Below are 71,579 nucleotides of genomic sequence, written 5' to 3' on the forward strand. Positions count from 1 at the left end.
GCCGCCACCACTTGCTGAACTTTCTGGCCACCCGCCAGAAGCCATAGCTGAAACCCCATTAATTTAAAAACAAACAACGTAACTAACGTGGTGGCGGCCGCCACCCACTTAACCTATTTCCTGGCGGGCCGCCACCTCCCACATCTGCAGCCAAGAACAAGTTTTAAAAAAAGAGAGTTACATTAAACCTAAAAAAATAATCCACCTGCTAACCTTCGATTTGTTTGCCCTCCTTCTTCCCCATATCACCTTCCTAACCCTAATCATCCTCCCTTTACCCACCGTCGTCGACTACCTTCACCCTTTATCACCCATCTGCCGCTCGCCACCTCCCCTAAACGCCGACCATCCCCTCACAGCCAACCCCCCTTACCTCTCCTCCTAATCCGCCGCCATACAACGCCGGTAAAACCCCCTTCTCACCGTACACCCCACACCTTACCCACCATCTCCTACCCTTCTCGCCGGAAACCTCTACCTCCCTCACTCACCACGATAACCCTCCTCCCTCACCCTCCCATCCGCCGCTCACCACACCTCAGCCACCCCTACACTACTGCCGCTCACCTCCCCTTTTCACCGAAAATCCTCCTCCTCTCCTATTCACCCAATTCTCACAGCCTACAACTCCTCATCCCTATTTCCTTTTAACCCCTACACCACCCAAATTCCACCATAATCAACTATAACATCAAGCTCTACTGAGGAGTTAAAGTTCAACCGAAATATTTCTAATTCTTTTTGTTTCTCTCAAATCCAAGAATGCCAGGTGCAGGAACTTCAAGTCGGGCTAGCAGGAAACGGGGCACAGATACTCGCCCAGTGAGTAGGGAGCTCGAGCCGGTTCAGCAGGATGAACCGGAACCAGTACGGGTTGTGCAACAGTCGGATTCCAGAAGGGTTATTGAGTATACGGGGTCGGGACGTCTGCATGGTCCACGTCAAAGGATCTTGGATAGCGCTCTTTTACAGTTTGTGCAGAATTCGGAGGAGTTTCGGAAGTTAGGTGCTTTGTATACGGTAGAGCTGCTGCCGTATAGGAGGATTGATTGGGAGGTGTTGGATCGTTTAGGGGCGAGGGCCCGGGTGGAACAGTTGTTGGGACCGAAATTCAGGAAAATTTTGGATTGTGATGCGCGACAATACAAGGAAATCACGATAGAGTTTCACTCGACTTTCGACTATAAGCAAGGAAGTTTTAATAAAAAAGGTGCAATATTCTTTGCCTTGGGTAGGAAATCTTATGAGATGACGGTCCCTGAGTTTGCAGTGGCAACTCAGTTTTACACGGAAGAAGAAGTTAGGGCTCCCGAGTTTATTAATAGTTTGCAGGGGGTGTTTAAGAAGCAGCGTGGGTTTTGTGTTCCAAAGAGTGAGTTAGCGAGGTTTTGGAGCACCATATCAAGGGTGCCATATGCTATAGGGGCAGTTGCTAGTGATATTACTGATCCAGTTCTTCGTTATATCCACAAAATTCTAGCAGCGACTCTGGTTGGTCGGGGAGAGGGAGACAACAAGGTTAATCAGGTGAGCTTATTTTGTCTGATGTGTATGGTTGAGCAGAGGCCTGCCAATTTGGCGACTGTGTTTGTTATGTCTATAAAGAGGTTATGGAGGGGTGGTGCTGGAGCCCGTATTTACTGTGGGCCGTTGATTACTTGGTTGGCTGAGAGTTTGGGTGTGTTTGAGAGGTACCCGGCTGACAAGATGAAGGAGGGCCCCGACCCTTGCTTGATGAGTGTTAGGGATTTGCAGTCTGCTGCGATTATAGCTCGTACTGATCCGATTACTTGGGAGCCGATACGAGAGGGTCCACAGGTTCAGCCTCCGCCTGGTTCAGGTGCTGAGGAGGCTATGCAGGGTGCGGTTCCTACCAGTTGCCAGAGGCCTTATATTCCCCGTATTCGTCAGGATATTCTTGCTAGGCAGTACCCGTTAACGCAGCCACGACCCGATCCACTTACTTTGGATTCATTATATGATTCTATGCAGGCGGGTTTCGATGAGTTGCGTATGTTTGTTGATGATCAGATCAGTGGGCTTAGGCAGGAGGTGTTAGCAAAGATTGTGGCAGGTCAGAGGCGATTGGAGGATGGTATGCGAGCCATTATGCAGGGTATTCGTGTGCAGCCGCCGCCTTCTTGGCAGCCGTCTGAGGCAGGTCCTAGTGGGACGCATGCAGGTGATGAGGAGTAGGGCGAGGATGCAGCGAGGATGAGAGCTTATATCTTTTGTTTATTTTTATCTTTATGCTGTTTTTGATCCTCGTTTGTTGGTTTGTACTTAAATACGTTAAACAGGTTGGTTGAGATTTTGGGGATGGTTACCTTTTGGTTGTTGGATGCTTGCACTAACACTTAGTAGCTTGTTTGCATATTATCTTTTGCTAGTGTTTGGTGTTTGTTTGATTAGGTTGGTATTAGTAGCCGCTTTCGTTCGCGTGTACGAGGTTAGGAGTTGTTTGCTGAGCGCGTATCGAATTGGAGGGCTTATGTGGAAACGACTAGCACTTTGACAGTCTCCCATACTCAGCTAAGTCGTTTCCCTTTTTGTTGTTGTACATTTTATTTATTTATTTATTTCGTTTGCAGTTTTTATTTTTAGGTAGTTGTTGAGTCGTATTCTCGTTCTTGCATTAGGGACAATGCAATCTCTAAGTGTGGGGATGAGATACATGTAAATAATCGAGTCTTAATTAAAAAAAAGAATTTAAAAAAATTGAAAAATCCAAAAAAAAAATTAAAAAAAATTGAAAAATCAGAAAATGTCTTTCGAAATAAAAGAAGTTTGCATTTTCGAACGGAAAATGATAGAAAAGATAAATTTTTGCTCGGGTTGAAATAATAATAATATGAGATTTAAATAAATCGAGCTTGCGTCTAGTTAGGGATATGTGGATAGGCCCGGGTTTGGTTTTAAGTCTCTTTGAGTAATTGGTAATAATTTACTAAGTCTTAGTGTTCTACTAGTCCTAATACCTGGAAAGTGAGGGGCTATTGGTAGGTCTTACCCGGCGAATTGCTTTAGATAGTCCTTGGAAAAGGTCATGTCTTGGTTTACCTGTCGGTCTTATTAGTCTATCAAGTCAAATTAATTACTTCAAACTACCCTAGATCTAGGATTGGAAAAGAATAGGTCAACATTAGGGTACTTACACAATAATTAGACAACTGGAAAGGCGTCTAATAACCGGTAGGATTAACGGCCTAGGTAGTTCCACAGGTTTCTCCTTGAGAAGGGTCGAGGGGCCTTGATGGTTCTTAATAGGTTTAGTACTTTAAGATCCCGGTTCCATAACTCGTGCACTTAATTTAATCGGTAATCTCTTAAAAACAATCCAGGATTCTTGTCTAGGTGGTCTCGTTCTCGCATAAAGAAAGTCCTCAATCTTATTTCGTATTAGTTTAATTCTAGTTTAATTTAGTAGTTTAATATAGATTTCCTAGATTTTCGGTAACCCCCCCCCCCCCCCAAACAAATAAACAAGTTAAGTCGTGTCTGTCAGTGTCTATTAGAGTCTAGTTTACGTGATTTATAGAGTCTCGTGGTTCGATATCCGGACTTCCTAGGTTATATTACATTGATCGGTACACTTGCCGATTGTGTGGTTTTAGGTCGAGTCTAGAATTAAAGCTTTTTAGTGTCTAGCTTAGAGAGACTAATTTAGTTAATTTTTATAGTCTGTTTAGCACACATCAACAACAATAAAACCGTAGAAGTCCATTCATAGTTAAACTGGATTCAAGTCTAGGTAGTCCTTAATATCATCTGAATTAAAACCCTAGTCTTCGTTCGTGTCTTAGTTTAATTTCATTTTAATTGCAATTTTAGGATTTTAGTAAAACCCCCCCTAAAACACAACAATTGTTTAGTCGTGTCAGAGTCGGCCGGTACACTTGCCGGTGAGTAGTTTAGTCAGGTTAAAGAGTCTAGATTTTTATTACTTGAGTCTTAATTTAGGGTAATTTTAATTTATTTAGTTGAACTACTTTTTCCACATCACCATGCATACGGTCCGTATAACGTTATACGACCCATATAGAATTTTATACGACTCATCATATAATGTTATACGACCCAAACCTTATATAATGTTATACAACCCCTATAATATTATACGGACGACCAGGGGCAAAGTATAGAAGGGGCGGGGAGCGGCGCCCGGCCCCCCGAGCGACCCAATATTTTTTCCATCTATACAAGTCGTATAGCATTATACAACCCAATATTTGTCATGTCAAATTATTTTATACAGGTCGTATAACCCTATGCGACGTCCGGTATATAGAATGTGAAAATAAAATTTTAGGGGTGGCTTTGTTTACACCCTTAACCGATTATACTTGTTAGAAAAGAGTAAATTGTTGTGTAGTGCTTGTTTTAGTACCTATCAGTTATTTTATTGTTTTTTATATATTGAATTCGAACATAAAAAATACATGGACCACCTTTGACATATAACTATACCGAAGGGCAAAGGTCACCTGGTCTCTTTACTATATTAATAATGATACGTATATTAAATAACACATTTTTATCTTTTTGTTAGATCATGATGTCATCTTAATTTGAATTTTATTGATTAGGGAACTTACTTTGAAACTAATATGGTTTTGAAAACAATAAGATATTGATAGTATTTTGGATTTTTAGTAAACTTGTTGATGATGCGAAAGCCACCTTCATTGATTCTTTAGCTTAATATCTAGAAATTTTGGCTTAGGGTGACATAAGTATGATCGTTTGTTCTATTTAAAATATAATTGGTATGCTATAGGTATGGATGTTTATAAATTGTTAAAAAAAAACCCATCAAAACTAGCTTAAGTCTTAACAACATGAGATTTATCTAGTCCATAACATGAGTGCATCAAGGCTCAAGCCTACAAAATGTTTATACAACTTACATAGATGTGCATAAATATATATTGTATAGGTTTTAGGAAGTTATAGATTAACCTCGTATAGGACGGGGACGCATACCCTTTAACCCTTGGTTTGCAATTGAACAATGTGATTGTGTGTAATTGCTTGTATTTGCATTTCTTCTTTTATCATTCTATGCATATTTAATTTTTTTGGTTAATAACAATTTTGTCACCAAATTAATCTTCACTAGTCATTGGTCATTCAATAACTAGTGTTCTGGCTACATTTGGAAGACGATATTTAAATATTTTAATTAGTTTCAATAAGAATAAAGATTCGTAAGGATATGGAGTGTGGGATAAAGCCCCTAGGGGTTTTATCAGGACACATCAGCGCCACCTAGGATTAACATCAGTCAAGGGGCTTTATCACGCCTTCTCTTAACTTGTAGGGTGTGGGATAAAGCCTCCTATTAAACAAAATTAAAAAAAAAATATTGGTTGCAAACATGTGGGCCCCACCTGATAAAGCACTTCTTCCTCGTAACCATATATGGGAATGCTTTTGTCATTAATTATCAATAAGACCATAAGGTGTGGTTCCTGCTATCCTCTCCTAATACAAACGGTGTGCTAAGTATTTCATAAACAAAACAAGTTTAAAAAATGCTATACCACACTGCTTTCCGGAATAAACGTGCTCGTGTTTGTGTTTGTGTCGGACGACTCGCGGAAAATGTAATTAAGATTGAATCAAGATATGGTGGAATCGAATACAAAGAAAAAACGAAGACATGGGAATGAATTTTGTGAATCGTCTTCGTCTTCCTCGTTTATAAAGGCCAAGCAAAATGCAAATTCACAGACCAATACGGGTCGTATAGGCCTATACGACCCGTATAAGGCTGACGTAATGTTCCTTTCAATCACTTTATGTCACTTTTGAGTGATAGAAAGTAACCTCATACTTGATACGGATCGTATAGGCCTATACGATCCGTATAGGGTTTGCATGTGAACCCTATCTGTCAGAGTTGATACACAACCTATTACCAATACGCATCGTATAGCCCTATACAATGCGTATTATAGGAGCGTGTGAACACAATGTCAGCGTTTGACTGACCTTGGAAATTGAAGTTACCCTAATACGGGTCGTATAGGCTTATACGACCCGTATTAGTTGTGTCGATTTAATTTTGCAAAGTGTGCCAATAATACGACCCTAGGACAATTGAAGAAAATAGTACTTCCAACTTTTATAAGTCCTAGTTAAAGACTTACAAATATTTTTTAAAAAATATGCATGTTCTAGAACACAACTTAAAGAACGTAATCCGTTTGGATTATCCTAACCTCCTGTTTAGAAACATCAATCCTGTTCTGGGTATAATTAGATGACCATTTAGAGACAAAAGCTTTGACAGTTGACTAATACTGGCATTATATAGTTTGGTACCCTGTATTATTGGTATCATACAATTTGCACCCCATCAATCCTTATTTGTCACACTCAAACTCAATTGCTCAAACTTCCTCACTGAGTGAAAAACAAACAAACCAAACCCGTTAGTATGGTGTAAAAGTCTAAAATACTTAAATACCCTCATGAGGGTCTCTATTGTACGCAAGCAAAAGTATTTACGCCTCTTCTTTATTCAGATAAAAAAAAACATATCTTGTTTATTAATTGAAACCATATCATATTTTTAATATGTTTGAAACTTTAAAATGGTTCAATCAAGCCCCAAGCTCTCAAGTCCCTCATAAGGGTATAGTAGTCATCTTACAGCATACTACCATATATTATAAATCAGGGAACATTATTGATTCACAGAAAAAAAAAACATTAGAAAGAAAAAATGTGGTATACTTAACTGTTAAAAAAATCATGATCATACAAAAAGAATGATTTGTGTCCCACTAGAATTAAAGTTCACGTCCTTTATCTTTTGCGGTGCACAAATAAATTTAAATGCATATCACCTTCTTTTTAGATTTTTTTTTTAATGAAGTTTAAGATATTATTTTTTTTAACAGTAAATGTTACTCCTTCAGAGCGTCTTGGCTTGGCTAAAAATACCGTTTCCGGACGACATATTGTCTATTCAACAGTTGCTAGGCCTTGTGGCAAATATGAAAGGTTCTAAAGATTGGAAAAAGGTGATCGGAGGGATCCTTTTGATGACGACGTGGGAGATATGGAAGACTAGGAATGAAGCGAACTTTAACAACAATCATTTGCATTTCAATAAAACGGCGGACACTATCAAGGAGAACTCGTATTTATGGATTTCCAATAGATCAAAGTATGTAAATCTTTGTTGGGATAGGTGGTGTGATTTTAATATCCGAGATGTAATTCTGTAACCTGGGGTTCCAGTTTCTTGCTGGCCCTTTTTCTATATTTTTTATAGAAGTTTCGCTGTTCAAAAAAAAAATTATTTACGAAATTCAAAAGATAGACAAAAAAGTGTTCGTAAATCAGTTTGACTTGATCCAAATTATTTTAACCAAAACTAGAAACTTTTCCATTTTAACTCTTTGCCTAACTTGTCAAACTTTACAACCTAAAATAGATCAAAATGCAAAGTTAGGCCCAGATGATAAAGTGGAGTAGCAAGAGTCAAAAGATAGATATTCCTAGTCAAAATGCATGTTTTCATGTTAAATCATGTGTAACAATCAGTTTGAATTAAGGGGGCTGCATTTGAAGTCAATTGTTGTAACTTACTACATTGAAGCCTTCGTGTGTATATGCATTTACAAGTCAAGTAATAAACATCCCAAACTTTAGACCGTTGAATATTTAAAATTCAAACAAAAATATGAGAATATGAAGTAGAATGTTTCTCTAAAGACTAAAATGGTCGGTTGTAAAAATTGTTCAGCTCCATCAATTAAACCCTTTATGCATATAGAACAACTACCACTTGCAAGTTGCAATCATATTCGTTTAGGTACAAACTCTAATACATAAAAAGACACATACCTTGATACAAGTAACTAAAAACACAAAAATTCTTAATTACCGATTTTATACTTCTCTTGTTTTCGTATTTCTATTAACTTGAAATTTGATCAGGACCGATTTTTCCCAAGATTAAGTAACGCTACTGAAATGTTTTGGGTTTTTTTAATGTAAATATAGGTTTTTCAATTGTAGTTGGTTTCTATGTTTTTTAAAGATGATTTTAATTAAAAGAATTTATCTAAATTGCTTAGTGGCAACTATATAACTTTTAACTAAAGGAAAATATTGTTCGTTCATGTTTAACTATGTATCTCACATGCCTCTACTAGAGGTCTAGGAGTTGAAACCTATTCCCAACGCACAACCTAATGTGTTTTCTAATGTTCTTAGGATCCAAACGTAAAAGAAACAAAAACTAGGAGCATAAGACTAGAAGAGTGGCGGATTTAAGAGTTTTGTGAGTGAGATGGTAGATGGCGAGTGTCCAAGAATGGTCGGCGAGCGACACTGATGATGTTTCTTCAATTACGATGCTCAGATTTAATTTCGTGTACCCAGTAAGGGATTGTAACCCTTCCTTTAACTGACTTAATCCACAACAAATTAGGTCTAATTTAGTGTACCCAGTAAGGTTTTCCGCAACAGATTAGGGATTCTAAGTTTCTAACTACAACGATTTGTGTTGTTAGCTTTTCCGCAAAATACAACCCCCTGTGAATCTCTACCGAGATTCCATATGTGTCCACCCAGACGATAGAGTTGGCTCCGTCTCCCGTCATGCAAAAAACACCGCTTCATTTTGGTAATGAAGGATTAACAAATTATCAATGAAAATGAGTTTATTTATTATATTCATCATGTAAATTATTTATATAGAAAACTGAGGTGAGTTGATTTTTGGGTGAGCATTTCGCGGTTCCGACCCACGAGAACCTTAAACCCGGCCCGTGAGAACCTTGGACCCGAATCTTTTTAATATATGGGTTGGTTCTCGGTTCTAGGTTTATATTTAATATGAGTTCCGGGTCGGGTCGGTTCCGACCCGGTGGTTCTAATATATGAACCACAAGAACCATTTGTATTTTAATTAGAATGTATATAAAAACTACAATTTATAGAAATGGTCCAGTAGATATGTATTGTTAACGCAAAAAATAACACAATGATCTTCTTTCGTCTCTTCGCTATTCTTTTTTACGTGTTATTGTAATCGATTTCATGTTATATTAGTACAATATTTAAAAATATCATTTTAAAGAAAAACAATGTATTTTTCGTGAAATATTTTCCAACTACATGTATATGTATGGATGTGATATATTACAATATGTCAATATATATTTATTATATCTAAATTTGAAGTTTATATTTATGTATATTCTCTAATGTATTTATATGTATGTATTTGTGACAAAAATAAAAGCAAACACACCACATATATTATGGTATAGTCTTATTACATAGCTTTGCGTTACTAGATAATGTGTGTGATTAGGTATGGTCTCATGTATAAATACATGTATCTTTGTTTTGTGATGCGTATATGATGGATCCGCATACTGTTTTGAGTGACGAGAATGACAAAACCGTTACTAAAACACAAGCCGGGAAACGAAAAGTGGTTTAAAAAGGAAGCTCATAGGCTATTGTTGGAATCATTCAAATGAATTCTTTGACGAACATGTTAAAAGAATGGGAGGATATAACCCCTAAAGGCCCATTATACAAATAAAAGATTCTTGCGCATCAGACTCTTTACCCGACCCATCAGAACCTCTAGGACCCGAAACCACATAGCCTTCTAAGGTTCGGTTCGAGGTTCTCAATTTTATCAATAAAAGGGTATGCGGTTCTAGTGGGTCCGGGTCGATTCTGACCCTTTGCACAACCTTTTTTTTCTAGAACAACTAATTTTTCTCCTTAAATACTTACACCTCCCAATGATTGAATTTTGATCTCCCCACAAAAGATAATTTCTCTTAACCACTTGATTATAGCCTAAGTGGCCCCTTTTCACAGCCCTAATATTTGGAAAGATGGGTCATACAAGAGAACAAAATATTATTTTGACCTGACATAGTCAAACAGGCAAGACCGACAATTGTCTTCTTTAACATTGTTTATCATTGTAACAACTTTAAACTAGTCAACTAGACATGGCTAATTCCTTTTTTTTACTTTATATCTAGACATAATTATTTATTGCGGAAAGCAGTGGCAGACTCAAGAATTTTTTTCTGGGGGTGCGAATGAAAGGTTCAACCATATTTTTAAGGGGTGAGATCGGATTTTTTGCCTAAAAAATAAACTATTTTTTTTCAAGCCCGCCCACCCACCCGTAAAGGTAGGTCCGCCAATGGCGGAAAGTGAAGGATCTGTCCATACTATCGAACTAGGTTAAGGATCCTTATGCTATACAGTTTCCAAATAGAAATCTTGTAAATGCTAAATTAATAACAACCTAAATCTGTAGTTTAAAATAAATAACAGGAAATATAAATACACTATAGTATTTAACTAGAATACATGAATAATTTATAAATTTCTAAAAACTTTTTTTGTAAACCACATTAGATGTTTTATTTGTAGCATTGTCATCCTTGTATTTTATCAGTAAAAGTAAATATTACATCATACAACGTAAAGGAAATACAATTATAAGTCAAAAACCTAGGTATAAACAATTCATAACTTTCTAAATATTTCTTTGTAACGTCACCGGAAACCAAAAAATTGCAAAACGATTTAGTTTAATAATGTCCATTCAAAAAAACCGTACAAAGACCATTTACTACTTGGCTAGTACTAATAAATAAGTAAACATCAACAACTAATACATATTTTTCTAAGCTTGCATGAAAATGCTAAAAAAAATGCATCATATACTAACCACTAGAGCTTATTAAAAAAAAGAAGCGTCTAATGCAAAACCAATCATGCATCAAGTATCAACCAACGTAAACCAAGTACGTTTTTAAACAAAAAAAAAAAAAAAAAAAAAAAAAAAAAAAAAAAAAAAAAAAAACCTTTTTTTAAGTAGTGAGTAACAAACAACATACCTTTTTTCTTGAAAAGAAAACATAAACTCCAATTCATCACCAAATTCCAACTACATGTTTTTAACAAAGGTTTTCGTACCTTGATTATACCTTGGATTACCCTGGGACAAGTCAATGCAAACCTCAACATCTCCTCACGACCATCCTTGACCCTAAGTGTTAGTTCAAACATTTTATCCAAACCATTGTTGACAACCCACTTCTTTGGTAGCCGCTATGTTTAAAACACAATAAGGTTAAATTAAAACTAAACCAAGTAGGTTAAATTAGTATTATTTTAAAACAAAGTAAGGATAAAAAAACTTGCAAACTTGTTATCAACTCGCAAACCAATAAGACCATTGGGTATGGGGGAGGGTAGTCTCCAAAGGACTATCCGCCATGTAGGCGCCACGTAATCACGGGAGGATGATAGTCTCTTTGGGGACTACCCAAGGTTGTGGGGACTAGCCAAGACTACCCCACCATTAATAATATATTAATATATATATATATATATATATATATATATATATATATATATATATATATATATATAGGGGAGAGTTCATTGGGGAACTCTAAAAAAGTGGGGAACAAGGGAACAGGGGCATTTTTGTCCAAAATAATATATCTACTACTCCACCACATTCAAACAGAATTCTTTCTTTGAAACCCTAGGTTCTCTGAGTCACCGTCATACGCCGCCACCGTCACCACCATAAACCACCACCACCACTACAATACGCCACCAGCATCCGCGAACGCAAATATTAAACACCACTAGCAACAACCACTGCGATTTAAGAGAAGGTCTAGCACCATATTTTTCAGATCCGTTCAATTTTTCAGATTTCCAATGAGATTTTTCGAATCTACACTAATAATCTTCATATTTTTCAGATCTGGTTGAGGAAAGCTATTACAAAACTATAGCTGTTGCCGATTTTGACTGAGATCTATGCAGTATTAGTTTCTAGGGTTTCAGATCTTAAATCTCAGGTTAAGGTATCATTTATTTTGCGATTATCGATTAATTTTTATTTAATTTAACCTGATTTTAGGAAATTATGGTTATATGTATATTTATGTTTATGTTTTTTTAACTTTTTTAGAAAAAACAATTGTTTTAACATGTTAATAATTTTTAATTAAATTTCATTTATATAGAGATGTTATCTAGGTTAGATGTTATCATATTTGTTGTTGATCTGCAAATGCTAATATTAGATACAACACATAGAGGAGTGAATTCTGTTATGTTTCTCAAAACTGATAAGTTAGAAGGTGCACACCAACTGCTCGATGAAATGCTTCAACCAAAATTTCCTTTAGTACTGGTATGGTTAATATTATAATATCATTTAAAAAAGTCTACATAGAGTAGTGTTTTCTGTTGTATTGTTCAAAACTGATAAGTTAGAATGTGCATACCAACTGCTTGATAAAATGCTTCAACCAAAATTTCCTTTAGTACTGGTATGGTTATTAGTGTATGTAGTCTCTCTCTCTTTTTGAGATCAAATTTATGGACTGCTTCCTCTTGAGATTCTCTTATCATTCTGAAAACATTCTGAAAACTGATTCGCTCTTTTGAGTACTTTTTTCATTATCATTTTCTATAGCTTTACTTTACATAGTTAAATACTTTGCTTGGATTTCCTATAAGTTTAAAATATAATATGATGTACAATATTTCATCACAAATAAAACCAAGCTACTAAGACAAGCTACACACATGTCTGCTAGAAGCCTAGACTTGATACATTCAGTTGAGTTATCATTTGAATAGAAATCAAAAGTTAACATTTTGATTTGTGATGAAATAACGCCCAGGTGGTGGAGCAAGGACCGCTTCCTCTGCTGGCGGATCAACCCCTTCTTCCACCATCTCTTAAGGTTCTCATCATAATAGAATTTATTAGTGTCCCCCAACTTTGCCTACAAACATCAATGTAAACATGATGTATGGTGGCTATAAATGGGTCTATTAGTAATAATATGGTTTGTAATCATATATAGACCATTCTTTTTTCTTTATTCATAGTATTCCAAAAGTGAAAACTGTGTTTGCTGGTCGGCCCAACCCGTTTTGACTTGTTACCCAACAGGCACGGCCCGCCCAGTTTCTACCTCTATTTAGGATAAGTTGTACTTGTTTGTCCTGGCGAGGCGGTAGAATCCTACCCACCATTTTTTCGAAAAGCATGGCCCCCAAACCGAAGCCGCGACGCCCTGAAGTCTTCCCAGATGCTTTACTTTGTGAATCAGCAGAGTTTTCCTTCAACGTTTCATCCTAATCCAACATTGAAGTCCCATACGACCAGAAGAGTTATTTCATTTTCAACGTTTCAACAATGTAATGTCAAATAATCGGAATCAAAAATCCAGCTATAAGAAAATATAAATTTATGACAACCTGCATGGGAGAACGACCAAAAGCAGGTTCTGAAGCACTGTGGTTATGCATCATATTTATGTTGTTTCTGTCTGCCTGATAGATGGGCTCCATAGACGCAGATGGCACTAAAGATGACACTGCCATTGCTGATTTACTAGATAAAACCCTAGGACCCATCTGCGTTTGTTGATGGTGGTCATGTTGGGCACCACCACCAGATGTTGATGGAACAAGCGGCGGTAGGCCGTCAACAACACGATGTGCAGTGTTATCAATAAGGTTGAGCAATTTACCAACTATTTTACCCGAAGCCACTAAGTTTGCATAAAACCCCCCTACATTCAGTACAATATTTGGGGTTGAGCAATTTACCAACTAAGTTTAAAATATAATATGATGTATAATATTTCATCACAAATAAAACCAAGCTACTAAGACAAGCTACACACATGTCTTCTAGAAGCCTAGACTTGATACATTCAGTTGAATAAGTTGTTTATATTATAAGATTACATGTACGCAGTTCGTAAAAACATTTATTTAACATGTTAAGAAAATATTTATCAGCTTTTTAATATAGTTAACATGATAAGAATATAACTTTTTAATATAACTTGTTGTGCTTATATCAGATATCAAATCTAAATATTAAAACTTGCGTAGGTTTTTTTGTCATTTAATTTAAGTGATTTGTGTTCTAAGGTTACAGGTATGCAGTTAGTAAAAGCATTTATTTAACATGTTAAGAAAATATTTATCTGCTTTTTAATATAGTTAACATGATAAGAATATAACTTTTTAATATAACTTGTTGTGCTTATATCAGATATCAAATGTGAATTTTAAAACTTGCATAGGTTGTTTGTCATTTAATTTAAGTGATTTATATTCTAAGATTACATGTATGCAGTTAGTAAAAACATTTATTTAACATGTTAAGAAAATATTTATCTGCTTTTTAATATAGTTAACATGTTCAGAATATAGCTTTTTAATATAACTTGTGCTTATATCAGATATCAAATGTAAAATTTAAAACTAACATAGGTTGTTTGTCATTTAATTTAAGTGATTTATATTATAAGATTACATGTATGCAGTTAGTAGAAACATTTATTTAACATGTTAAGAAAATATTTTGTATTGTTTATAATTATTCGCAATGGTATATTATCGGGAAAGCTCCTAACCTTCTACGAGGTGATGTATCTGATCTCACCCAGATCACTGGTGATCTAGGAAAGCATGGTGACACAAGACGTACCTTGCGATTAATAAAAACTAAAATATTAGTTTATCAATATAACTTGTTATGCTTATATCAGATATCAAATCCAAATTTTAAAACTTGCGTAGGTTTTTTGTCATTTAATTTAAATGATTTGTGTTCTAAGATTACAGGTATGCAGTTAGTAAAAGCATTTATTTAACATGTTAAGAAAATATTTATCTGCATCTAAAGATATTTAACATGTTAAGAATATAATTTTTTAATATAAATTGTTGTGCTTATATCAGATATCAAATGAAAATTTTAAAACTTGCATAGGTTGTTTGTCATTTAATTTAAGTGATTTATATTCTAATATTACATGTATGCAGTTAGTAAAAACATTTATTTAACATGTTAAGAAAATATTTATCTGCTTTTTAATATAGTTAACATGATAAGAATATAACTTTTTAATATTACTTGTTGTGCTTATATCAGATATCAAATGTAAATTTTAAAACTTGCATAGGTTGTTTGTCATTTAATTTAAGGGATTTGTGTTCTAAGATTACATGTATGCAGTTAGTAGAAACATTAATTTAACATAACATGTTAAGAAAATATTCTGTATTATTTATAATTATTCGCAATGGTATATTGTCGGGAAAGCTCCTAACCTTCTACGAGGTGATGTATCTCTGATCTCACCCAGATCACTGGTGATCTAGGAAACCATGGTGACACAAGACGTACCTTGTGATTAATAAAAACTAAAATATTAGTTTATCAATATAACTTGTTGTGCATAATAAGATAAGAAATGTAAAGATTAAAAATTGCATAAGTTGTTTGTCATTTAATTTAAGTGATTTATATTATAAGATTACATGTATGCAGTTAGTAGAAACATTTATTTAACATGTTAAGAAAATATTTATCTGCTTTTTAATATAGTTAACATGATAAGAATATAACTTTTAATATAACTTGTTGTGCTTATATCAGATATCAAATGTAAATTTTAAAACTTGCATAGGTTGTTCGTCATTTAATTTAAGTGATTTGTGTTCTAAGATTACATGTATGCAGATAGTAAAAACATTTATTTAACATGTTAAGAAAATATTTATCTGCTTTTTAATATAGTTAACATGATAAGAATATAACTTGTTGTGCTTATATCAAATATCAAATGTGAATTTTAAAACTTGCATAGGTTGTTTGTCATTTAATTTAAGTGATTTATATTCTAAGATTACATGCATGCAGTTAGTAAAAACATTTATTTAACATGTTAAGAAAATATTTATCTGCTTTTTAATATAGTTAACATGTTCAGAATATAGCTTTTTAATATAACTTGTTGTGCTTATATCAGATATCAAATGTAAAATTTAAAACTAACATAGGTTGTTTTATCATTTAATTTAAGTGATTTATATTATAAGATTACATGTATGCAGTTAGTAGAAACATTTATTTAACATGTTAAGAAAATATTTTGTATTGTTTATAATTATTCGCAATGGTATATTGTCGGGAAAGCTCCTAACCTTCTACGAGGTGATGTATCTCTGATCTCACCCAGATCATTGGTGATCTAGGAAAGCATGGTGACAGAAGACGTACCTTGCGATTAATAAAAACTAAAATAATAGTTTATCAATATAACTTGTTGTGCGTAATAAGATAAGAAATGTAAAGATTAAAAATTGCATAGGTTGTTTGTCATTTAGTTTAAGTGATTTATATTATAAGATTACATGTATGCAGTTAGTAAAAACATTTATTTAACATGTTAAGAAAATATTTATCTGCTTTTTAATATAGTTAACATCATAAGAATATAACTTTTTAATATAACTTGTTGTGCTTATATTAGATATCAAATGTAAATTTTAAAACTTGCATAGGTTGTTTGTCATTTAATTTAAGTGATTTGTGTTCTAAGATTACATGTATGCAGTTAGTAAAAACATTTATTTAACATGTTAAGAAAATATTTATCTGCTTTTTATTATAGTTAACATGTTCAGAATATAGCTTTTTAATATAACTTGTTGTTCTTATATCGGATATCAAATGTAAAATTTAAAACTAACATAGGTTGTTTGTCATTTAATTTAAGTGATTTATATTATAAGATTACACGTATGCAGTTAGTAGAAACATTTATTAACATGTTAAGAAAATATTCTGTATTGTTTATAATTATTCGCAATGGTATATTGTCGGGAAAGCTCCTAACCTTCTACGAGGTGATGTATCTCTGATCTCACCCAGATCACTGGTGAACTAGGAAACCTTAGTGACACAAGACGTACCTTGCGATTAATAAAAACTAAAATATTAGTTTATCACTATAACTTGTTCTGCTTATATCAGATATCAAATGTGACGTTTAAGACTTTCATAGGTTGTTTGTCATTTAATTTTACTGATTTATATTATAAGGTTACGTCTATGCAGTTAGTAAAAAACATTTATTTAACATGTTAAGAAAATATTTATGTGCTTTTTAATATAGTTAACATGATAAGAATATAACTTTTTAATATAACTTGTTCTGCTTATATCATATATCAAATGTAAATTTTAAAACTTGCATAGGTTGTTTGTCATTTAATTTAAGTGATTTGTGTTCTAACATTACATGTATGCAGTTAGTAAAAACATTTATTTAACATGTTAAGAAAATATTTATCTGCTTTTTATTATAGTTAACATGTTCAGAATATAGCTTTTTAATATAACTTGTTGTTCTTATATCGGATATCAAATGTAAAATTTAAAACTAACATAGGTTGTTTGTCATTTAATTTAAGTGATTTATATTATAAGATTACACATATGCAGTTAGTAGAAACATTTATTTAACATGTTAAGAAAATATTCTGTATTGTTTATAATTATTCGCAATGGTATATTGTCGGGAAAGCTCCTAACCTTCTACGAGGTGATGTATCTCTGATCTCACCCAGATCACTGGTAATCTAGGAAACCTTAGTGACACAAGACGTACCTTGCGATTAATAAAAACTAAAATATTAGTTTATCACTATAACTTGTTCTGCTTATATCAGATATCAAATGTGAAGTTTAAAACTTTCATAGGTTGTTTGTCATTTAATTTTACTGATTTATATTATAAGGTTACGTCTATGCAGTTAGTAAAAAACATTTATTTAACATTTTAAGAAAATATTTATGTGCTTTTTAATATAGTTAACATGATAAGAATATAACTTTTTAATATAACTTGTTCTGCTTATATCAGATATCAAATGTAAATTTTAAAACTTGCATAGGTTGTTTGTCATTTAATTTAAGTGATTTGTGTTCTAAGATTACATGTATGCAGTTAGTAAAAACATTTATTTAACATGTTAAGAAAATATTTATCTGCTTTTTATTATAGTTAACATGTTCAGAATATAGCTTTTTATTATACCTTGTTGTGCTTTATATCAGATATCAAATGTAAAATTTAAAACTTGCATAGGTTGTTTGTCATTTATTTAATATGTTAAGAAAATATTCTGTATTATTTATAATTATTCGCAATGGTATATTGTCGGGAAAGCTCCTAACCTTCTACGACGTGATGTATCTCTGGTCTCACCCAGATCACTGTTGATCTAGGAAACCATGGTGACACAAGACGTACCTTGCGATTAATAAAAACTAACATATTAGTTTATCAATATAACTTGTTATGCTTATATCAGATATCAAATGTGAAGTTTAAAACTTTCATAGGTTGTTTGTCATTTAATTTTACTAATTTATATTATAAGGTTACGTCTATGCAGTTAGTAAAAACATTTATTTAACATGTTAAGAAAATATTTATCTGCATCTAAATAAGATATTAAATGTAAAGATTAAAAATTACACAAGTTGTTTGTCATTTATTTTAACTGATTTATATTATAATATTTAACATGTTGAGAAGTTGCCTTTTATTTTTGTTACAAAGGTTCATTGAAACTTAAAATGGATTTAATGAATGATAAATATTTAAAATGTTAAATAAATATTTAAGATGTTAAGAATTTAACCTTATAATTTTTGTTTTATAAAGGTTACATTGAAAATTCAAAATGGATGGAATGAATGATAATCTTATAGTAGGACCAAGTGTAAGTACAAGTGAAGGACCAAGTGAATTTGAAGGTGAGGGTATTAAAATTTTTTCTCTCTGTCTTATAATTATTATTGTTATTAATATCATTATGTTTAAAATTATATATATATGTTTTGATTTTCCTTTTTTTTTCTTTTCAGCATCTAATTATATCATAACAAGTGAATTTTACAACAGTTATGCAAGTAGCACTCCTCATGGATCTTTATTTTGGGTACCAAATGGGCCAGAAGAAAATAGACTGTCTATTGGTCAAAAGTTCAAAACCTTAGAGAGTGCAATTCAAGCATATACAGAATATGCAGAAAAATATGGTTTTGATACCAGATTGTCTACACAAAAGCAGGATAAAGATGGAAATATTAAAATAAAATATATACTTTGCAACAAAGCATTCGCTCCTGAAAATGTTAGTGTTGATACGTTGGATGAAAAAGATAGTGGTAAACAGAAAAGAAACTCCAATGTTCAAAAGACAGATTGTAAAGCTAGAGTGAGATTTAGATTAAGCGATGAAAAAGATTGTTATATCCTTTATAATTTTGAAGATAGACATAATCATGAGTTAGTTTCTTCAGAATACAAGCATTTGTTAAGAAAAAGAAGGAAATTGGATGACATGGAAGAAAAATTCATTCATAGGGTTGCTTCAAATAATATAGGAGCAACACGTGGTCATAACGTATTAAGCAGTATTAGAGGTTCTAGATATCTTGTGCATGGAACAATAACAGATTTTAAAAATTGCAGAAGGAATCTTAATGTTTTTATTGGTGAGAATGATGCTCAAATGTTAAAGGATAAAATGGAAGGAAGAAGAGAACATTTGCATAATTTATCATTTTAATATAAGTTAGAAAACAATGAATTGTCTGCTTTCTTTTGGGCTGATGAAACTGCAAAATGCAATTATGAAGCGTTTGGTGATATTATATCTTTTGATGCAACTTATAGGACAAACAAGTTTGTTATATTTTTTATATTAAATATTTAATGAATTTTAATTTAATTTTTAATATTGTTTTTTTAATTATTTCAGGTATTGTATGGTTTTTGTACTGTTTACTGGTATGGATAATCATAGGAAATGTGTTACGATTGGAGCTGGGATGATTGCAAAAGAAAATATTGAATCATTTACATTTCTGCTAGAAATTTTTCTGAAAGCATTCAAAAAACAACCAAACATAATTGTTACGGATCAAGATCCGGCAATGAAGGTTGCTGTGTCAAAAGTATTCACTGAATCAAAACATAGACTTTGCACATGGCACATTACAAACAAACTTCCAACAAAGGTAAAACTTAAGTTTTTTTTATATTTATTAATATCATGTTCAATTGAATTTTTTTTACATGTTAAAATAAATATTTTTAGGTTTGTGGAGATGTAGAAAACAATGCTGAGTTTAAAAGTAAGTTTCATAAACTTGTTTGGAGTATTTATACTAGACCTGAACAATTTGAGAAGAGATGGAGAGAGTTGATGGAAGATACAATCTTTTGGGAAATAAATGGCTGTCAGATATGTATGAAATTCGACATCGATGGATTCCATCTTATTTTAAAGATGTTGAATTTTGTGGATTGATGAGAACAACTTCAAGATCAGAAAGTGAGAATTCATTTTTCAACAGTTTTACTCACTATGGAGATACGTTGATACAATTTATGTTTTCATTTAGTGCTGCTATGGACAAACAACGATATATACAAGAAACGCTAGATCATCAAACAAAAAACACAACTCCAAAGTATAAAACTCCTTTGAATATTGAAAAGCATGCTGCAAAATTATATACTAGAACAATATTTAGATTGATTCAAGTTGAAATCGACGAATCTGTTTGGAGATGTTCTCATAATGTTGTGAATTCTGAAGGAGTAATTGAAACTACAATCGTAAAAGAAAAGAGAAAAAGTCAACCTGTTGAAGATGACTTAGTGCCTTTGCAGATGTATAACACTGAACCAATACATGAATTCAAGGTATGTTTCAATTTTTGTTTAAGTTCAGTTATTTATGTATAGCTTTTTCATATTGTTTTTTGTATCGATTTGAGGTTGACAAAATACAAAATTTTTGTTTTAAGTTTTATTTTAGTTTCATAAATATTTAACATGTTAAATATTATTTGTTTTATAAAGTCCATCTTAGTTATTTATTTATAGCTTTTTCATATTGTTTTTTGTTTCGTTTTTATAAGACTTTTTAAAATCAACATGTTAAATTAAAACTTTAATTTCAGGTTACCCGTAATACAGAAGATGGAAATATTGAATGTTCATGTCAAATGTTTTTGAGACTTGGAATACTATGCAAACATATATTCCATGTTTTAAATAACTGTGATATTGAAGAAATTCCTGAAAAGTATATATGCAAACGTTGGACGAAGGACTTGATTCCTGCAGATGTAAGGCAAAAAAAAGTTCTTCACAGTGAAACAGATAATGAAGTTGAAGAAATGGCTAACAAAGCAATATCTTCGGTTGATTATTGTTTAAGGGCTTTGACGAATAATAAAGCTGAACTTAAAGAGTTCATGGAAAAAATAGAGGATATGAGAACAGAAATAGAAGCTAAAGAGCTAAATCAAGAAAAATTACCGAAGGAAGCTAGGTATGAATCAATGCTTGGAGTACGTGTTAGAGAACAAAATGAAATTCAAAATCCAACTGGAATTAGAAACAAAGGTTCTGGTACAGGCAAAAGATTAAAGGGTCCAGGCGAGAAGGCTATTGAATAGAAAAAGAGGACCATACGAAGGTGCAATTTATGTGGAATTTACACAGATACACATGATAGTAGAAATTGTAGAAAGTATCATGAGGAATTAGAAAGACAGGCCGAAGAAAACAAGAACAAAGAAAAAGGAAATTAGGAATGTGAAGAAAGCAAGAAAAGAAATGGTCGTTTATTTTGTAAATCATGGATCTTTAATCTTTAATGATGGTTTAATGTAGTGACTTGGAGATTATTATGGTTTAAATACTATGACTTTTTTTAAGTTCTTTTATTTGTTTTTATATGTTTAAATGTTTCTACATGTATTTTATAAGGAAACAGTCTGAAAAAATATTTAGCAATGTGTGATTTAAAAAAAGTTGACAAGTTAGAATATAAGAGTTCTTTTAGAAATGTTTATTATAAGATTACATGAACGCATTTAGTAAAACAATTGTTTAACATGTTAAGAAAATATTCATATTAATGATAAATAATTGTAGTGGAATATTACAAGGTCATGTATCTCCAATCTCACCCGGATCACTCGTGATCTAGGAATCCATGGTAACACAAAAATTACCTTGCAATTAATAAAATTTATAATAATAAGATACAAAATGTATTATAGTGTGAGGTTCATTGAGAAACACAAAAAAAGTAGGATACAGGAGAACACTTGAAAAAATTTAACTTAACATGTTAAAATTATTTTTTATTTTGATTAGTTTATACCCATTTTTATAAAAAAAAGACCGCTGAAAAAATTTCAAAAAAACAATATTTTTAACATGTTAAGTTAATTTTATAATATATATATATATATATATTTTTTAACTCTTTTTTTAAAATAATTTTACTTTTTGTTTTTTTTTCTTAAAAATGTTTCTACATCGAAAAACATTTAGAAATTTTTCTTAACATGTTAAGTTTTAAGATTGTACTTGGTTCCCCACGTTTTTAGTGTTTCCCAATGAACCCTCCCTGTATATTATAAGATTACTTGTTTGCAGTTAGTAAAAACTGGATATTATGAAAATATAACAACAAAACCCATGTTTTTTTTAACATGTTAAGATTAATTTTTAAGAGTGTTCCTCAGTTCCCCAGCTTCTTAGTGTTTCTGAATAAACCATACCCATATAAGATTACTTGTTTGCGGTTAGTAAAAACAATGATTTAACATGTTAAGAGAATATAATATCAAAACTCATGTTTTTTTTTAACATGTTAAGTTTAATTTTTAAGAGTGTTCCTCGGTTCCCCAGCATTTTAGTGTTTCCCAATAAACCATACCCATATAAGATTGCTTGTTTGCGGTTAGTAAAAACAATAATTTAACATGTTAAGAAAATATAATATCAAAACTCATGTTTTTTGTAACATGTTAAGTTTAATTTTTAAGAGTGTTCCTCGGTTCCCCAGTTTTTTAGTGTTTCCCAATGAACCATCCGCATATAAGATTATTTGTTTGCAGTTAGTAAAAACAATAATTTATCATGTTAAGAAAATTTAACTTCAAAACACATGTTTTTTTTAACATGTTAAGTTTAATTTTTAAGAGTGTTTCTCGGTTCGCAATTTTTTTAGTGTTTTCTTTATAAGAATACTTTTTTGCAGTTATTAAAAACAATTATTTAACATGTTAAGAAAATATAACGTCAAAACTGATAATTTAAAAAAAAAAGTTGTCCTGAAGAATTGAACTGAAAGAATACATTAACTAAAAAAATTAAATTTTTGATAGAAAAATTCAATACATCTTCAAACCTCTGTTATTCCAGTTTTTTATAGCATAATCTAAAATATTGTTCTTCTCTTCTTTTCTAAGACAATGAAAATGATTAGCTTCTACTAGAATTTCTTCTTTCTTCAAATTCAGTTCTGATAATAGAATTCTTGTCGCATACTTCCTTCTTAGAACTTTTAATTGATTTACTTGACCCGAACATTTAGCAAAAATTCCACAATGATATTCCTTTATATTTTCTCCCATGTAATTATCCATGTGACACATAAGAAATACTCCAGAATCTGTATAATTTTTTTCAGTACTCCATTTGAAATCAGCTTTCTTTGGTTCAACTTTATATATCTCTTTTGCATTCTTATGTTTAAAAGAATTTAGATATTTTCCAAATAACTTCCCCTAAAAAAAACAATTGATAGGTTCATATATTAGAAATAAAGAAAAGGATAAAATTTTAAGTAAAATATAAATAACGGACTTACTATGATATATGGTACTTTTTCATAATCATCAATATTTTTGCACTTGTTGTCCATAAGAATTAGGGATACATCATTCAAATTGAGTACTAAAAGATAGAAATCCTTTGAACTTAACACTGGTATACAGACCTGATATAAATTAAATTATACAATAAATAAGCTTCGTTGTATATAAAAAAAATATTCAAAAATTATAAATATGCATACCAGATCAATATCCTGAAATGATAAAAGATGCTTCTCCTTTTCCATTAATACTTCTAGTCTTCTTTTAAACAATTCATATATTTTTTCAAATTCTTCAGCATTACCTATCAACTTGTTATCCTAATTGAAAATTTATTAAATAACAATTAAATAATATTTTGCAAAAATATTATATATAAAAATTAATCTTGCCATTAAACTTGTAGAAAAGAAGTATCTTCTTTTAGAATTATCTGATCTATACATTTCTTCATTATTCAAAATATAAGACCAAACATCGACTATTTTCTTACCATTAAACTTGTAGAAAAGAAGTATCTTCTAACGTCTTAGCATCCACAATCTGCAGCATTGACTGAACCACCTCCACTAACTGTCACCTCAAAAACCTTGGTTCAGTTCCGGCCAACTCAATCAACATCTCCAATGCCTCTTGTCCGGTGGCCTCTTGTCCACCGTTCAAAGCTTCTGTCAAAGTCGTCATCATCGCAGGAAGTAGATCTTGAAACCTATCCCTATCACCGGAGTTTAAACACTGAATAAAATTAATCACAACACTTAAGGCGACAATTCACAAATTGGAACTACCAGATGTAGTCAAACACTGCAAAAACACAACGTGAAGATGGTTAATATGCAGAATCAAAGTCTAGCCGATGTATTGTGACAATTGAGCAAATATAAAAAACGCAGACTCCTGAAGCTTAAAATTTATCCAACGAAACACACTGGAACATGAATGGTAACAAGCTCAGGCTAACCGTTATCCAGTAATATACTCGAAGCAAGTTCTGAAATCGTATCTCATAACTTTTTTATGATAATTTTTCCTTCTTCTTGCTGCACACAAGTCAACAATATAGATGTAAGTGAAGACTGAGTGCCCGGAGATAACATATTCCATATCAACATAAAATGAATAGAATACTAAACCTATTTTGAAAAATGAACATAAAAAACCTACATATGATCAAGTGTTTGATAAAAAATATTAATTAACTTTTTATATCGTTTTAATTTTATTTAAAAAAAACTATATAAAATCAAGTTAAAAAAATATTAACATGTTAAAACAATATATTTTTTTTTTTTTTTGAAAAAAGCAACAACACATGAACAAACATCTAAAAGTACTCATAAATTTCATGTAATCAGGCTAAATTAAGTAAAATTAAAAGAAAATAGTAAATATGTGATATCTTAAACTAAGATCTAAATTCTACAAAATAAAATTCCAGAGATCAAAGAAGAAATCAGTAACCGCTAAGATTTTCAAACAGTTTCGGAAATACAGATCCGAAAAAGTGCAAATTAGAACAAACCTAGATGTTACATAGATGCTACATAGATCTAAGATGAAATCGGTAGAGGCTAGGATATCCTAATAGTCTTTGAAAAAGCAGATCTGAAATCATAATCGATCTCCGGCGACGCAGATAACAGCACTCTTCAAAAAGCAGATGTGAAAACAAAGGCGATCTCCGCAAAATCGGATGATGACAGTCTTCAAAAAGAAGATCTGAAATCATAGGTGATCTCCGGCGACGGGGACAACAACAGTCTTCAAAAACCAGATCTAAAAGCTCGGCGGATCTCCGGTGATGGGGACGACGGTTGCAATGTACGGGAACAAGTCCAGAATAATCTAATTCATACTTTTCTAAAATTCCAAAAATACCCCTCTGCTTTTTTACCTTTAAAATATCTAATTTGATCTCAGCCATTAGTTAACTTCATCCAAGGGTTCCTAGGGGGGTTCCCCGGTTCCCCACTTTTTTAGTGTTCCCCAATGAACCCCACACATTAGATATATTCATTAAAAAATATAAATATATATATATAAGAAAAAAATTCCAGGGGACACATTAGTCATAGTTTGACTTTGAAGTCAAACCTTTAAAGTTGTGCCGATTTTGTTACTAGTTCCTCACAAAAATATTTTCCCAGCTGTATTATGTTTGTAAGTTTATTGTGATCAAAAAGATTTTATTGATATTTCATGACCTTAGTATAATAAAGGAGTTGAATGTCTCTGTTTGACCTCAAAACGTCAAAATTACCATCTTTATAACTTCTAAAATTCACTTTGATTTGAATCTGAACCGGCTCTTAACAATCACTTGTCCTTAACACTAATCTTTTACCATCTGTAATAAATCAGAAATTGCATTCGAATAGTTAAAATCCCAGAATAGAGGTCCCTCAAGAAGAACAACTGTAATATATCAGTCAAATTCAAGAACGTTACCAGGAATTATCCTTCTGTTTTTTTTTTCAATGTGTGCCTCTTGAACTTGCGTAATTAAGAATGTCTTTTGCACCTCTACTTTCAGCCTTCAAGCCTCGGTCAGCTTGTAAATCTCATCCAAACCTTTAGGGTCAGTCCTCATGTATGTCCACCAATTTTCTACAAAAACAAATCAGGCACCAGACCGGTAAGTACAAGGCCTAGAAATAATCAACGATGACTAGGGGATGTTAGGTATTGCATGTAATTTTATTGATAATCGCTTTGATACACAATGCCAAAGACTACCTTAATTGACGTCTACGCTCAATCTACGATGTGTAAAACCGGCCAATGAGTCAAGTGCGATATGGTGCATCACTGTATCAGTATTACCTATTCCATGAGATAGTCTATATTGCATCTGTTTCTTCAGGAAAATGGTTGTGGCAATTGGAGGGGCCAATAGGCAGACCATATCTATCAGCCAAAGATGCAGACTCACCCTGAAACAAAATTGGACACAGTATAAAGGACCACAAGAAAATTATTCTATAATCCACTATTTAGAAAATAATTTACAACTTTATATATGTTAACCGCAATGTCATATAATGTCCACTACGACCCATATAGATATCAGATCTCTTACTTCTAAGAGTTATCTAAATGAAATTACAAAGACTAAACATGATAGATATACATATAAACCTTACATCTAAATGAAATTACTTCTAATACCCGTGGATTTGCAGCATGAAGACCATGAAGTGTAACATCCTAGCAAGAAATCACTCCTAAATACAAATCACATACATAATCATCAATTAAATTATTCAGAAAATCTGTAAAAGGTTCTAAAAATCAAACTTGAACTGTATCCTTCTTCTTCTAAACCTCTACTTTAGAAAGTATTAGGACGATGAGAATCTAATAAAGTGTTTAATAGAAAGGTTATTTAACATGTTAAATCATTTTAATGATATACTTAACAAATCTGTTGAAAATCAAATTGAAATAAAAGAATTTAACATGTTAAAACAATTTTTTTGTTTGAAAAAACTACGAATTATGAATATAAATCTAAAAATTATCATAATTATTTATATTCATGTTAATATAAATAAAACATACAAGTAAATATTAGATAGATGATACCTTATAGTGATATCAAAGTTGTACTAGCAGGTTTTCAGATCTGAAAACTTATAAGTTAATACTCCATAGATCTCAAACGAAATTGGTCGCGGCTAGGGTTCCGTAACAGTCTTCGGCGAGCAGATCTGAAAACCTGCAAATTATTACAACCTAGATCTTAGATACATGATGTACATAACATTATATGAATGTATAAGCTATCCGAACATTCGTAAAGCAAGGGAGTTAACGGATTTCTTTTTCAAAACATTAAACTTACAGTTTCTGATAAATCTCAGCCTGAAATAAACAAAATCGACGACGATTAGGGCTAAAAAGTGTTCTCCGGCGATCTAGACAATGGTTTCCGATGACCTAATCTGGCGACGGTGGTTAAAAGCTCTCAGATGTGTTCTCCGGCGACCTACTCCGGTGACGACGGTTGAGATCTACGTAATGCTCTCCACTCTCCAGGGACCTGATTCTAACTTTTCAAAAATTCCAAATATGCCCCTCCATGTTTTTTAAGCCTTCACAAATGTAATCTAATCTTAACCATTGATTAACTTAATCCAAGGGTTTCTAAGGGGGTTCCCCAGTTCCCCACTTTTTTTGTGTTCCCCATTGAACCTCACACTATATATATATAAGGATGAGAGAGAAGCTGCCATGGGGGGCCCACCAGCTTGCCCCGTCTCCGGCGTCACATATCCGACGGAAGTGCCGAGGACGGCCCCAAGGGGGCGGTGTGGGACGTGGCTAAAGGGGGGGGGGGGACGGCCCTCTGCCGATCCCCATACCCAAAGGCCTAACATCACCTTCATCTTCTTGTTTAACATGAAAATCTGATGTGACAGTTGACTAGACATGTTTACAAATGCATTGGTGATGGCACTTTCAACTTCTCTTTACTTTTCATTTTTAAATAAGAGTTAATAGCCAAAATGGTCCCTGAGGTTTGCTCACTTTTGCCACTTTAGGCCAAAATCCAAATTTTTTAAATCTGGGTCCCTGAGGTTTGCATTTTGTTGCCATTTTAGTCCAAATTTCAAAAAAAAGTCTAATTTTATCAGGATTTCTTACTGAATTTTGTCTTCTTCCTCATTTCTCATAAGAGCAACCTAGAGGTCGGCAATAGGAATGAAGACCTCTCTCAACCTCGTAATGACTCCATTCCAATTCCCTAACAAAGCTAGATGTGGTCAGATGTCGCCAATAGGTTCGGTTTGTTACAGCACCAATATGATACATGCACTCGGCATAGAAATCAACATGTGATTTACTTCCATCAAAAACGATACAATCAAAAACAGCTACCGACATCGATTTTGTTCGAACGACATCGATCGATTCAGATTGTCATGATACTATTACCGATATTCATTTATTGTTACAAATAGAGTTGCATAAACAAAAAAATAAAATATGAATTCAAACTCTTGATGAATAGGATCTCAAAATTTTTAAGGATCTATTTTATTAATATTTTATTTATCAATTAATTTGATTTGTAGTAATAAATAATAACTGATCAGATTTAAGTATTTGTTTTTTTAATTTTATTATTTGTTATTCAATTTTATTTTTTTAGAAATAACTGACGTACATTAAATTTTTTAAAATTTTAAACCTATTACATTTATTTTTTTTTAAATTCCATGTGATGATACGTTACTGTGGGCATTGGATCGGTATCGGTTCTGTTTGTTACAATACCAATACGATACATGCACTCGGTATAGAAATCAACTTGTAATTTACTTCCACCAAAAATGATACAATCAAACACTGGTACCGACACCGATTTTGTTCGAACGGTATCGATTGGTTCATATTGTCACGGTACCATTACCGATATTCATTTATTGTTTCAAACAGAGTTGTATAAACGAACAGTTTTTGAAATCGGAAACCATAAAAAACAAATATAAGTACTGGTACCGATGTTCGGTATGATACAGTAGCGATACGGTGTCATTTTATCTCAAGAAAACAATAAGAAAATGGTATTACCGAAACTGATGTTCGTTCAGCTCACTATGGTAGCGGCACGGTATCTGTTATCAAAACAGAAAACCATAAAATAAATACCGACACCGCTGTTATTCGGTTCTGTACGGTATGGTAGCAATACGATGTCAATTTATCGACAAAAAAAACAATAAAATAACTACACATACCGACACAGGTTGTTCAATCGGTTTCGGTTCGATACGATAGAAGCACCTTTCGCGAAGCCTGGAGAATCTAACTAGTTAATAAATATGCGTATATAGTGTATATATGTGTGGGCGCTTGGGGGGCAAAAGTGAAAGTGCATTAATTTTAACGTTATTTTACTAATTTCGTGAAAATAACATTAAAAGAGGGGATGGTTAATCATGCATCATGTGGTGACGTTGATAACCGAAAGACAAGGGAGTACATGCACAAATCGGCCTTTGTTTTAATTGCTGAGTGTTACGTGTCTTATGTCCAAGGTTTGATGCAAAACTACTATCGAGACGAGGGTCTCACTGGAAGCAGCCTCTCTATTTCTATGGAGTAGATGTAAGGCTATCTATATCATATGCTCCTCAGATCCTATGTTAACTTTGCTATTGGTGAGATTTACTGAGTATGATGATGAAGAAGAATAAATTTTGATTGTGATTTGTGACAAATAAGTATAACGGTAGCAAAATAAGGTGATTGGATTTTTAAGGGACCAAAGTCACAAGCCCAAACAAACAAATAATGGAATTGATGGATTTTTAAGGGACCAAAGTCACAAGCCCACATTAACCAACTATAAACATGAAATTGATCCATGTTATCTGCCCAAGCTCCATTGATTGTAGTTAACTACTGATAGGCCCAAGTAAACAAATACTCGCTTGATTGGTATGCTGTTTTGTATATATCTTTGGTGTGGAACATATTTGGCCTTCAAAAAAAAAGAAGAAAAAAAAAAAAAAACCAGCTCAAAGCCCAACATATATTATCTTACAGGGGTTTGCACGGTTTGATTCGATTCGGTTCGTTTCTTTTATGCAAAACTAAAATCAAAACCGAAATGTCGGTTTTAGTTTTTTTAAAACCGTTTGGTTTCGGTTTTTACACCGTTTCGGTTCGGTTTTTTGGTTATTTCAGTTTTTTGAACACAATTATGTAAGATTCAAAAAATAGAGAGTATAATTCAAAATTTAAAATCTTTCTCATATGTTTATATTTAACCTTTTTAATTGAGTGAATTTCAAGTTTTGTCCTTTATCTTTAGGCCACTTTGCAAGTTTTGTCCTTTATGTTTAAATTTGACGAGGTTTGTCCTTTATGTTTAAAAATCAAGCACGTTTTGTCCTTTATGCTTGATTTTTAAGGACGAAACGTGCTTGATATTTTAAACATAAAGGACAAAACGTGTTTGATTTTTAAACATAAAGGGTAAAATGTGCTTGATTTTTAAACATAAAGGACAAAACTCGTCAAATTTAAACATAAAGGACAAAACTTGCAAAGTGGCTTAAAGATAAAGGACAAAACTTGAAATTCACTCTTTTTAATTAATATTCTTCACTTAAACCCAGAGACATCTCCGAGAAATCTCGAAATAATTTAGGTCTCAGGCAAAATACTTAACATTCAAGAATAAAATTAATAATTTCTACTAGCATGAGCTAGACACTTAAACAACTTAAACTTAAACATAAAAATTTACAGACTAGGCCTACTATTTTAACTTATCGATTCGGTTCTGTTTTTTTCGATTATTGTAAATGGTTATCCGAAAACCGAACCGAAATTTCAGTTATTAAAAATACGAAAACCGAACCATCGATTTTTGTTTCGATTCGATTTTTTCATTTACATTTCGGTTATTTCGGTTTTCTCTTCACCCTAATTGAATATGATGTGGTGATTCGGATCTGCAAACTAAAACACTGAAGTCCTCTGATCGGAGTGAGGGTTTATCTCAATGTCAATTCATTTGGTCTCTCGATTCCTCCTCACATCTTCAATCCGACACAAAAACCCTAAATTTTCTTTCACAACACTTGCAGTTGACAAATACTGGATACATTTGGAAGAAAACAATGATCCAAACATCGAAAAAACCCTAACAAGAGTCGGTGCCAAATTAGACACTTCATGCGTAAAGGAGGTAATCAAAAGATGCAGTTCAACTTCCACCAATCAGTCTCACATATCCGGTCTAAGATTCTTCATATGGGCTGGTACTCAACGTGAGTATAAGCACACTTCATATATGTATAACATTGCTTGTAAATTATTCAGAATTAACCAAAACCCTAATGTGATTAGGGATGTTATTGAGGCTTATGGTTTTGATAACTGTGTATTGAATGTTAAAAGTTTCAAGATAGTTTTGAATTTATGTAAGGAAGCTAGGCTTGCAGATGAGGCTTTATGGGTGTTAAAGAAAATGAATGAGTTTAAGTGTAGACCGGATACGATTGCTTACAATGCGGTGATTAGGTTGTATTGTGAAACGGGTCGAATGGATGAGGCTTTAGGGTTAATGGAGGAGATGAGTTTGGTTAATCTTTATCCTGATATGGTGACATTTGTTTCGATGGTTAAAGGGTTTTGTGATTTGGGTAGGATAGAAGATGCTAGTAGGTTGTTTAAGGTTGTAAGCCAGCAAGGATGTTCGCCGAATGTCGTTGCGTATTCGGTACTTCTCGATGGGGTTTGTAGAGTTGGGAATTTGGAAAAAGGGTTGGACTTGTTGCAAGAGATGGAAAACCAAGGTGGAGTTTGTGCGCCGACGGTTGTTACGTATACAACTATGATCCGTCATTTCTGTGAAAAGGGTAGGTCAATGGAAGCGTTGACCGTTTTGGATCGGATGGAGGCTTGCGGTTGTGCGCCGAATAGGGTCACAATCAGTACGTTAATCAATGGTCTTTGCCAAGAGGATCAAGTGGAAGAAGCGTATAAAGTAATCGATAGATTGGTTGCCGTAGGGAGTGTTTCGAAAAGTGAATGTTATAGCTCACTTGTGGTGACATTATTAAGGGTTAATAAGTTTGAAGAGGGTGAAAAAGTATTTAGGAGGATGTTGATTAGTGATTTGAAGCCGGACGGGGTGGCTTGTAGTGAGTTGTTAAAGAGGTTGTGTTTAAAGGAAAAACGAGTGCTCGATGCTTTTGTGTTGTATAATGAAATTGCGAAATTAGAGTTTGCGACTTCTATTGATTCGGAGATTTATTCTATGATGATGAATGGACTTTGTACCGGAAGCCATTTGTTGGAAGCTTCAAAGCTTGCTAAGATGATGGTTCAGAAACGCGTCCAACTTAAAGCTCCTTACGTTCAAAATGTAGTTGAGTATTTAACGAATGCTGGAGAAACGGAACTAGTTTCTCATATATACAAGGCCAATGATGGTTGAGTAACTTTGATGCTTCTTGACTCGTGTTTGATTGTGTTCTTCAAGATATTAAGCTCTTCTCCATGTCGGATTCCATGTTTCGCTTTAAGAGAAACAAATTTTGTTTTGAAGTTGAAATGAACGATAAATGGCATGGTGACACGCAGCAGAATTGTTGTGTGCTGTCTTCAACAGAAATCATCTCTAGCTAAGAAGTTAAAACCTTCTATTTGGAAAGTAGTGATTTTGCATACTGTGTTGACGACTGCCGATATGTGTGTGTACAAGAAACATAGATGAAGGATGATTTTAATGTGCTAGTCCAATTCCGAGACACTAGCTTTATAAGAAAAACGTTAGATATCCTGTCTTACTGTCTTAGCATATGTTTCGATGTGTTTTTTGTGTGATTTATCTGGCTTTAAGGTTCTTGTCAGTTGTCTATATGTTTTTAGTTTAAGTTTGATGCAAAACTGGTTATGGTTTAAAGAAGCCAAACACACAAATATTAACACTCTCTTTTAACAATATATCGTATAATACCACCCGTTCGTTCATCTGGTGGCTGCAAAAGTATAAAATATAAATCGTCGAAAAACACACAAATACTAACATTCTTTTAACGATAAATCGTAGAACAAACGCCCAACATTAGTAAAGTATTCATCAAATATCACACAAAGTATCAGTAAACTGTCTATCAAGGGAAAAAAGGGTAAATGCACGGTACCCCTGACCGCGGGAGGGATCCCCCTCCCCAGTTTGCTACCCGACCAATCGCCCTGGCGGTGAATTCCCCAGTATGCTCAGGGTAAGAATCGAACTTGCGACCTCCCCCTTGCAGGTTTTAAGATGGATGTCGATTGCCACTGGTCGAACTTGCGACCTCCCCCTTGCAGGTTTTAAGATGGATGTCGGTGGCCACTGGGCTGACACCCAGTGGTTAAAAAACTCTCGACACTTGAGAACAAGGGGCGGCTCAAAATGAAAAGAAAGAGGGAGCCTGAGCGATATCAACATAAAATGAAAAGAAACAAGAAGGTAAAAAACTCTCGACACTTGAGAACAAGGGGCGGCTCAAAATGAAAAGAAAGAGGGAGCCTGAGCGATCGATTGTAGACACGTACCCGAATAATAGTCGCGTCGAATATTAAGTTTCACACATCACCATAAGTGTTTTCATATGTGCCATGTTTGAATCATATGTATCATTTGTGTCTAAATTGTCATCGGAAGGTTTTTAAACTACGGTAAATGACTCCAGAAAGGTAAATTTGAACCTACCTACATGGCTCTTTAGTTTCAATGCCACTCGGACTCGCGTAGATCAGTCATTTTGTAGACGGTAATGGTTGGATATAATTGTACACGATTATGAGTTGCGTATCAGGTGTGTTTTCGTGTACTTCCAATATACGTAAACAATGATAGCGAGTAAAAAATGGATCTGCCGCGTTTACAAAATAACTAGCCCAAGGATGTTGTTTTGCATATTTAGTTATCTGCCTGTTTATAAATATAGAAATGTACAAGTCTGTATAGCTGAAAGTACACACCAAGATGCAAACGATTCACTCGTATCATACCTCACTAAAACACACACACAACATATGGTATCAACACTCGACAGTGAAGACTATTTACATCATTGTGCAGAAAGGTGAGTATGCCTCATTTTGGAGGCTCGGAAGATGAAGCGAATGAAGCTCTAGGGTGCTTGCATTCTTGCTCCGGTGAAAGATTCTCGGGAGCAGCTCTCTTTGGTCTCAACTGCAAACAGAAATGGCAAATCATGAGAAGGGTAATCTCGTCCTTTTGCATCAGTTTGTGTATGTGTGTGCATAAATGCAGTAATGAGTCCGTCGTATACATGTGTTTTGAATAGGTGCATGCATCTATATTCTATAGAGATAAATACACAGACCGGAGGAGGGCAAACTAGTCTTTCTGAATAGGGCTGAAAACGAACCGAACGAACATGAACAAGACATTGTTCGTGTTCGTTTGTTAAGAAATATATGTGTTCGCGAACCGTTCATGAACGCTTATCGAACGAGATTTTATGTTCATGTTCGTTTGTTATGGAAATGAACTTGTTTGTGTTCGTTTGTTAATTTTAGGCAACGAAAAAAAACGAACGTTGACGAACACAAATGAAACAAACTAATGTTCATGAACACAAATGGAAACAAACGACCATAAACAATTGTTCATGAACAGAATATATAATACATCGACACTTATTAGATATTTAATTTGTCGAAATTTTGAAGTTTTTAAATAAATATAAAAACTAAAAACACTAATGAACTATCAAACACAAACGGACACATTACCGAACATTCACGAACATAAACGAACGAACACGACCTCTGTTCATGTTTGTTTATTTAACTAAACGAATGAAATTTCTTGTTCGTGTTCGTTTGTTTAATAAACGAACGAACACAAACGAACTTCCCACCGAACGGTTCACAAACTGTTCGCCGAACGTTTGGTTCGTTTACAGCCCTATTTCTGAATACTTATATGTATTAATAGACGTAAATACACAAACCCGACAAGAGCAAACTTGTCTTTTTGAGGCAAAAATAAGAAATGAGCTTTTGCAAGAACGAAGAATCTCACCTTCTCATCACCGCGCTGATAGAATTGCCTCAGCAATATGTTTTTGGCTTCCGAAGATATTACTGCAAAAACAGATTTAAATGAAAAAAAAACTTTCCAGGATTTAAATCCTATTTTACTAATAAACACCCAAAAGGGTCTGACTTTTAAAGTCATCACTCGTTTACTAATTTGCAAAAGTCAAAATTAAAACTTCCTTTCTATAAACTATACATAATTATTTATTGTTTTCGAGGCAAATAGCATAAACCACCACCCACTCAGGAATACACGCACACACAGAGGTAGCGATTTTAATCATTTGTACGTAGCCGAATTAGGTTATATTTTATCCCGAATAGGTACAACTAATATAAAGTTAGCTAAAAATGGAAACATGTCAAATGAATTGAAATGAAAGTTGCCCAGAGTGTATTGAAAATGCATAAAATCTCCTAAATTGATGAACCTTATCGTAATAGTATCATTTTTGTAATCGTATTTAATACGTTAATTAACCGAAAATTTAAAATAAAAAAAGAGAAAAAAAGCTATATAGCACCAAATAAAGTATGCAGTTCATGTGAAGACGAAAAATGGTAAAATAAGTTAAGTTACCTTGGTCGGGGGGTGGAAGAGTCCGTTCATGAGTTGGATGATAAGTAATTGGTGTCTTCTTCTAAAAAAAGTAAAAACATTGTTTTAATAATAAATTAAGAGAATTGTCATCATGAATCAAGTTCATATAGTCGAAGGAAACACTGGCAGGCTGATACCAACTTAACTAAATCCCAATTAACTGAAGTTAAACTTAACCGTTATCTAATGTAATAACATCCTGATGAAGTTATCTTTACCCTTATTTAATGTACCACTTAAACATATTGTTTTGTTGGATATGAAGCCTTATTCAGATTGTGCACGGGTTAAGACAGTCAGAACTTAGAAAAGTCGATTTTGACGCCTTATCTGTTTTTCTGTATAAATTTTCTGCTTATATATGTTGTCAACCTGGTTCACTGTACATAGTGCCAAATTCATTAAACAATTTGAAAATAAATAAAAGAGTTAAATGTCATTTTAGTCCCTGTGGTTTGGGCCAATTTGCCAGTTTAGTCCAAAGGTTTCATTTTTCGCATGTGGGTCCAAAAAGGTTTCACCGTTGCCATTTTAATCCATTGGGTTAACTTCATCCATTTTTTCTGTTAACAAGAAGGGCAATTCGGTCATTTTATATGTAATTCTGTTAATTAGAAGGGCAATTCGACCATATAAATGACCGAAGTGCCCTTCTCGTTAACAGAAAAAATGGATTAAGTTAACTGTTAACCTAGTGGACTAATATGTCAACGGTGAAACCTTTTTGAATCCACAGGCGAAAAATGAAACCTTTGGACTAAACTGGCAAAATGGCCCAAACCACAGGGACTAAAATGGCATTTAACTCTAAATAACAAGTTGGTTGCATCAAGAGTTCAAGACCAATCCTACCAAGAAAATGTTTTTAGGGCTGCAGCTACACTTACCAAACAAATAAATCATCTTCCTTGACTTATTAGGGGACTAGGGGTGGAATCACTAGTGATGGATTCCATCACTCCCACTATCCAATCAACTAATGCCATGTCATCAATCCAATTTCCATCACTAGTGATAGAAATGTAGGAGGGGTGGAATCACTAGTGATGGGGATTCCAATATACAAGTATTAATGCACAATGTACAAGTCATACCCTATAAAACTCAAAAGTTTAACGCGTGCTCAGGTTAACGCGTTTACATTTCCACGCGTTATGAATTGTGTGGCGGCGGTGTTGCGTTGTTTTTTAACGCGTTAAAATGGGTGATCACGGGGGTGCCCCGAGTCCTCTTAGTTGCTAATGTCATGAATATACTATTATGGAGACATCATAGTTATCAAAGGCGCTACTCGCTAGGCGCACTCAAGGCGCATAGGCCCTGCCTGGGGCCCAGGCGCAAAAATACGAGGGCCTAAGAAAAAAGCGCACTTCAATGAAAAAAATAAATAAATATATATTATGTATTAGAAAAATTATATTATTCTTCAAATAAATAAATGAAAACTATTATATAACATTTAATATCATCTAATTAGTACCAAAAGTTCTAAAATACTCGAGATTCAAATGTAATTCCAAAACTTGAATAACAAGTTCAAAGTAAAGTACCAAAAGTTCAAAATATAAAAACCAAAAGTTCAAAAAGTAATCTATGTTGTCAAGGGTGTGAGGTGCGTGCCTAGGCGCAGTAAGTGGACCGCGACCGATGAGGCGCAATTTCCAGCCAAATTCCGGCTAAAAGTCGGCTAAAACGCCTAAACATCCTAAGCGAGCCATAAACAAGTCCTAAACAACCCTAAAACATCCTAAAGTAGCCCTAAACAAGCCTCAAAGATCTCTAAAACCCCTAAAAAATATATTTTATACTATGCGGCTTATTTAAAATAAAGCCCTTGTTTTTTAAGCGCCTAGGCCCCGAGCTAAGCCTATGCACTGTACGCCTAGGCGCTTTGACAACATAGAATGTAATGTAATACATGGTAAAGGTTCAACTGATCATTGTTCTTCATCAGTCATCAATACCATCCTAGGTGTCGTCAACTTCAAGAAGCGATGGCCTAGGAACTAGAAGCGGATTTAAGGGGCCTCGCCTGGAAAACGAGCCAACGAGCAAGAAGCAAGGGCTTTTAATAACTATGGGAACGTAGAATATGTAACGTATAAGTATAATATAACCATAGATATATTACTCCAAGATATTAACATTCATATTTGATACATCTAATCTTGCACAAGTGAAGCTTCATACACATGAATAGAAGACAAGGCAACATAACCAGATGAAGTGCATCAGCAGCACATGTGATATTACTATATAGTATTAATTCATAAAAGTCGGTGGAATACTATACTTTCAAAGTGTTGGGAGATGGCCACAATAGTTTCTCTAATTTTACAACTTTAGTCCTTCAACAAAAAGGCAGGACAGTGAATGTGTTGTCTTGTGCCAATAACTCGTATTCGAGCAGGAACTGTTCGTAGAGGTTAACAAATAACGCAAAACCGACATTGACGGTAATAATGGTTGTCTCCGGCGATGGCGGTGGCTGTTTGTCACGAAAGTTTTATATAGAAGAGAGGGGGAGCCATTAACAATCGAGTAGAAACCTACATGGCTGGAGGTCATTGAACTACTGTTGGTGGAGATGTGGTGCTCGCCGTTTTCCGTCGCCGGAGATGCAGTGGTAGTGTTGAGAGAGAGGGAGAAAAAGATAGAGGTAGTTGAGATTCTGAAACAAATTTGAAAATAAGAATTGGATTGCGGACATGAGCAACTTTTATAAATTGGATGAAATCCATTTCTGACAACAATAACATTATTATGGATCATGATATTCACACATCCATCCTTATTTCCGTACTCCCAAAGCTCCGCGCTTTGGCCAAAGCGTGACATTTAGGGTTCTTTTTCAGACAAAAGGTGATGTGAGCTGATTTGACTTTGATACAAGGTTTGATTCGATACGATGTTGATATTCTTTTGGTCATCTCACGATTTTATTTTTTGTTTTTCCTTTTTTGGTTGCTATAACGAGCGTTGATACTATAACACAACAAGATGAAGCGATACCAATCAAATTCCTATTGCGTAGTATGGGGAATCTACGCGCCATTTTCATACCACTAGTTATTATTATTACAATACAATCTTGAAAGAAGTTGAACTTTTTTTTCAATATTATACAGAAATTATATACCAACAAATATAAAAGCAAGCATGCATAACTAAAAGGAATGTAATTCCTATACTCAAATATTCCTAATTCTGCATTGCAATGGATGATTAACCCTAAAATCATTCCAAATGAACAATCTGAAATAGGTTACATTGAATTAAGAAGGAGAAAGGAAACCCTAAATAAATAAATAGTGATGGATGAGCTTACGGAAGGGGCAGAAGGATCGTTGGGGCGAAGTTGGCTGAAGTTGTGGGGGTCGAAAGAAGGCCAATTACCAACATCCCACGACGACCCCATTCAGCCCCGGTGATTATAATCGCAGCAGATCGGAAGATGGATTGATGATGTGCATACGCATACGAATTCTGTATCCACACGGTTACTTTGGCCTATTTATTTATTTATTTACTAGTCCCTCCCCTCATGCCACCAAATTTCATCCACCTTTTTCATTCATTAGGGGTGTTTGGTTGAATATTATTGTTGGAATATTTATTAAGAAATGAAAACGTGTATTATTCAGTGGCGGGACCCGAACGTTAACTCAGGGGTGTCCCGAATTTTTTTTCACCATGCAACGGTTGCGGTTGCAACTGGTAAAAGCAAAGCTAGCTTCACTACCCGATAAACTAAAGGACAAGAACTATATTGCCTGTTCTTGTTTGGATGAGCACTGATCAGCGTCTGGCCCCTGCACTCAGGTCGACGTTTCGTTTCCTTCCAACACTCCACTGCCACGCTTTGAAACTTCAAAAAGGTTATTAACTTATTTTGTATTTTGGGTTAACATATAAACTGTTTTGGGCTTATTATTAACATATAAATTGTTTTGGGCTAACAATAGATTCAGGCTTTAATAATAAGATAAGGGTTGGGTCATTATTATATATAGAGTAAATTACAAGTTTTGTCATTTATCTTTACATCAAATTTCAGGCGTTATCCTTTAGCCAAAAAGTTGACAGGCGGTGTCCTTTACGTTTCAGAATCTTACAAGTTTTGTCCTTTAAGCCAAACTAGGTTAGAATTCTCAGTTAAAATACCTCATGTGCAAGGCACATGAGGGTAAAATGGTCATTCCCTCTTAAATCATTTAATTCCTCATTTATATCGCACACCAACCACCAACACAAAATCATCTCTCTGCAGAGCATCAAATTAGGGTTTCTTCAACACAAAATCACTCACAACTTTCCTCATCTCATCAACCGCAACCGCCACCGCCTCTTCCTCCTCCCTAATCGCAAACTTGGCGTTCCGCACCAACTCTTCAATTTCATTCCCCAACTTATCCACCAACACCTTAATATTATCCAAATCCTTGATCACAATCCGATTCCCAACCCGCATTGAACTAATCGTCTCCCTCTGCGCTTTCAACTCGTTCTCATACTTCTTCCACAACGAATTCACCCATTTCCCCATCGAACTCAACGGCACAGCATCGACAGCGAGTGAGTTGATGACGCAGGTGGTGCGATAGTGGAGGGATGAGTCGAAGGACTGGATGTCGGGATCTGAGCGGCATGCGTGCTCGTATGAGGTTAGATCTGATGGGGAGATTGAGGGTGTGTGTGATGAGGAGGGTTGGTGGTGGTGGGTGCTGGATGAGGTGCTACATATTGATGGAGTGTGTAAAAACCGGGTGCTAAAGTGTATTATAACAAGTGTTTTATTGTCGTGAACTTGATTATATATGTCGAATTGGTATCTACGAGCGTTTGTGGTGTTACAGGTTAATCGAGTTAAACCGACAAAGTTAGAGCGTTCAAGGATGATGAACAAAGTCATTCGTGATGATCGGGCGTTGATTCGGATCAAGTTAGAGTTCGGGAATTCAAGAAATACGAAGACACAAAGTCGAGAGGCCAATTATGAAAACTGATGGAAGTTATATGATGAGTGTGTGATGGTTGCATGATTCACCCATATTCAATCACGTGCACATGTAGAGTTGTTGAAAGAATGATAATCATGTGGGGGTCTTGGCTTTTGAATATGATATCACCTCATCATTAATATATGAAGATTGTAAAGAAAAGGGGATCACTTTGGCAGCCTATGTCACGTGAACAAGGATTGAAGAGTGCAGCCACCATATAAACAAAAGTCAACAACTACATAATCCTTTCATCACATAGGGGGCGACACATCTACAAGACACGTGCAGAGCACGACTTTTATTTTTTGAAGATATATTGGCACATGGGCCGAACTAAGGATTTGGCAACCATAATTGGACTTCCCTTTTGGGCCGCATAGTGGACGAATTCGAGAGGGAGTTACGTGGATCAGGGCAGCCGTGATTAAAGGGGGTAACATCACAAAATCATAATCTTCGACGGCAGACAGAAGGTTTTCAACCATGGCGAAGATCAATCAACCGAGATGAGCGGCTAAATCTCTGGTGGACATTCTGGGTGAATGATTGTGTAAGACACTACTGATTTGGTTTATTGTTTTATGTATTGAGTTCGGATTGTAACCGTGTGACAGACGGTCTTTACTTGCGTTTTTATAATTCGTTTGACAAACGAATCCTGTGTTAGACAGAGACATAAATACGTTTAAATCCGATTATACTTTGTTGGTTGAATAATTATTGATTGCATGAATAGTTGATAATTATATCGTTTAACCAATAGTATCCAATATGACAATCAGCTAAGTTATTAGTTAACCACACAATCTGAATCCCGGAGTGATCACCTTTTCTCATCATTGTTTATTACACTCACTCTTTTTCTTAATTTTTATTTGTTACTTTAGATAATTCTTATAATCAATCACACCGATTTTCCAATTCAGTAGTAATTAATTAATACTTTTCATTCGACACTTTCCACAATCCTCCTCTGGTTCGATATCCGACTTACTCTAGCTACTAGTTTATTTCGGTTTTTGCATGTCCATAACGACAGACATCAAAATGGCGCCGTTGCCGGGGAGGCGTGCGCAAAGTGTTTAGTGTTAAGTTTTAGTTTAAAAAAAATAAAAAAAAATTAAAATAAAAATCCAAAAATAGTGTCAGTTTTGTTTTGTTTTGTTTTGTTTTGTTCAGATTTATGCGCGGTGCCTGTGTTTTTGTGTTTGTGCAGGATGACAGATCTTACAATATTCTGCAGCTCTCTTAGATGCATTTTGTGCAGGGAACCACTTCACCCGTGTATCGGTTGCCACGAGGCCCGATTTAGACGGGAAAAAGCAAAATTGAAAGAACCACTGATGCCTTGTTATGATAATCCTTCCCCTCTACCATATTTCTATGATTCTGATACAACGGTGGAGGATGGTTATTACTCTGATGGATGGGATCGGGACGAGGATGCTTATTATGAGACAAGGACGGATGGACGATGTTTCTGTTGCGGTCGTTATCATACTTCTTATTATGATGATGTGTGCGCGGTGTATTTGGAAAATCCAGAGTATTGGAATAAAAAAATGATGGATGCGTACATCTCAACACCGTGTCAAGGATACCGACAGTATCATCCCGAGGAATATTCTGAGCCCGAGGGTGACTATACTTATCAGACCGAGGAGGAGAAAAAACTTGCTACTTTGGAAGTGACTTTGTTCAAACTCGAGCAGTATTTATCAGCACCCAACCTTTCCGATGAAGATCGAATCAGCTGTTTAGTTTCTAAGTGTCAGAGTTTAAAAATGAAGATAGAAATAGAACAACGCCTTTCACCATTACCTGTTGATATTGGAGATTATTCTCACATAGAGGATGAGGTTGTGGAGGATAATACCACACCAATGAATCCTTTATCTGATGAAGAGTCAATAGTGGATCAGATGGTGTGTGAGGACGATAAGGAGGCAGAGCAGTCTGATGAGATGAATGTGTGTACCGAACCTCTCCCCATATCAGTCATTCAAATTAATAAGTGTGGGGAAGAGGGTTCGAGGAAGAAGATGAGAAGGGTGAAACAACAAGACATCAGGGTATATTGCATGAAGTGGATTAGCGAAACCCGCAGGTGCAGTCTAAACATGCCAGTTATACTGACAAACCTATGGAGATGGCATGTAAATTTCCGGGCATTCGTTGGAAATGTTTTGGGTAAGTGTGCATTGAGACCATCGTAACGCATATCAGGTACGGTCTGGCTGAAGACCTTTAAACTTAGCGCTCTCGGGAGGCAGCCCGAGGATGTAGAGTTTGTACTTTGTTTTGTTTTGTTTTGGTGTGTTTGTGTTTTGACAGGTTTCTACGTTCCATCTTCACGGATGCAATGAATCAAGTGTGGGGATGTTTGGCAACATCCCCGGTGAGATCTCAAAGAATCCATGAGGGGCGTATGTTCCGGTTAGATTGCAACAGTTACACCGCCACAGACACTCACTTGTTTTCTGATCAGGTGCATGTGTTTATCTATCTTGTGTTTTATTTGTTTTCGTGTATTTGGTGGTGTGAAATTTTTGTGTTAGGAGTGGTTTTTGTTTGTGAGTCGAGTGTTCGTTAGCCGTTCATGGTTTGTGGGTGGTATCTCTCGAGTTTAGATTATAAATTGCACCATACATTGGGGACAATGTATCCCAAGTGTGGGGATGCGGTAACTCGAGAGAGGGTTGGTAGGATTGATGATCTTAAATGCTTGAATTGGTTGAAATTGGGAAAAATTGAAAATTTTTGAAAATTTTTGTGTCTCAAGTATGCTTGAACTACATGAAAACCGACATTTTCAATCGCTAAAGAGTTCCTACTGATATTAAAGCTAACTTAGATCTCTAGTCATGGTTGTCCCTTTAAGTTTCATGAGAGTATTTCTGACAAGTTTTAGAGAACAGTGAGAAGAGATGCCTAACTAGGGGTAACATGCTTTAGGAATTACACATGCTACGTGTCGGCAACCCATATTCCTTTTGTTCGGTGAGATATTTGAGCCTACTTAGTTGTTAGTTGATTTGCAATAAATGTTCATTTGTTGAGAGTAGGCCATATGTTGCTTTGTGTTAGAACTTGTGTGGTTTGATACATGCTGAGACTGTGGATTTGACATGTGCACATAAATGATAAAGGCATTAGGATCTCGTCCATTGTGTTATTTGTTGATTGTTTATCCACCCACCTTAGTTAACCATGTTGAGCCTTTCACCTTTCGTTTGTTACACCTCGTTTGACCCGTTTGATTACCAACCATGAATTACAATTGTGTGTTAGATATCTGAAAAAAAAAAGAAAGAAAAAGAAACACAAAAAAAAAAAAAATCATTGTTATGTTCGTGTTAAATAAATGGGTCGAAAATCACCCGATGTGTTAGTATCATTGTGAATAAGTTGTCATGGTTTGGTATGTTCTTTTGTGTTCGCCATATAAATATAAAAAGCCAAAAATATATCCTTACCTTTTACCCTTAAAACCCAAACCCGAAAAGTCCTTTTGATATGTGTTATGTTATTTGATACATTGGAGGTATGATTGCTATACAAGCTTATGATTACAAAGTAGCATATTTGGTTTTGAGCGATACATATGCTAGCAGATTACACGCTAGTCTTGATAAAACCGAGAGGAGTGATTATTGTGAGGGGCGTGTGGCATGTGTGTAGTATCATAAGCATGTTAGTTTTAGTTAAGCAAGTCTTAAGTTTTTGTAAATGCACATCACTTATTTGTCAGATTGTCAATCTCGATTGTGTCAGTCTATGGGACGGGTATGACTTGGGATCTTAGATTGTAAATTCGGTAAAGGATTCAATGGTGATTCGTTAATAAGGCGAGTAATGTTCGTAATGGTTGCTTGAGGACAATCAATGATAAGTGTGGGGATGTGATGGAGTGTGTAAAAACCGGGTGCTAAAGTGTATTATAACAAGTGTTTTATTGTCGTGAACTTGATTATATATGTCGAATTGGTATCTACGAGCGTTTGTGGTGTTACAGGTTAATCGGGTTAAACCGACAAAGTTAGAGCGTTCAAGGATGATGAACAAAGTCATTCGTGATGATCGGGCGTTGATTCGGATCAAGTTAGAGTTCGGGAATTCAAGAAATACGAAGACACAAAGTCGAGAGGCCAATTATGAAAACTGATGGAAGTTATATGATGAGTGTGTGATGGTTGCATGATTCACCCATATTCAATCACGTGCACATGTAGAGTTGTTGAAAGAATGATAATCACGTGGGGGTCTTGGCTTTTGAATATGATATCACCTCATCATTAATATATGAAGATTGTAAAGAAAAGGGGATCACTTTGGCAGCCTATGTCACGTGAACAAGGATTGAAGAGTGCAGCCACCATATAAACAAAAGTCAACAACTACATAATCCTTTCATCACATAGGGGGCGGCACATCTACAAGACACGTGCAGAGCACGACTTTTATTTCTTGAAGATATATTGGCACATGGGCCGAACTAAGGATTTGGCAACCATAATTGGACTTCCCTTTTGGGCCGCATAGTGGACGAATTCGAGAGGGAGTCACGTGGATCAGGGCAGCCGTGATTAAAGGGGGTAACATCACAAAATCATAATCTTCGACGGCAGACAGAAGGTTTTCAACCATGGCGAAGATCAATCAACCGAGATGAGCGGCTAAATCTCTGGTGGACATTCTGGGTGAATGATTGTGTAAGACACTACTGATTTGGTTTATTGTTTTATGTATTGAGTTCGGATTGTAACCGTGTGACAGACGGTCTTTACTTGCGTTTTTATAATTCGTTTGACAAACGAATCCTGTGTTAGACAGAGACATAAATACGTTTAAATCCGATTATACTTTGTTGGTTGAATAATTATTAATTGCATGAATAGTTGATAATTATATCTTTTAACCAATAGTATCCAATATGACAATCAGCTAAGTTATTAGTTAATCACACAATCTGAATCCCGGAGTGATCACCTTTTCTCATCATTGTTTATTACACTCACTCTTTTTCTTAATTTTTATTTGTTACTTTAGATAATTCTTATAATCAATCACACCGATTTTCCAATTCAGTAGTAATTAATTAATACTTTTCATTCGACACTTTCCACAATCCTCCTCTGGTTCGATATCCGACTTACTCTAGCTACTAGTTTATTTCGGTTTTTGCATGTCCATAACGACAGACATCACATATGCAACCCATCGGTGGGTGAAATTGAAGGGGAAGATTGGGGGATGAGAAGTGGGGGGATCTGCAGTGCTTTGGGGTTGAATCTGTGGTCAACTGTGTGTGGTGTTGAATTGTGTTTGATTGTGACGGTGGAAGGTGTGTAGAAGCAACGGTGTTTTGATTGGGTCAATTACGAATTTGCTTCAATAGTCTATGCAAGAAATTAGAAATGTGTCTTCTTTGACTTCGTATATCTGGTCTGAAAAACACCAAAAATCTTGTTTAAGAATATGATGTCATGGGTAGAAATTACAAGTGCATAGACTATTGAAGAAAGAGTTTAGGTTTATAATCTTTCTCTCAGGTGTTTAGATTTGTAGTGATGATTCATTTAATTTTTTGGGGTTTTGAGGATTATTAGTTTTGGGGATTTTTGGTTGGTTAGTTGATTTGAAGATGGTGATTGTAGATGATGAGGGGTGGTAGTGGTGGCGGTGAAGGCTGGTTGTGGTGGTGGTGGTGGAGGTGGTGGTGGTGGTGGATGATGGTGATAGGTGATTGCTAATTTCAGAAATATATATATATATATATATATATATATATATATATATATATATGGTTATAAAAGTAATATTTTAAATTATTTTGTTTTATTTTTATATAATAGTCCCTTGATATAATTTATCTTACACAATAGTCCTTGGGAGGTGAAATTACAATACTACCCTCATGTGCCTTGCACATGACTAGATTTAACCAAAAAATTTAACTGGGTTTAGCCTAAAGGACAAAACGTGCAAGATTTTGAAAGGTAAAGGACACCGCCTGTAAACTTTTGCGCTAAAGGACAGCGTCTGCAATTTGGTATAAACATAAAGGACAAAACTTGTAATTTACTCTTATATATATTACTTTTAATTAGTGCTGTGCAACGGTTCAGAACCGGACCGAACCGAACCGAACCAGAACCAAACCGAAACCGTTAATTGCTAAATTTAAGAACCGGAACCGAACCGTATTATAACGGTTCCGGTTCGGTTCCGAACCGGTTAAACGGTTCTCGTGTAAACGGTTCTCGCGGGAACCGGTTGACAATTAAATCGTAAAATTAACAATTCAATAAAAACAAATCAAACCATTTAAAACATTAAGTAAGAGTTGCAACATTTAAAGTTCAAACCAACCAAAATAAAAGTAGCAAAACAACAATAAAAAATTTCAAGCCATAAAACAAACTCTAAATAAAACTATTACAACTATCGTGTTAACAATTAAAACAAACATCTTTAAACTTCATTCGATCTTCATCCTCTCAATTTTCTCATAAACATCTAAATGAAACCAAGTGTTAGCAATTAAAAAAATAAACAAATAGTGCATCTACTCTATTTGGTTCACGTGAATAGATTGATCAGTAATGCATCTACTGTATTTACCAAGCGATACACTATTTATATACACGTTTACAATTTGATCAACATTGATTTGATTATTTTTGTTCTATTTTTAATTTTCACATACAGAAAACTATAGGTATCAGAAAGCAAACATCTAGAAAGAAAATATATAGAATCACAAAAAAAGGTCATGTAGAATAGTGTATGTGATGATGGAGATGAACTTGTATGATAGCAATTAGGGCTAGGGTTGAGAGATGGAGAAGAATTAGAAGATGAAATATGAGATTGTGGAATGAATATAAGAGGAGGGAATAAGATTTAGGATTGTCGTATGATGTTGAAAAGCCCATTAATAAAATAGGGTTTCAAATATTTATAATCCTAACTGGTTCTAGCGGTTCTTTAAATGGAACCGTGGTTTTAACCGGAACCGAATCAGGAACCGTTTTTACCCAAATTTAAGAACTGGAACCGGACCCTATATACAAAAATACGGTTTGGATCTAGCGGTTCCGGTTCGGTTCCCCGGTTCTGGCGGTTCTGAACCGTATAATGCTCACCCCTACTTTTAATTAATGAACGACACATTATTTTAGTTAATGAAATGTAATGTGCTACAGGATCTAATCGACACCGTCCATTTCATTTTAAATGAAGTTTGACTATATTCACTGCTTTAACTTTTTGCTTTTTCATTCATAATCTCAATAAACTTCATCTTCTTAAGCCATCCGTCAATGTTTTCAGAACCGGACCGGACAGTGAACCGGTCGGACCGGTTGAACCGGATTTAATAACCGGGCGATGTCAGAAATAATATAAGTATATAATTGCATGTATACAAGTTTAAACATTAATAATCTTAAATACTAAAATCATATTTAGATAAAAATCAGGTGAGTAATAAACAAAGTAAATAAAATATACATAAAAACAATCTGACTTTGATTTGTTTTTTTTTTCATTTTGCTGTTTTCAATGTTTTTAGTGGACGTGAACCAAAATTTCAATTGGATTTTTATTTTGCTATTTCCAATATGCTTTACTTTCTTTTAGTAAAAAAGCTTTACTTTCTTATAGTAAAAAAATTGAAGTTCAGTTCTGTTCTCGCAAATGAGACTTCCGACTTCCTACACTTCAGCCATATCTCCAGGCTCCAGCTCCTTCTTCGATCACCACTACCGGCAGTGGCTGAAACTGTGCAACTGCAATTCCTCTTATCTCTCTCTCCCTCCCTCCTACTCTCTTTCTCATGTACCTCCAACTAATAGAAACAGCAAGATCTGGTCGGACCGCCGGCGACCGGAAAATTTATTTTCATCTCATTTTCACCTACATTTAGGGGTGTCCTCGTAGTTGTTTAGGGGTATCCTTTCTATAAAACCGAAAAATATATATATAAATATACACTACCGACATGAAGTTGAGCCCTGTCCCGTGCTACGGCTCGTAAAGAGCTAGGTCCGCCCCTGGTATTATTATTGTATTATCAATGGAGGGATGATAAATCTAAAGGTGTCTTATCATAAACCAACATTTTCAAAGACAATCGTATCAATGTGTACTATCTTTAAAGAGAATCTTATATTTGTGTAACTCTTTCTTTTCTTTTCATGAAGTTACATTATACGTTAAGTGTATTACCATTGTATTATCAATAGAGGGATGATAAATCTAAAGGTGTCTTATCATAAACCAACATTTTCAAAGACAATCGTATAAATGTGTACTATCTTTAAAGAGAATCTTATATTCGTGTAACTCTTTCTTTTCTTTTCATGAAGTTACATTATACGTCTCATGTTTATTTTCTTGATGATCTTGCATTCTTACTTGAAGAAACACTGAACTAAAGAAACAGATCATTTGGCTAGGTTTGACAGGGTGGGTAAACTTTTGAACATCGTGAGCTTTTGATGGTGATTCAATCTGCAAAATTGGAAACACATGTAGGCTCGTCGCAAGGAGTTAAGGGTTCTTCTCGTAACTACCATTCGACATGAGAAAAAACATCACTTTTTATAAGTATAAGTGGGTGTGAGCGTACGGAGAATAGCGTGATATCACCTAAAGTAGTGTGGTATTATAGCCAATATGGTGAGAAGGTATTGTGTGAGACGTCGCTTCCAGGATATCCCTTTTGTCCCATCCACGTTGACTATTAGTGGCAGCAGAGGAGGGTGTGTATTCGCATAACGTGATTGGCTAGATGTGGCTATCCACAGTCCTTTTGGTCTCTCCTGCGATAACCACTAGTCGGGCTTAAGGAAGCAGTGATCTACGGAACGTCATTGGTCATACGTCACTTTTAGGATGTCCTTTTTGTCTCCTCTATTTATTTCTTTTGCCTATATCCCAAGGTACCAACCATATGCCACAATTGTTAAACATCTATGTAACATCCTATATTTTTGGTGTATTATCTTGCAAATAATTATATATCATAAACTAATGTGAAGTTTTAATTCATGACATGTTTGTTAATTACACAATAGTTCATGTGCTTTGATTATAGTTATACGTGTGGGTCTACATTAAAAAAAGTTACTAATTTAAGTTATATGTGGTTTTCATTTTCTAATAAATTTGGGTTTTACGTCTAACTTTAGTTAGAAGTCTTTATAAAGTGACAAATTAACTTTTCTATAAAAAAAAAAAAAAAACTAAAAAATCAAACACCCTTCACCAACCAAAATTTTAACCTAACCCTTTCAACTCGTAAACATATAAAATTAAAACAATCTAATTTAGTTAGAACTCTTTGTAAAATGACAAATTGACCTTTCCAATAAAAAAAAAAACTAAAAAATCAAACCCCCCTCACCAACCAAGATTTTAACATAACCCCTTCAACTCGAAAACATAGAAAATTTAAAAATCTAATTATGAAACCGAACATCACCATCAAAAACCCATTGGCTAACACTCCCTTCTCCGATTAGGTCATAAAACATGAAAGCTAAACACCACCATTGCGCTTTTTGTTATTATGGAATACACTAAACACCACCATCGCGCTTTTTGTTATTATGGAGTTATTTGGTTTTGACAATTTATTTCAATTAATATTTTGTTTCGTTTTTTTTTTTTAAATTCTGAGTATATATTAGAACTTAAAAATAATTAAAACTAGATTTAAACTCCCCCCGTGTTGCGGTGGGGGCGTAGAACTATGCCAAATAGCACTAATGTCACACCACCGTCAGCGACTACCAACACTGAGTCGATCCAGGACCCGCGCGTTGCGACAAACTTGTCAAACGTAAAAAATAAATGTAAAACATTGAACCACACATGCATGTTGTGTCGTGTTAACTCGCATAATTTTGACGAAACAAAAAAAACGTTAAACGACACACGCACGTCGCGCCGTCTTAACTCGCAAAATTTAGAACGAAAGTAAAACGAAAATTTGCGAAAGATGAAAAGTAGAGGGACCAAAGTTGAAGGTAAAAATATTGTGAGATTAAATTGAAAATAATAAAACTTTTGAGTTAAAAATGAAAAAAAAAAACAATTTATATGTGTTAAAATTACAAAACATAAAAAGCTTTTGGGTTAAAGTTAAAAATCAACTTTTTTTTTGAAAACCCGCCAAAACATAAATTACAACACCTTATTCACAAAATTGTTGCTAATTTATGGAGTGTAAATTTACAAATAAAACAACACAACTTTGAATGGATGTCACACCCCGATTTCCACGTGTCTCACCGGTGGGCCCGGTGGGGGATTACCGTGACGATGTTGGCAACAATATAGTCAAACCACACAATTATATAATGCACAGCGGAAGCATATATAATTTCAACCTCTGATTGTGATATCAGAATGCATTACAGAAGTTGAATATCCACAGTGGATCGTAAATACAGATAAAGTATTGTTCCATTAGATACTGCAATCAAGCTTGCGAGGCTTATCCCGACGCTAGGGAGCTAATACCAGCCAATTACGTTTAGGTACCTGCACTTAATCTTTTTGGGGAAAATACGTCAGTTTACACTGGTAAATACATTCAACTGACACATTTGAAAATGTTTATTAAAATTGATTTGAATGCACAAGGCACAAACTCTTTTATAACTTGGGAAAATTCATAATGATCTTGTGAACGTTTTACATGTTCTTTTATGCGTTCAGTAGCCCGGGTCGTGCCGGGTTAAAGATTTATAGACACACCACGTTTGCGTAAAACCGTAGTATGAAAACCAACGGCTACGTCTTTTAATTTTAATGTCGACACTTTATACCGGGTGTACGCCTACACCGGGATGTCGATGGTCGTGGCCATTTCGTAAAATGATGCCGAGGATATCCGGGACAACGGTCATTAAACCCCCCCAAAGGCTTATAAGCAACAAAACTGTTTAAATGAGCCAATCATATTTAATCAATTAACCACCTCAGCGATGGAATTATATAATGCTCAATCAAGCGGTATTAATATACCGTAACCCAAGCCCATATAGGGGAAATAAGTCAAAAGTATTTACCTTTGCAAGTATTAATCCTTAATTTAGATCAAGTCACCGATAGCTTTTACTGGGGCTCCTAATCTGGAACGAAGGTTTTAATTAACCTCTTAGAATCCTAACGGTCCTTGTATTAGCCGTAGCTTAAACCGGTTGATTCCGATATTTAGATATGGTTAATTCGCACGAAAAGGCGAAAACCGAGAATGGAGTATGATTTGGACCCAACAAGTTCAGAGACTTGTTTTATATGGGTTTATAGTTCATACTCTGGATTTTGGGGTTCAAATAATATATTTTGACCCGTATCGGCTAATGTATGAAAACTAGTTTCATAGGCCGAACCGTGCGCGCAATAGGCGAAACGGTTAACTATGAGAGTCGTACGCTTATTTCCTAAGTCAATATGCCTTAAAAGTATTTTGGTATCAGTAGAATACCTTCCGTAATGCCCGTAACGAGTTTAAGTTTATATTATGCCCCGAAGGGGCTTTTCGGTCATTTTAAAGACTTTAAAAAGGGCTTTTCGAGTTTTACAGGAAATCTGAGTTTCCCGAACAGCTTATAAAGCTTAAAACACTTTATTTATTATTTAAAACCAGTGGCAATTGGAATCGGGTCAAAAGACCTTGTAGAACTCCCGTTTTGGCCAAAAAGGGCATATTCGGTATTTACCGAACCGTAGCCATAACCGCAGGTTATGAGCAAGGTAAAAATTATTAAAAATCTTTAAAATTCCCAAAATATTATTTTACCACAGTGGGTAAAAGTTTTGGTGACGAAAACTTGGGTTAGATTGGCGTTATGCTAATTGCGCCGTTAATTACAAAACTTTCTTAAAAGTGCGCCTTTTAGCATAACTCTCATTCTAGGCCTCGGATTGACGTGAAACTTTAAGGACATGCTTATAATTTAACAAGCAAGGTTTTGGTCCGTTCACGTGTCCGAAATACTCGTTTTAATTTTAAAAGGCCGTTACGGTCAACTTTTAGGCGAATGACGGAAATGCGCTAAAGACTCGGGTAACTCATGAACCGACCACAGAGGCTTATACCAACATGTGACCTGGTCCTAAGAGAGTCCTAAGGTATATTTATACCTTACTAAAACGGGTCAGAACTGAAGTCAAAGCAAAAGTCAAACTTTTGCGACATTCGGCTCCGAACCGGTTCTATATAGTAAATGATCGATTCAAACGAGCGCAAACATGTTTATATACTTATTATCATGTTTTATGATTGTCAAAACAGGTTCCATAACATATATATCACAGATTATGCTTAAATTGCTAAAATAGCTTTCTGTTGACTTTTTAACCGCACGTTTGACTCGATAATTGACATAGTTAGAGTGGTGATCAGGGGGAACCATTTTAGAGGTTTAATACCCACATAAATACCAACTCATAACCATTTTTGATTCGTCATAAGACTGAACCATTTGCAAGATATTGCAATGACAACCGTTAGTTACGACGGTTGCGTTTATGAGCTATAATTATGGAAATGCAAGACCAAATTGATTGTGAACGACTTACAGAAGTTGCTTCTTGATTATAGAACAGAAGAGAAGCTAGGGAGCTCTTGAAATGATCAGTTGTAAGTGTTTTGTGTTGTGTGATTTGTTATGCACAAGGTGTGGCTATTTATAGCCAAAGGAAGCAACTTATGATCATTACAAGCACTACAATCAGTCCAGAGCTGATGGGTAGATGTCCCCTAAGTGTATGGGTTGAGCATAGGGTGCCCATGCCCCATAATTATGTGCATGATCGTTCACAAGCTCCAAAAGTCAAGAAACTACAACTTTCTGCATCTGGGCGTCGTACGCGACCCGCATGGATATTCCATGCAACTCTTACGCGGGTCGCCTGGGATCAGAAAATCAGACGCGTAATAGAGGAGGCTCGCGGCCCGCCTCAACTTATGTTTAAACCTTACGCGGGTCGCGTGAGGTTATATTTTCTGAATTTTTCAAATCTTTTATAATGATTACAGAATCGGGCCATTAATAACGAAATCTTTCGTAATGATTTGCCTGACCTTTCGGATTTGAAGGGGTAACTTTGCGGTTTGGCCCTCGGTTATTTACCGATAGGGGCCTCGTGTTATTTACCCGCATTATTAAGTCCCCGGTTTATTTATTTAATTATTCTGAAAGCCTTAACTTTCATTGTTGACGCTTTTAACCCTTCTTCTACGAATTCGATCGTATCTTTCTCGTTTCATATCGAAACTTCGCGAAATTTATATATATTATTTTAGTGAGGGTATAATACCGTTACAAAGTCTTTGGAACGTTAAAGGGTCACTCAGAGGTATTATTAAACATGTTGACACAGTTAACCCCTGTAGTTTGTAATCTCTCACTTTCTTCCGCGTTTTGTTTTTGTACGATCTATAATTTATTCGTTTGAAGGTTTAAGCATTATTTAGGGATACTATACAGTATATTTACCCTTGTTGACATTTATAACCCTCGAATTTATATACTTTCAAGGTTTGTCAAAATTAGTCCTTTATTTATTATAGATGCCACGTGTAAACAAATGACACGTGTTAACACATCATTGGACACAAAATTTCGAGGTGTTACATCCTCACCCCCTTAAAATAAATCTCGACCCGAGATTTACTCAAATAAATAGGGGTATTTTTCTTTCATTGTAGCTTCGACTTCCCACGTATATTCAGGACCTCTACGAGCATCCCATTTGACTTTTACAATCGGTACGTGCTTTCTGCGAAGCTTCTTCACCTGTCGATCTTCAATCGACAAAGGTTTTTCTATAAACTTTAAGCTCTCATCTATATGCACATCTGTGTGTGGAATCACCAACGATTCGTCGGCGAAGCACTTTTTGAGATTGCAGATGTGGAACACATTGTGAATTCCATTGAGCTCTTCAGGCAAGTTCAGTTTATAGGCAACTGATCCGACTCGTTCAATGACCTCAAAAGGCCCTATGTATCTCGGACTCAGCTTGCCCTTCTTGCCGAAACGCATCACCCCCTTCCAGGGCGATACCTTAAGCAATACTTTTTCACCCACTTCAAAGTGAAAATCCTTACGCTTTGGATCAGCGTAGCTCTTCTGCCTATCGCGGGCAGCCTTGAGACGTTCCCGGATCTGGACAATCTTGTCCGTCGTCTGGAAAACAATCTCTGGTCCCGATAACTGGACCTCTCCTACTTCCGCCCAACAAACAGGCGATCTACATTTCCTACCATATAATGCCTCAAAAGGCGCAGCCTTTATGCTGGTGTGGTAGCTATTATTGTAGGAGAATTCGATCAGGGGTAGGTTTTTATCCCAGTTACCACCTAGATCGATCGCACATGCACGAAGCATGTCTTCTAGCGTTTGGATAGTACGCTCACTTTGACCGTCCGTCTGTGGATGGTAAGCCGTACTAAAATTTAAACGCGTGCCCAAAGATTGCTGGAAACTCTTCCAGAAGTGAGATGTGTATCTAGTATCCCTGTCGGAAATAATAGACACAGGTATGCCGTGTAAGGCTACAATCTTATCAACATATAGTTGGGCTAACATATCGGAGCTATACGTCTCCTTGATGGGTAGAAAATGAGCTGATTTAGTCAGCCTATCGACTATGACCCATATTGTATCGTTTCCTTTCCTGGTTTTGGGTAACTTGGTTATGAAGTCCATAGTTACGCATTCCCACTTCCACTCGGGAAGCTTAGGCTGTTGTAGCAAGCCAGACGGCTTTTGGTGCTCGGCTTTGACTTGAGCACAAGTCAAACACCTTGCTACATGGGCGGCTACAGACTTTTTCAAGCCTATCCACCAATAATTTGCCTTTAAGTCTTGGTACATTTTATCAGCACCAGGATGGACTGAGTATTTGGAACTATGGGCTTCCTGGAGAACAACATCTCGTAGTCCCCCATAAATCGGAACCCATATACGTCCATTCAGCCTAAGAATTCCATCCTTGCTAAGAATCAACTGCTCCTCAGTTACTCCCAGCTTTTCATTAGGATAATTAGCTTCCAACACAGCCTCTCGCTGTGCAGCCAATATCCTTTCAATCAAATTATTTTTAACTTCAATGCTCTTGACATTGATTCGAATGGGTTTTACCCTTTCTTTCCTGCTCAAGGCATCGGCGACTACATTCGCCTTGCCGGGATGGTACCTGATTTCACAGTCATAATCATTCAGGGTTTCCATCCAACGGCGCTGTCTCATGTTCAACTCCTTCTGGTTGAACAAGTGCTGGAGACTTTTGTGATCAGAATAAATCACAAATTTAATACCATAAAGGTAGTGCCTCCACAACTTTAGTGCAAATACAACGGCACCCAACTCCAAATCATGGGTGGTGTAATTCTTTTCATGCACCTTTAATTGCCTTGAAGCATAGGCAATCACCTTGCCCTTCTGCATAAGCACACACCTCATGCCTGTATGTGATGCATCGCAGTAAACTACGAATTCATCTGTACCCTCAGGTAAGGTCAACACAGGTGCGTTGCTTAGCTTCTGCTTTAGTATTTCAAAGGACTCTTGCTGCTTCGGGCCCCAAATGTACTTTTCTTTCTTCTTGGTCAAGGAAGTCAAGGGCGCAGCAATCCTTGAAAAATTCTCAATAAATCTCCGGTAATATCCTGCTAATCCCAGGAAACTACGGATTTCGGTAGGCGTCTTTGGCTCTTGCCAGTTCATGACTGCCTCTACCTTAGCGGGATCCACTTGGATACCACGCTCACTCACAACGTGTCCTAAGAATTGAACTTCTCGTAGCCAGAATTCGCATTTCGAGAATTTGGCGTAGAGTTTCTCACGTTGTAGTAACTCGAGAATGCAACGGAGGTGCTTCTCGTGGTCAGCTTGGTTCTTGGAATAGATAAGGATATCGTCAATGAAGACTATGACGAATTTGTCCAAGTACGGCTTGCAAACGCGATTCATGAGATCCATGAACGCAGCCGGTGCATTTGTGAGCCCAAAAGGCATCACTAGGAACTCGTAATGACCATAGTGAGTCCTAAATGCAGTCTTGTGTATATCTTCATCTCTGACCCTTAGTTGATGATAACCCGACCTTAAGTCGATCTTGGAGAAGTAGCTTGCTCCTTGCAGCTGGTCGAACAGATCATCGATCCTTGGTAAGGGATATCTATTCTTTATGGTAACTTTATTCAGTTCTCTATAGTCGATGCACAACCGCATCGATCCGTCCTTCTTCTTTACAAATAGGACAGGAGCTCCCCAGGGAGATGAACTAGGTCTAATAAAACCTTTCGCCAGCAGTTCATCCAACTAGGTCCTCAGTTCTTTCATTTCCGTTGGCGCTAATCTGTAAGGTGCTCTTGCTATCGGAGCTGCTCCAGGAATGATGTCAATTCTGAACTCCACTTGTCTATCTGGTGGCAAACCAGGTAGTTCTTCAGGAAAAACCTCGGGGTATTCAGAAATGACAGGAAGATCCTCGATCTTCGGCTTTGGTTCTTCTATTATCACTTGAGCCATGTAAATTACACAGCCTCTGTTCAAACACCTTGAAGCTTTCAGCATAGATACGTCTGCGGGCAATCCGTAATGCGTATCACCTCGAATGGTAAGAGATTCACCACTCGGAGTCTTTAAAACTATTTGCCTCTTGCCGCAAATGATTTGAGCCTGGTTACGGGATAACCAGTCCATGCCTAGCACAATGTCAAAACCCGCAAGTTTGAAAGGAAGTAGAGATAAAGGAAAAGAATGGTTCCTAATGGATATTTCACATCCTTCTAGAACAGTAGAGATGGTTTCTATCGTGCCGTCTGCTAACTCTACTTCGTATTTCACGTCAAGGGTTTTGATTGGCATATTTAGTAGTTGGCAAAATTTCTGGTCTACAAAGGACTTGTCAGCGCCAGAATCGAACAGTACTCTTGCAAATATATTATTTACGAGAAAAGTACCTGTAAGCACATTGTCGTCCTTGACCGCTTCCTTTGCATCCAAGCGAAAAACTCTCGCGTTTGTCTTCTTAGTCTCTTCTGCCTTCTTGGCATACTTCGGGCAATTACTCTTTATGTGCCCCTTTTCATTACAATTATAGCAGGTTGCGTCCTTTATCTTTTTGCACTCCACTGTCTTATGCTCCTTGGACTTGCATAGCCCACAGGGTGGAGTCCTTTGTTGCGACTGCGAACCAGACGCAAACCTACACTTTCCGGAGTGAGGTTTCTTGCAGACCTTGCAGTAAGGTCTTCCATCAGCTTGCCCCTCCTTCCTTGCCTCCGACCCTTTCTTGCCCTCACCGTTCCCACGGTGCTTTTTACCGGACTTTCGTGAGGTATCATCCTCACGCTTTCGCTTCTCAGCCTCCTTGCTCCTTTGTGCCCTCAGACGGACAGCATCAAGTGTAAGAGACAAGGAGAGGTCAGTAACTGACCTGAAGGTCGTTGGCCTAGAGGCTTTTACGCTGGCCTTGATCGCCGGCTCTAAGCCCCCAATGAATCGGGCAATCCTTCGTGGTTCTGGTGTCACAAGATATGGCACCAGGCGTGACATAGTGTTAAAGCTTGTCAGATAAGCTTGACAATCCAGGTTTGTCATCACTAGTGAGACAAAATCAGCCTCAATCTTCTCAACCTCGTGCTGAGGGCAGTAGTTTTCTTTTATGAGGGTAATAAACTCCCCCCATGACATTTTGTACAAGGCAGACTTACCTGAAGCCTGCACCAGAGCTCTCCACCACGCCAGGGCCTCGCCCTTGAATGACTGGGACACAAACTTAACCACGTCCCTCTCAGCGCACCCGCTGATGTCCACAATCGTGTCCATCTCGTCCAGCCAGGTGATACAGTCAACCGCACCTTTCTCCCCTGTAAATTCACGGGGCTTACATGATACAAAGTATTTGTAGGTGCAACCCTTAGCACTAGACGCATCAGTATATTCTCTATCGCGGTGAACGCTGTGCTCAGTAGACGAATGCTTGTCGTCATCTTTCTTGGGTTCAGAGGATGGTTTGGAGTGTGTCTTTGGTTTAGAGGGTGGTTTTGACACAGTTCTGCCTTGAGACTCAGTATTTTGACGATCAATCGCTGCCTGGACAGCATTGTTGATCAGAGCCTTCAGTTGTGCGCCTGTCAAATGTACTGACGCATTGTCATAGTCATCTTCGTTTGTGTGGCTGTTCTCTCCATTGGGATCTGCCATTGTAACTTGAATCTGTTACAGAAGATAACAAAATTTTAATTTAGGAGATTATTATATGATTGTCTTTTATGACAATTTGTCAACCATGGTACAGAGACCATATTTGGTTAACTTATTATTTTAGTAAATATTAGGATTTGAATATATCCTATTTCAACTATATAAATAGTATTGGCGGCATAAAGCCTAATCTTGATGATGTTTTATAATGTTAGTCGAGATTTCAGAGAATCAAAGGCATAGAGAGTTGAACCGTAGTTCTTTTATCTCTTTCTGACAGAGAGTCATAGACTACCACTGCCTTTTGTCTTTATAAGACAATTATTATGGCCCATAGGCACTACACCTCTAGTGGATGTCTTAATATGGTTGGCCCGTAGGCACTACATCACTAATGGATGTTTTAATAATATTGGCCCGTAGGCACTACATCACTAATGGATGTTTTAGTAATTTCTGGCCCGTGGGCACTGCATCACTAATGGATGTTTTAATATTTCTGGCCCGTAGGCACTGCATCACTAATGGATGTTTTAATAATACTGGCCCGTAGGCATTGCATCACTAAATGGATGTCTTTACAGTACTGGCCCGTAGGCATTGCATCACTAAATGGATGTCTTTATAATATTGATCACCTTCATTGGTGATTTAACCCACGATCTATATATCATTTAGTTGGGTTTTGAAATCCTCAAAGGATTATTGTATAAGAATGACGTGCGTGATTATAACGAATCACATCTGCCATGAATGTTAACATGCGTACAGAGGTTAACAGGGAAATCAGAATCTTTTCAGCTAGGTCGTACCATCTTGACTGCTCTTAAAAGACCCCAAGCTAGGTTTCACCCCCTTAAGATTCTTTATTTAGGCAGATCAATGTAAAAGGAATGGTTTTGATTTATTTTTATATATATTAAAACAAAACTCATAACATACATTCCGAAATTTCAAATACAATTACATATTGCCCTAAACGGGTCTTTCAAATAATACATACCTTCATAGAGGTTTTAAAATAAGTGACAAGTCCACGCAGGGACTAGTACAAGATAGGTGTCCATGCAAGGACTAAAAATAAGTCCACGTAGGGACTGAAATACGATAAGTTGTCCACGCAGGGACTTATTTCAAAGTAGAAATTACAGTAGTACTACTATTAAGGGCTAGTGGTCACGTTTCTTCTTTTTGCCCTTTAGTAGATTCGCCAAGCCCTTGAGAAATCCTCGGTGGCTTTTCTTTTCTTCCTCGAACTCTCTCTCCACACGATCTAGTCGATGGAGTATTTCTTCCTGTTCAGGAGGAGAAAATCGTGGTTGTGGCGCTTGATGTGGAACTGGAGGTCTGGGAGGTATTGGATACCCATGAGCTGAGTAGTCCGGTGGTTCCATGTTTCCATGTGCTCCGTCAGGGTAGCGCGCATTATATCTAGCCGACACCACATATGGGTCGCGCTCATAGCCGTAGTTGTATTGTGCTTGTGATGGTTCGAACGGGTTGTAAGCCGTCGGACCCGTATAAGCAGGTATGGGTTGGTCATACCCAAATGGTGGCGAATTTCGTGCAGTAGGTGCGGAATTCGCTTCTTGTATAGGACTTGAAGGTCCTTCTTCTTGTAGCGGCGGATAGTGGCTACTACTGGAATGTCGAGGAGTGCTGGAGTGGTTACCCCCTCCTCCTCGTGTAGACATACGAGCATTGGTCCTCCTACGCCTCGGCGGATCAGGTATTACTGGTTGTGCCGGTGGCGGAGGTGGTGGCGTAACTGCCTCAAAGCGTGAATCCTCAGAGGGATCTTGTGGATGTCTCGGTTGCGATGTCTGATGAGATGGTGTGTTGTACCACTCATGTCGGTCAAACAAGGCCATAAAGCTATCTGGGCCTTGATACTGCGGACCATGATATGAAGATCCATCAGATACTTCTATCGGATGCGTGGGCGTACCACGAGCTGGTTCAGTTGGATCCTCATCTTCCTCCATGGGATCTTCAGAAAAGTGGTCTTGTGGACCTAGCGGAACAAATCCCGAAGGTTCCTGTATGTAGTCAGCCGGATTAAACTGAGCTACGTAGTATGGAGTAGGGTCGTCGTAATTCCGGTGCGAAACCGAACGTTGTAGAGGTATGAAGGAAGGTTGTGGGTTGTTGGGATTATTTTCTGAATCTGGCCCAAAGGAGTGCCGGTAGGATGGCGTTGAGCTGTGCGAAGTGGAATGCCTCGCGGGTTCGTAAAGATCTCTTCGTCGTTGTGGCTCTTCGCTTCGTGTCATCGAAGGATGTCTTGTACCGGATGGTCCAGCTTCTTGATCGTGATGTGTCACGATTTCTCCTCGGCCTCTACGTCCCCTTCCTCTTCCTCGGAATATAACAGGTGGCATTTTCCTGCTCCAAAACTTATTAAAAATCAAATCGAAAATAAAGACAAAAAGGAGTATTAATCCGAATTTGTCCTAAGTTCTTGTCTAGACTCGAGTATGTGCAATTGTGTCACTGAGATTAAACACAATGCCTATTGTGTTTAATTCACTCAATGTTGGCTCTGATACCAACCTGTCACACCCCGATTTCCACGTGTCTCACCGGTGGGCCCGGTGGGGGATTACCATGACGATGTTGGCAACAATATAGTCAAACCACACAATTATATAATGCACAGCGGAAGCATATATAATTTCAACCTCTGATTGTGATATCAGAATGCATTACAGAAGTTGAATATCCACAGTGGATCGTAAATACAGATAAAGTATTGTTCCATTAGATACTGCAATCAAGCTTGCGAGGCTTATCCCGACGCTAGGGAGCTAATACCAGCCAATTACGTTTAGGTACCTGCACTTAATCTTTTTGGGGAAAATACGTCAGTTTACACTGGTAAATACATTCAACTGACACATTTGAAAATGTTTATTAAAATTGATTTGAATGCACAAGGCACAAACTCTTTTATAACTTGGGAAAATTCATAATGATCTTGTGAACGTTTTACATGTTCTTTTATGCGTTCAGTAGCCCGGGTCGTGCCGGGTTAAAGATTTATAGACACACCACGTTTGCGTAAAACCGTAGTATGAAAACCAACGGCTACGTCTTTTAATTTTAATGTCGACACTTTATACCGGGTGTACGCCTACACCGGGATGTCGATGGTCGTGGCCATTTCGTAAAATGATGCCGAGGATATCCGGGACAACGGTCATTAAACCCCCCCAAAGGCTTATAAGCAACAAAACTGTTTAAATGAGCCAATCATATTTAATCAATTAACCACCTCAGCGATGGAATTATATAATGCTCAATCAAGCGGTATTAATATACCGTAACCCAAGCCCATATAGGGGAAATAAGTCAAAAGTATTTACCTTTGCAAGTATTAATCCTTAATTTAGATCAAGTCACCGATAGCTTTTACTGGGGCTCCTAATCTGGAACGAAGGTTTTAATTAACCTCTTAGAATCCTAACGGTCCTTGTATTAGCCGTAGCTTAAACCGGTTGATTCCGATATTTAGATATGGTTAATTCGCACGAAAAGGCGAAAACCGAGAATGGAGTATGATTTGGACCCAACAAGTTCAGAGACTTGTTTTATATGGGTTTATAGTTCATACTCTGGATTTTGGGGTTCAAATAATATATTTTGACCCATATCGGCTAATGTATGAAAACTAGTTTCATAGGCCGAACCGTGCGCGCAATAGGCGAAACGGTTAACTATGAGAGTCGTACGCTTATTTCCTAAGTCAATATGCCTTAAAAGTATTTTGGTATCAGTAGAATACCTTCCGTAATGCCCGTAACGAGTTTAAGTTTATATTATGCCCCGAAGGGGCTTTTCGGTCATTTTAAAGACTTTAAAAAGGGCTTTTCGAGTTTTACAGGAAATCTGAGTTTCCCGAACAGCTTATAAAGCTTAAAACACTTTATTTATTATTTAAAACCAGTGGCAATTGGAATCGGGTCAAAAGACCTTGTAGAACTCCCGTTTTGGCCAAAAAGGGCATATTCGGTATTTACCGAACCGTAGCCATAACCGCAGGTTATGAGCAAGGTAAAAATTATTAAAAATCTTTAAAATTCCCAAAATATTATTTTTACCACAGTGGGTAAAAGTTTTGGTGACGAAAACTTGGGTTAGATTGGCGTTATGCTAATTGCGCCGTTAATTACAAAACTTTCTTAAAAGTGCGCCTTTTAGCATAACTCTCATTCTAGGCCTCGGATTGACGTGAAACTTTAAGGACATGCTTATAATTTAACAAGCAAGGTTTTGGTCCGTTCACGTGTCCGAAATACTCGTTTTAATTTTAAAAGGCCGTTACGGTCAACTTTTAGGCGAATGACGGAAATGCGCTAAAGACTCGGGTAACTCATGAACCGACCACAGAGGCTTATACCAACATGTGACCTGGTCCTAAGAGAGTCCTAAGGTATATTTATACCTTACTAAAACGGGTCAGAACTGAAGTCAAAGCAAAAGTCAAACTTTTGCGACATTCGGCTCCGAACCGGTTCTATATAGTAAATGATCGATTCAAACGAGCGCAAACATGTTTATATACTTATTATCATGTTTTATGATTGTCAAAACAGGTTCCATAACATATATATCACAGATTATGCTTAAATTGCTAAAATAGCTTTCTGTTGACTTTTTAACCGCACGTTTGACTCGATAATTGACATAGTTAGAGTGGTGATCAGGGGGAACCATTTTAGAGGTTTAATACCCACATAAATACCAACTCATAACCATTTTTGATTCGTCATAAGACTGAACCATTTGCAAGATATTGCAATGACAACCGTTAGTTACGACGGTTGCGTTTATGAGCTATAATTATGGAAATGCAAGACCAAATTGATTGTGAACGACTTACAGAAGTTGCTTCTTGATTATAGAACAGAAGAGAAGCTAGGGAGCTCTTGAAATGATCAGTTGTAAGTGTTTTGTGTTGTGTGATTTGTTATGCACAAGGTGTGGCTATTTATAGCCAAAGGAAGCAACTTATGATCATTACAAGCACTACAATCAGTCCAGAGCTGATGGGTAGATGTCCCCTAAGTGTATGGGTTGAGCATAGGGTGCCCATGCCCCATAATTATGTGCATGATCGTTCACAAGCTCCAAAAGTCAAGAAACTACAACTTTCTGCATCTGGGCGTCGTACGCGACCCGCATGGATATTCCATGCAACTCTTACGCGGGTCGCCTGGGATCAGAAAATCAGACGCGTAATAGAGGAGGCTCGCGGCCCGCCTCAACTTATGTTTAAACCTTACGCGGGTCGCGTGAGGTTATATTTTCTGAATTTTTCAAATCTTTTATAATGATTACAGAATCGGGCCATTAATAACGAAATCTTTCGTAATGATTTGCCTGACCTTTCGGATTTGAAGGGGTAACTTTGCGGTTTGGCCCTCGGTTATTTACCGATAGGGGCCTCGTGTTATTTACCCGCATTATTAAGTCCCCGGTTTATTTATTTAATTATTCTGAAAGCCTTAACTTTCATTGTTGACGCTTTTAACCCTTCTTCTACGAATTCGATCGTATCTTTCTCGTTTCATATCGAAACTTCGCGAAATTTATATATATTATTTTAGTGAGGGTATAATACCGTTACAAAGTCTTTGGAACGTTAAAGGGTCACTCAGAGGTATTATTAAACATGTTGACACAGTTAACCCCTGTAGTTTGTAATCTCTCACTTTCTTCCGCGTTTTGTTTTTGTACGATCTATAATTTATTCGTTTGAAGGTTTAAGCATTATTTAGGGATACTATACAGTATATTTACCATTGTTGACATTTATAACCCTCGAATTTATATACTTTCAAGGTTTGTCAAAATTAGTCCTTTATTTATTATAGATGCCACGTGTAAACAAATGACACGTGTTAACACATCATTGGACACAAAATTTCGAGGTGTTACAATGGATCAACCCGATTGAATTTGGTAAGATAACGAAACTATTATTTGATTAGGGTACAACCACTTAAACACAATTTACAACCATACATGCATACAAAACAGATTAAATTTGGTTAGATAATGAAACCATTATTTGATTAAGATACAATAACTTAAGCAGAATTTACAAAAATGTTACAAAATAATAATATATAAATAAATTAGATAATGAACATCAATTTAAGCACAATGTACAACTATTTTGATTAAGATACAACAATTTAAACACAATGTACAACTATAAATGCATACTTTTGTTACAAATTAATTAATAGTATATAATATCATGAATATAATACATGAGTGTATATCCAAAAACAATAAAAATATATAAATACGTAATTGTTTTAAGTATTAAACTCTTGTTGGACCATTAAATAGCTAAAATTGAACCACATGAGGTATCAAATCAGTTAAACGAACTGACTTGTTTTAGTTCGTTAGTTTATGTGTTGTGGGAGATGTGAAAAGGGCATGAGCCCCCTCAACCCACCATCACATCTTACATTTCACCTCCTCACAACAAATGTCGATGGGTGTGATAGCCGAAAGCTGAAACTATTCACCACTTTGCATGACGTTTGGGTAATACACTTTTTTTTCATATTTCACATTCACCACAATCATATAAACATATATGTTTTAAATAATATAATTATTTTCGATTAAGGGCATGTTTGGGTAAGCTTTTTGAAACAACTTATTGACTTATTGGATTTTTGAAAAGTCATAAGCTCTAAAATGATGTTTGGCAAAGAGGGTGTATGTGATGGGGAAAAGCCGATAAGTCAATAAATCACAAAATCCTGACTTTTCCAAGAAGCCAATAAGTCAATAAGTTGTTTCAATAAGCTTACCCAAACATGCCCTAAATAGTTAGATTGATGACAAATGAGTTGATGTAAAATCTAATGGTATTTGGTTTGGGATAAAAAAAATATAAAACAAAAGTATTGTGGGTTGTTGAAGTAGTGAAAGTGTGAAACCAAGCCGTTCGACCACATATTTTTCTTCGGTCGATCAGAGAGAAAGAAGGGATTGTCGGCTGGAGGCAGAATAATGGCGGTTCCGGAAGCACCTCTACGCTTTGTGGGCGTTCCTAAGAACTCCGCCGCCTTTCGCCTCATGAAACAAATGGTTAGTTTGTTTGATTTCGTTGGTTTTAGCAATTAATAGCCTCGAATATATGTTTGATTGATTGATGGGTTATGATTGTAGGGGTGGGAAGAAGGGGAAGGTCTAGGCAAGGACAAACAAGGGATTAAAGGTTATGTTAGGGTTACCAACAAGCAAGATACTCTTGGTAATCTTTCTTACACTTTAAATGAATCACATGATCTATATGTTTCTTGCCTTTATTATTTAACAAACAGTAATTGTTGCTACCTAAAAAAGTTAGAAACTTGGAAGTTGGAATGTCTTGAACGAGTGCCGATGGCTTAATCGATAGATTTTGATGTAACGAAGATAGATACATAGATATACTTGGTGCTTAAGCGCGAGGCACACACGCTGTGGCTTTTTGCTCAGCGCCTAGAGTAATTACAAGAAGCCCCAAAAAGGCGCGCTTTTTTGGGATTTTTCTGGGCTTTTTTTGGCCTGGGCCGCTTGCCGCTTGTACCTGAGGCGTTTTTATGCATCCAACTGTTGTACCTTGGGTTTTTTTGGCTTGTACATGCAGCTAAAATCATACAAAAACCTTACTTGTTGCTATATTTTGGGCAGGGAAAAGCTAAAAACCTATGGGACATATAAAAATATATATAATTAACTTGCGCCTCGGGTACGAAAAGCCCGCCGCCTTGCGCCTCGGTTTTAGACCTCGTCGCTTTTGTGCGCCTCTCGCTTTTTAAAACCAAGTAGATACATGGATCTGAAGTTCTTAGTTGTTCTGTTTATAAAGGTTAAAGGAGACAACTCGGGATGTAACTGTTTGTTTTTAAGGTATCTGTATAAACGTGTTTAATGTAACTTTGATGCAAAGCAGGTGTTGGTTTAGAGAAGCCAAACGCGTGGGCGTTTGATACTACACAGTTCGATAACATTCTTAAAAAATTGAAAGTGGTAAGTTCTCTTTGTTTCTCTCTCATCATAAGAGCTGCTTATTTCTCATCTTTTTCATGGGTTTTATCGTTAACTTTTTTCATGTAAAATTTGACAGCAAGCAGCAGAAATTAAAAATGACAAAGGTATGCTTAAGGTAACTGTTCCATAGCTTATACACAGAATGGTGATGTGGCATTTATTAATTTATGATTTTTGTTTTTTTTCCTGCTTAACATCTTAAAGCTACGGGAGAGGACGGTGACCAAAAAACAAATCCGGCCAAGGACCGCAGTGAAACGGTTATCAAGTCTACACGTCCTCAAGGAAGGTCCGTCGTCTTGCAAAGATTGAGTTTATTTTTTTATTATCGTGATATATAAGTATTGATTAGATGGAGTTTTATTCGTTTGCTATCAGATACAAGAGAAGGGAGAGAGGAAAACTTGTCGACACATATTCTGCTAAGGATCTTGAAGAAATTCTTGTATGTTTTTCTATTTTGAGCTAGATTTTGTGGTTTTTTTTTTCTAATGTTTATGCTTTATAAATTTGGATACTAAAGAGTTGATTGGAGACAGGCGTGACGGCAATGCTATTATATTTTACCGATATACCACCATTAAACCCTTGGGTAAATTAGAGGTTTCTTACATGATATTCTGCAGGTCAAAAAGGTAGATGATAGTGCTGAGCCCGAGCCCGAGCTTGCTAATTGTCAGTCTCGAGACTCAGATTTGGTAGAAGCATCTGATAATACTGAAGAAGGTACGTTTCATGCTATCTACGTTTTTCTACTATTACTCATATGCTTTCTTGCTATTTAAAAAAATGCCTTTATTAACAGTCGAAGATGAAAAAGAAATTTCCCGGGAGTGGTGGGGTAACAAATTTGGATTTGTATCGGGTGGGTTACTTGGAGCTCAATCCAAGAGAAAGAAGTCTCTTACAAATCAAGGCTGTAACAAGAGGACTGCATTTCATGAGGATGATCAAGAAAATCTTTACAAACTTGTACAAGTATGTACTTTGTCACGTACCTTTATTATTTTACAGAGTGAATTTCAAGGATTGTCCTTTATCTTTATACCCATTTTCAGGCGCTGTCCTTTATGTTTAAAATTGACGAGTTTTGTCCTTTATGTTTTCATATCATACACGTTTTGTCCTTTAGGCCTAACCCAGTTAGTTTTTTCAGTTAAATTTGGTCATGTGCTTTGCACATGAGGGCATTTTTGTCAATTCAAAGGTTGCAGAAGCTTTGAGCTGTAAATCTGCCGTTGAATGTGCCTTTGAATTGACAAAAATGTCCTCACGTGCAAAGCATATGACCAAATTTAACTGAAAAAACTAACTGTGTTAGGCCTAAAGGACAAAACGTGTATGATATGAAAACATAAAGGACAAAACTCGTCAATTTTGAACATAAAGGACAGCGCCTGAAAATGGGTATAAAGATAAAGGACAATTCTTGAAATTCACTCTTATTTTACACAACTCTGTTCATTTTTTTATTATTATAATTTTTCTTTGCAGGATAAAGCAACTTCTGGAAAACAGGGACTTGGTATAAAGGATCGTCCAAGAAAAGTAGCCGGGGTGCACTTTCAAGGTAAGAAAACGTCATTCAGCGATAGTGAGAGCGAAGAGTCTGAATCTGAACCGGAACCGGAACCTGAACCCGAAGATAATAATGGAAAATCGAAGTTTACATCAGAATCAGAAAAACGTAGTGAATCTAAGCTGAAGCTAAAGAAGCTGTGCACAAAGCTTCTTTCGCAAGTAAGATATTTAATTCGTGCTGGACCTTTCTAGAAGCCTAGTGATACTTTATTTTGCGCTAATCGGTTTATTTTTGTAGGAACCTGAGAGGTCATTGAAGCTTAAACAACTTATGGCTCTTGTTGATGAACATCATTCAATCTTTAACAACTTCTCTTCGAAAAAGCACGCTCTTGCATTTTTTAAAAACAAGGTATGACTGCCATTTAAAAACTCGTTTAGTAATGAAAGTTGATTCAGCTTATGCTTTAACACGTAAAATTAAATTAGAGTTAACTGCCATTTTCGTCCCTGTGGTTTGGTGGAAAATGCCACTTTAGTAAAAAAAAAAAAATTGCGCCAGTTTGGTCCTCAACGTTTTTGAAACGTGCCACTTCAGTCCAAAAAGATAACGCGTCGTTAAAAACGTTGAGGACGGAACTAGCGCAAGGCGTTATCTTTTTGGATTGAAGTGGCACGTTTGAAAAATGTTGAGGACGGAAGTCGCGCAAATTTTCTTTTTGGACTGAAGTGGCATTTTCCACCAAACGACAGGGACGAAAATGATAGTTAACTCATTAAATTAAAACTTTAGGTTTAATGGGTCAAAGTTTCTCAATTAAAGTTGACACTAATAATTCATAAGGAAAAAGTTTTGGTTGGGACGAACCATTAGTAATTAGTGTTTATCCTCGCAGCTTGAAAGCAGTTCAAAGTTTATCGTCGAAGGAAAGAGAGTTCGTCTCTCGTCAAAATGAGAACAGTTCTGACAAAGTTGAGTGTAGAGATTTGCCAATACACGTATTCCGGTTTTGTTACAAATTCAGATTTTGTAGCAGGTAATTATATTTCTTGTGATCAATTTATCCCAATATTCATTACAGGTTTAAAAGCTTTGAACTATTTTTTAAATAATTGATTTGTTGTATAAGATATAATACCGCTTTATAATAATTAAATTTATGAGATTTTAAGCATTTTTGCGACTTTATACAATACCGCTTTAATAACTAAATTTAGAGTTAATTACTGTTTTCGTCCCTATGGTTTGTCAAAAATCACTATTTCAGTCCAATAGTTTAAAAACTGCGATTTCAGTCCCTGTGGTTTCACTTTCGTAACCATTTCAGTCCACCTCGTAACCATTTCAGTCCCTGTACTTACAGAATAAATGGATTGAATGGTTACGAAAGTGAAACCACAGGGACTGAAATCGCAATTTTTAAACTAATGGACTAAAATAGTGATTTTTGACAAACCACAGGGACGAAAACAGTAATTAACTCTTAAATTTATGAGATTTTAAGCATTTTTGCGACTTTATACGTTGCTTGACATGGTGCACTTATTCAACCATTTTCATTTAGAGCGTAGTTGAAAGTGTATATTGTAACAGTAACACATAAATATGTATTGAATACGCAATTATTGTAATAAGACATTTGGATAATTTTCTTTTCAAATACGCAACTGTTGTAGGGACTGAAGTAGCGATACGCCATCCAGCGTGCCATACGTCAAACGCACTGTCTTACGCCTAGTATACACTCAAATTTGCTTAAAACTTGTGATGTATCATGTATGCGTAGTTGGTGATCAATTTTTGTTTGGATTTATTATTTAGATTTTTTTAGGGATGTACTTAGCAAAGCTAATATATATTTACAATGTCTACTTTATGGTAAGTTGTCCGAGAATGGATGATCGGATGAACAAGTCTCGAGTAAGAAGAGTTGAACTCAGTTCGTTTGTAATAAAACTTTTATTAGAGGTGCATAAAATACCCGGTTCCGGACCCAACCCGGAACCAACTCCTACTTTACCCGAACTACGGGTACAAACCAGTTCCAGATCCGGACGAAGAAAAAGGAACCGAACCGGAATCACTAGAACTAGTTCCACCTCTACCCTGTAAAAACCTAGATCCGAACCGGCCAAAACCCGAAAAAAAAAACCTTGGCCAAACACTGGTAAAAAACCCAAAGGTAACCCAAACCGGTTGTTGACTGTGTTGACCAAAACCGGACCGGTCCTGGTTCTAAAAAACCCATTTTGTACACCTCTAGCATTTATAATTTAGGCAAATTGGAAAATAATAATCCAATTTTTCTGAAATTGGCCGATAATAATCACAAGTCAGTTATTAGCCAATAATAATCCGACCTCGTCCAATTTTTTTGTAAAATAGTCCGCCGTTAAAATAACTTAACGGAGTTAAGTGTTTTTCCGAATTACAAACCGATGTTTTAGAGCTTTTGATCAGAACGAGGATACGAGTCGATTGATGTAAAACTTACATCGAAATACTGCCCCCAACCCACGAAAACGGTGCTTCAATTCGGGTGTTTAACTTCCAATTAACAAAATTCAAGCCATTTCGAACACAATTTCGAGGTAAGTTTTACATCAATCGACTCGTATCCTCGTTCTGATCAAAAGCCCTAAAACATCGGTTTGTAATTCGGAAAAACACTTAACTCCGTTAAGCTTATTTTAATGGCAGACTATTTTACAAAAAAAATTGGATGAGGTCGGATTATTATTGGCTAATAACTGACTTGGAATTATTATCGGCCAATTTCAGAAAGATGAGATTATTATTTCCAATTTGCCTATAATTTATTACATCTTCATGTTTTTATCATGTGATGAAGCTAATTACCATTATTTTTCTATAAATTTACGTATAAACTAAACTCACAGTGGTGATGAGGGTGTGCGGGGAGGACCATTGCACAAGGCCCGAGATTTTAAGGGTA

At 35.9% G+C, this 71,579-nt stretch overlaps 7 protein-coding genes and 1 long non-coding RNA gene across 10 annotated transcripts; 4 read left to right on the forward strand and 4 right to left on the reverse strand.

The window, feature by feature from the left end:
- Positions 1-11,531: 11,531 nt before the first annotated feature.
- On the reverse strand, positions 11,532-14,340 carry LOC118489217 (protein transport protein SEC16B homolog). The gene is made up of 4 exons (XM_035986917.1): positions 14,325-14,340; positions 13,300-13,616; positions 13,036-13,176; positions 11,532-11,618 (listed from the first exon to the last, which is right to left on the reverse strand). Exons 1-4 carry the CDS (start codon positions 14,338-14,340, stop codon positions 11,532-11,534), a joined length of 561 nt encoding a protein of 186 aa, XP_035842810.1.
- Positions 14,341-18,597: 4,257 nt separating this feature from the next.
- On the forward strand, positions 18,598-20,035 carry LOC110922876 (protein FAR1-RELATED SEQUENCE 5-like). The gene is made up of 5 exons (XM_035986918.1): positions 18,598-18,670; positions 18,782-19,414; positions 19,499-19,604; positions 19,681-19,911; positions 20,020-20,035. The coding sequence occupies exons 1-5, from the start codon at positions 18,598-18,600 to the stop codon at positions 20,033-20,035; spliced, it is 1,059 nt and encodes a 352-aa protein (XP_035842811.1).
- Positions 19,693-21,656, forward strand: LOC110923029 (protein FAR-RED ELONGATED HYPOCOTYL 3-like). Its single transcript, XM_022167218.1, has 3 exons — positions 19,693-19,939; positions 20,020-20,630; positions 20,891-21,656. Exons 2-3 carry the CDS (start codon positions 20,115-20,117, stop codon positions 21,389-21,391), a joined length of 1,017 nt encoding a protein of 338 aa, XP_022022910.1. The 5' UTR covers positions 19,693-19,939; positions 20,020-20,114; the 3' UTR covers positions 21,392-21,656.
- Positions 21,657-25,756: 4,100 nt separating this feature from the next.
- LOC110921633 lies at positions 25,757-27,385 on the reverse strand. Of its 2 annotated transcripts, XR_004886047.1 has the most exons (5): positions 27,194-27,385; positions 26,752-26,832; positions 26,432-26,541; positions 26,057-26,215; positions 25,757-25,955 (listed from the first exon to the last, which is right to left on the reverse strand). It is a non-coding gene; the product is annotated as an uncharacterized LOC110921633 (long non-coding RNA). The 2 variants fall into 2 exon arrangements; XR_002582522.2 differs by lacking the exon at positions 25,757-25,955 and having other exon boundaries at positions 26,187-26,215; positions 26,345-26,541.
- A 3,684-nt stretch (positions 27,386-31,069) lies between these two features.
- On the forward strand, positions 31,070-32,982 carry LOC110921980 (pentatricopeptide repeat-containing protein At5g47360). The gene has a single exon (XM_022166302.2). It carries the CDS (start codon positions 31,128-31,130, stop codon positions 32,565-32,567), a length of 1,440 nt encoding a protein of 479 aa, XP_022021994.1. The 5' UTR covers positions 31,070-31,127; the 3' UTR covers positions 32,568-32,982.
- A 996-nt stretch (positions 32,983-33,978) lies between these two features.
- LOC118489063 (DET1- and DDB1-associated protein 1-like) lies at positions 33,979-39,347 on the reverse strand. Its single transcript, XM_035986599.1, has 4 exons — positions 39,121-39,347; positions 35,772-35,832; positions 35,175-35,236; positions 33,979-34,316 (listed from the first exon to the last, which is right to left on the reverse strand). The coding sequence occupies exons 1-4, from the start codon at positions 39,208-39,210 to the stop codon at positions 34,218-34,220; spliced, it is 312 nt and encodes a 103-aa protein (XP_035842492.1). The 5' UTR covers positions 39,211-39,347; the 3' UTR covers positions 33,979-34,217.
- Positions 39,348-40,071: 724 nt separating this feature from the next.
- Positions 40,072-40,704, reverse strand: LOC118489218 (UPF0496 protein At2g18630-like). The gene has a single exon (XM_035986919.1). The coding sequence runs from the start codon at positions 40,702-40,704 to the stop codon at positions 40,072-40,074; it is 633 nt and encodes a 210-aa protein (XP_035842812.1).
- A 25,269-nt stretch (positions 40,705-65,973) lies between these two features.
- Positions 65,974-70,505, forward strand: LOC110921973 (uncharacterized G-patch domain protein DDB_G0278987). Of its 2 annotated transcripts, XR_002582744.2 has the most exons (12): positions 65,974-66,153; positions 66,235-66,319; positions 67,004-67,080; positions 67,178-67,205; positions 67,306-67,390; positions 67,480-67,546; positions 67,728-67,827; positions 67,907-68,079; positions 68,596-68,841; positions 68,921-69,034; positions 69,519-69,659; positions 70,300-70,505. XR_002582744.2 is itself a non-coding variant. In XM_022166295.2 (11 exons), the coding sequence occupies exons 1-11, from the start codon at positions 66,076-66,078 to the stop codon at positions 69,576-69,578; spliced, it is 1,113 nt and encodes a 370-aa protein (XP_022021987.1). In that variant the 5' UTR covers positions 65,974-66,075; the 3' UTR covers positions 69,579-69,735. The 2 variants fall into 2 exon arrangements, 1 of the variants encoding a protein (XP_022021987.1); XM_022166295.2 differs by lacking the exon at positions 70,300-70,505 and having other exon boundaries at positions 69,519-69,735.
- Positions 70,506-71,579: the final 1,074 nt, after the last annotated feature.

The sequence above is a fragment of the Helianthus annuus genome, chromosome 17 (assembly GCF_002127325.2).
Source record: "Helianthus annuus cultivar XRQ/B chromosome 17, HanXRQr2.0-SUNRISE, whole genome shotgun sequence".
Taxonomy (NCBI): Eukaryota; Viridiplantae; Streptophyta; class Magnoliopsida; order Asterales; family Asteraceae; genus Helianthus; species Helianthus annuus.

Coding starts and splice junctions, on each gene's coding strand:
- LOC110921973 (XM_022166295.2), top strand. CDS start 66,076: ATGGCGGTTCCGGAAGCACCTCTACGCTTTGTGGGCGTTCCTAAGAAC. Junction 66,154..66,234: donor TTCGCCTCATGAAACAAATG/GTTAGTTTGTTT, acceptor TTATGATTGTAG/GGGTGGGAAGAAGGGGAAGG. Junction 67,206..67,305: donor AGAAATTAAAAATGACAAAG/GTATGCTTAAGG, acceptor AACATCTTAAAG/CTACGGGAGAGGACGGTGAC.
- LOC118489063 (XM_035986599.1), bottom strand. CDS start 39,210: ATGGGGTCGTCGTGGGATGTTGGTAATTGGCCTTCTTTCGACCCCCAC. Junction 35,237..35,771: donor TCTTCCACCCCCCGACCAAG/GTAACTTAACTT, acceptor CTGTTTTTGCAG/TAATATCTTCGGAAGCCAAA. Junction 34,317..35,174: donor ATCAGCGCGGTGATGAGAAG/GTGAGATTCTTC, acceptor TTCTGTTTGCAG/TTGAGACCAAAGAGAGCTGC.
- LOC110923029 (XM_022167218.1), top strand. CDS start 20,115: ATGGAGAGAGTTGATGGAAGATACAATCTTTTGGGAAATAAATGGCTG. Junction 20,631..20,890: donor AACCAATACATGAATTCAAG/GTATGTTTCAAT, acceptor CTTTAATTTCAG/GTTACCCGTAATACAGAAGA.
- LOC110921980 (XM_022166302.2), top strand. CDS start 31,128: ATGTCAATTCATTTGGTCTCTCGATTCCTCCTCACATCTTCAATCCGA.
- LOC118489217 (XM_035986917.1), bottom strand. Junction 13,177..13,299: donor TTGGTCGTTCTCCCATGCAG/GTTGTCATAAAT, acceptor ATGTTGGATTAG/GATGAAACGTTGAAGGAAAA. Junction 11,619..13,035: donor CGCCTCGCCAGGACAAACAA/GTACAACTTATC, acceptor GGCGTATTGTAG/TGGTGGTGGTGGTTTATGGT.
- LOC118489218 (XM_035986919.1), bottom strand. CDS start 40,704: ATGACTTTGTTCATCATCCTTGAACGCTCTAACTTTGTCGGTTTAACT.
- LOC110922876 (XM_035986918.1), top strand. CDS start 18,598: ATGGATGGAATGAATGATAATCTTATAGTAGGACCAAGTGTAAGTACA. Junction 19,415..19,498: donor GAATCTTAATGTTTTTATTG/GTGAGAATGATG, acceptor AATATAAGTTAG/AAAACAATGAATTGTCTGCT. Junction 19,605..19,680: donor GCAACTTATAGGACAAACAA/GTTTGTTATATT, acceptor TAATTATTTCAG/GTATTGTATGGTTTTTGTAC.